Source organism: Pelophylax lessonae, assembly GCF_965119305.1.
Source record: "Pelophylax lessonae genome assembly, chromosome: 6".
In the NCBI taxonomy this organism is placed as follows: Eukaryota; Metazoa; Chordata; class Amphibia; order Anura; family Ranidae; genus Pelophylax; species Pelophylax lessonae.
In genome coordinates this window covers 117,219,184-117,291,272 of record NC_138773.1, presented here as the reverse complement: position 1 = coordinate 117,291,272, position 72,089 = coordinate 117,219,184, and the positions used below count along the sequence as shown (strand labels likewise).

Here is a 72,089-nt window from a genome sequence, read left to right as displayed (position 1 = left end):
CCCAAATTGTAGGTAACATGAACAAATTATGGCAATATAGTGTATAAAACAAAAAACAAGATTTACCTGTATTTGCAGTCGTTTATTATACCCTGTTACTGGTTTTTTGACTGCACTTTTTTCTTAATATTTTGTATGTCAAACGTTGTTACCCATTTGAATACTTCAATAAGAAACAGAAGAAAAGAAAACCTTTGGTGTTGCTCACGCTAACAGCAGATTTTTGATTTGTAGCCTGCATTAAAGAGGAAGTAAACTTCCATTGATTGTATGTACCTATAAGTACATAATAAGGCTTACCTTTAGGTACTGTAAATATATCCTAAACATGCATGCACCCACCGTTTAGGAGATAGTAACTATATACTGTATGCTGCCGATGACGTAATCAGGGCATGCACTCTGAAAGAATGGCCACCCGTGCCGTTTCTTCAGAGCCCTGTGCTGTGACCAGCGGCTCCCGCGCGCATGCGCAGTAGTGACGTCATGCTTCTCTGGCCAGTCACACAGCCCGCAAACCCGGAAGGAATATGGGTGCGGCCTTCAGTGGTTACAACGTGGGCTTCGTTTGTAGGTAAGTTTCACATAATGTGCTAGTATGTGATACATACTAGCACATTATGCCTTTACTTTGCAGGTCAGGTAAAAGGAAAAAAAGAAAGAGGTAGTGTTTACTTCCTCTTTAAGAAAAGCATAGCTGTGGTTGGTTGCAAATCACATGCAAGGAAAATAAAAAAAAAACAGAATTTTTGTTTGCATATGATTGGATGATGGAAGTCAGCAGAGCTTCTGCCCATTGCTCTTGGAGAGGGCAACTGCACTTTGTAAAGTGCACAGCCTATTTGCCTTTAGTATACCAAGCCCATAGTCTCATATTTACTTTATTAACCACTTCTGGACCGGAAGATTTTCCCCCTTAACCACTTGCCGACCAGCCACCACAATTATACGGTGGCAGGTCGGCAGGTTCCTGCGAATTGCTGAACCTGTACGGCAGTTTGCGGGAGCGCTCCTGTGGGCGCGCGCACAGCTGGAGTCTCGCACCTGAGGCCACTTGACAGCGGAGAAGCCCAGGCGCGGGGCCGGCTGCCGCGATTGCCGTCGGGCACCCGCGATCGCTCCCCGTGAAGAGAGAACGGCCGTCTGCTCCTCCTATTTAGGAACACAGGTCTCTGTGTGTATATTACAAGCCCACCCCCCCCCCCACACATTTACAAAATACCCCCTATTCTCCCACTTAACCCTTTGATCGCCCCTGCTTTAACCCCTACCCTGCCAGGGTCATTATTACAGTAACAGTGCATATTTTTATACTTGTGGGGAAAAAAAGGACATCAACTTTATTTGGGTACAGCGTCGCACGACAGCGCAAATGTCGGTTAAAGTAACGCAGCGACGAATCCAAAAAAATGGCCTGGTCATTAACCCCTTCTGGACTGGAAAATTTTCCCCCTTAATGACCAGGCCATTTTTTTCAATTCGGCACTTTATTTTAACTGACAATTTGTGCGGGTGTCCGGTGGCAATCGCAGCTGCCAGCCCCGTGGATCGGCTTCTCCGATGGCGAGTGGGCGTGCACACCGCCAGGATCGCTCCTGCGAACCACCGTACCGGTATTGTCATTAGGGGGAACCTGACGCCGTATAACTGGTGGCTGGTCGGCAAGTGGTTAAAAGCCTTAAAATGCCAAATGGAACTATCAACCTCTTGCTAATGTTATATTTGGTGTCACCTTCATATTTATTCAACTCTTAGCAGATTAAATACATTTTGTTTCTTTAACTATAGCTATATTTCAATCTATGTTTTTATCTATTAGCTCATGATTGGATTATGAGATCTTTTAAATTTTGTGATGCAGGTGTTTTAAGTAATATCAAAGTGTGGCAATTTTATAATATAAGTCTCTATTTTAAGTTATTGTATATACTGTATGTACCTGGGTGCCGCCATATTTGCTTCCTATGTCATCTCCACAGACAGGTTGAAAACAGTATTTGTAGGAGGCAGGACTGGGATAAGAAGGGGTAGCTGCCCAGGCACAGTGCTTTCATCTGGGGGGATAGTTGGTGAACTTCACACTCCAGGGGATAGAGCGGCAACAGGGTGCCAGGCACTGAAATACTCTGCGTTCCAGCACCCAATATTGAAATGAAAACGTCTGCACCTGACAGTACAAACAGTACTCTAGGCCCAGCTAGAGAAGGAGAGAGCAAGAGAGAGAGAGAGAGAGAGAGAGAGAGAGAGAGAGAGAGAGAGAGTGGCATGGGATATTGTATGGGAGGGGGTTAAACACTGCCACTGACCACTAATGAGGGGATATAAAAAGCACTGCCACTAACAAGCAATTGGGGGGCCTAAATTGCACTGCAATTCCGCATCCAGTGCCGGAGGGGGGTGATTGATAGCACTGCAACTGACTACCAAAGGAGGTAAGGGTCACTGACATCAATATGAGATTTACTATTGCGGTCTCTGATGCTATTACTGGTGGTTATTATTATGGCCCATCAGTGATGGGGCTTATTTTACTCCCACTTTCTAGTAGATGCTACGGTACTCTGAAAAAAAATTAGATGGGAAAAAAATTTGCACGCATTGAGGTGTATTGGAATGCAACAGCTGCATGGACACAGCCACTGCTCTCAATGTGACATCAGTGCTGGTACATGCCCCCAAACTCACCCAGGGCAAAACACAGGGCATAGATTTGATTACCCTGCATTATTGAGTCTTATATCACAGTGGCATCCTTCAAAATGTAAACCTAAGCTGGCGATGCATGGAAAAAATGCTGTGAAAACTTATGTGATAGGAAAATGTGAAATAATCATTTTTTTTTCACAAAATAGGAGTACAAAACGGAGTCTTTAAATTCTGGCTTTGTTAAATTTAACCACTTAAGCCCCGGAAGATTTTACCCCCTTCCTGACCAGGCCCTATTTTGCGATTCGGCACTGCGTGACTTTAACGGACAATTGCGCGGTCGTGCAAAGATGTACCTAAACAAATTTGATGTCCTTTTTTTCCCACAAACAGAGCTTTCTTTTGGTGGTATTTGATCACCTATGCAATTTTTTGATCATGCGCTATAAACAAAAAAAGCGACAATTTAAAAAAAATAACAATATTTTTCAAATTTTTTTATATGAAATTCCCTCCAAAAAAATGTAAAATTCAAATCTTTTTAACATTTTAGGCCAATTTGTTTTATGCTACATATGTTTGGTAAAAAAAATCGCAATAAGCGGATTTTGATTGGTTTGCGCAAAAGTTATTGCGTTTACAAACTAAGGGAAATATTTTTATCATTTTTATTGTTCTTTTTTAACGAGTAATGGCGGCGATCTGAGATTTTTTTTTGTGGGACTGCGACATTGCGGCGGACAGATCGGACCCTTGACTGACATTTTTGACACTTTTGGGGGTACCAGTGACATTACTACAGTAATAAGTGCTATACATATGCACTGTTACTGTAAAAATGACACTGGCAGGGAAGGGGTTAACTTTATTGGAGAAGGAGGGGTTAAGTGTGTCCCTAAGGGCATGCTTCTAACTGTGAAGGTATGTGGCTTGTTGTGTAAATACAGAGATATACGATCATACATAGCAGGACTGAATGATCTTTGAACTTACACCAGGGAGAATGACAGGCGGCTTTGTTTACATTAGCCGCCTGCCTTTCTCCCTCTGTAACGGACGATCGCGAGTGGCCGGCGGACATCGGGTCCGCCGGTCACACGCGCGGGGATCACAGTGAACGAGCGGGGGTGGGAGCGTGCCTCCGGCGGCACGCGCTCGCCCCCTATTGGCTCGCAGGCGAGTGACGTACCCATACGTCACTTTGCCTGCACGGGGCTGACCGCCGCAGTATATGTACTTGCGGGGGTCGGCAAGTGGTTAAAAGGTGTCATCTCTTAAATTTGGACCACTTGGGTTCAGTCTTCTCTCACATACCTACCCTCATTTAATATATTAGTTGAGTAGTTGGGGGTTGGTATACTTTAGGTGTAGAAACTGTTCACTTAGCAAAGTGAAGGTTCACTAAGCTTAGTAAAGAAGGTAAACCTTTTTGTTGCAAGAAAAACACTGTTTCTATTCTTCTTGCTAATGACTAGAGTTGAGTGAACCCCTGGATGTTCTGGTTCGTCGGGTTCGACCGAACTTGAAAAAAAAGTCAGGGTTCTTGACCCGGACTTAACCCGAACTTTGTCCCGATCCCAAACCCCATTGAAGTCAATGGAGACCCGAACTTTTGAGCACTAAAATGCCTCTAAAACAAACATGGAAATGGCTAGAGGGCTGCAAATGGCAGCAAAATCATCTTAAGAGCATTGCACGTGCTCTGCAAACAAATGTGGATAGGGAAATAACTAAAAAGAACATAAAAAATCAGAAAAATAAAAATAATCATCTTGAATGATGTAGGAGGGGGACAAGGCCCATATGGAGTACGAGGTTGAGGTGGCGGAGGATATGGCGGTGGATATGGCGGTATAGGTGGAAGCGGCGGCGGCAGTGGAGGAGGAGGACGAGGTAGCCAATGCTGGTTTTGGTTTTTAATAAAAAATTTTTTTTAAATTCGGGTACACCCCAAAAGAGTAAGAAAGATCAAATCCAGCAATGGCTGGGTAAGGCCGGTATACATGACTGTTCTGCAGAAGGTACGGACAAGTCCTGTGGGATCCATGCCTGGTTAATTTTAATAAACGTGAGCTTGTCCACATTGGCTCTGGACAGGCGGCTGCACTTGTCTGTGATAATGCCCCCAGCCGTGCTAAATACCCGTTCAGATAATACACTGGCTGCAGGGCAGGCCAGCACCTCCAAGGCGTAAAGGGAAAGCTCAGGCCATGTGCCCAACTTGGACACCCAGAAGTTGAAGGGGCAGACACGTTATTCAGTACATCTAGGCGTGTGCACACATACATATTAGTGAAATGCTGCCTCCTGCTAAGACGTTCCATATCAGCTGCTGGTGCTGTTGCTTGTTGTGGCGTGCTGACAAAGCTTTTCCACATGTCGGCCATGCTAACCCTTCCTTCTGAAGTGCTGGTGCTGCCCTGGCAGCGTTGACGACCTCTTCCTCCTCCTCCCCTGCCTTTTCCTTGTGCTTCCACTGTGCCCCCGCTATCAGGTGGGAATGCCACCAGCAGCGCGTCTACAAGCGTGCGCTTGTACTCGCGCATCTTGCGATCACGCTCCAGTGAGGGAATTAAGGACGGTACATTGTCCTTGTAACAGGGATCCAGCAGGGTGGCCACCCAGTAATCAGCACAAGTTACTATGTGGGAAACTTGGCGGTTGTTGCGGAGACACTGCAGCATGTAATCGCTCATGTGTGCCAGGCTGCCCAGAGGCAACAAAAAGCTGTCCTCTGTGGGAGGTGTATCCTCTGTGTCCTCCGTATCCCCCCAGCCACGCACATGTGATGGTCATGAGCTGGCCTGGGTGCCACCCTGCTGTGAACATGGTTCCATATCCTCCTCCATCTCCTCCTCCATCTCCTCATCCTCGTCATCCTCCAGAACTGTGTCCCTGCTGGACAATTGTGTCCCTGGTGTTTGTGTGTGCAGGAACCCACCCTCAGAGCCAATTGCGAATGACTGCTCTGAAAGCCTTGGAAATGTTACCTCTTCCTCCTCATCCTGTGCCACATCCTCTTCCATCATCGCCCGAAGGGTTTTTTCAAGAAGGCATAGAAGTGGATAGTTAATCTGAGAACGGCGTCATCGGCACTGGCCATGTTGGTGGAGTACTCGAAACAGCGCAACAAGGCACACAGGTCTCGCATGGTGGCCCAGTTATTGGTAGTGAAGTGGTGATGTTCCACAGAGCGACTCACGCGTGTATGCTGCAGCTGAAACTCCACTATGGCCTGCTGCTGCTCGCACAGTCTGGCAAGCATGTGCAAGGTGGAGTTCCACCTTGTGGGCACGTCACATATGAGGCGGTGAGCGGGAAGGCCAAAGTTATGCTGCATCGCTGACAGGCGAGCAGCAGCAGGGTGAGAACGCCGAAAGTGCGCACAGACAGCCCGGACTTTGTGCAGCAGCTCTGACATATCGGGGTAATTTCTAAGGAACCTCTGCACAACCAAATTCAGCACATGCGCCAAGCAAGGGACGTGTGTCAAACCGGCTAGGCCCAGAGCTGCTATGAGATTTCGCCCGTTATCGCACACCACCAGGCTGGGCTTGAGGCTCACTGACAGCAACCACTCATCGGTCTGCAGTTCAATGCCTCTCCACAACTCCTGCGCGGTATGTGGTTTTTCACCCAAACAGGCACGTTTTAAAACTGCCTGCTGTCGTTTACCCCTGGCTGTGCTAAAGTTGGTGGTGAAGGTGTTACGCTGAGCAGAAGAGGAGGCGGTAGAGGATGAGGAATCGGAGTAGGAGGAGTTAGGAACAGAAGGCAAACTGAAGCGCCCTGCAATCCTCGGTGGTGGAAGGAGATGCGCCAAACTGCTATCCGCCTCAGGCCCAGCCGCCACTGCCTTTACCCAGTGTGCTGTTAGGGAGATATAACGTCCCTGACCGTGCTTACTGGTCCACGTATCCGTAGTTAGGTGGACCTTGCCACAGATGGCTTTGCGCAGTGCACACCTGATTTTGTCACCCACTTGGTTGCGAAGGGAAGTGATGGCTTGCCTGGAAAAGTATTGGCGGCTGGGCACGACGTACTGTAGGACAGCCACCGCCATAAGGCTCTTAAAACTCTGCGTCTCCACCAGCCGGAATGACAGCATTTCAAAGGCCAGGAATTTTGAAATGCTGGCATTCAGGGCCAGGGATCGCGGGTGGGTGGGGGGTACTTCCTCTTCCGCTCCAGTGTTTGGGAGATAGAAAGCTGAACGCTTCCATGGGACAAAGTGGAGATGGTTGTTGGTGACCCAGGTGGTGGTGTTGCTGGTGGATCCTCTGTTTGCTTGGTGGCAGGTGCCACTGTCACTACAGAGGTGGATGAAGAGGCCGAGACTGCAACAGCAGAAGAGGAAGCAGGAGGAGCCAGAGACCTTTCTTGGTTTTTGAGGTGTGCACTTCACTGCAGCTCGTGCTTTGCACTTAGATGCCTGGTCATGCAGGATATGCTCAGGTTGAGAAGGCTTATGCCTTGCTTCAGGCTCTGATTGCACAGTGTGCAAACCACTCGTGTCCTGTCATCATCACATTGTCTGAAGAACTGCCACGCTAGGGAACTCCTTTGAGCTGGCTTTGTGTGCTTGGTCCCTTGCTGCGTTGGGCAGTAGCAGGAGTAGTGTCTAGGGCACTGCCGCTCCGCTTTTGCACCCTGCTCCCTCTTCTGCTGTTCTGGTGGCTCTGTGCAACCATCGTCTCTTCCTCCAAACTACTCAGGTCACCTGCATGACGTTCATTCCATGTGGGGTCGAGGACCTCATCGTCCTCCACATCGTCTTCCACCCAGTCTTCACCCCTGCAACTCTTGTCGGTCTCCACAATTCGGAATTCCGCAGCAGTTGGCACCTGTGTTTCGTCATCATCCGAGACGTGCTGCGATGGTCCTCCCATGTACTCATATGGAAACATAAGTGATTGGGCATCGGTGCACTCAATCTCTTCCTCTTCTGGGGCAGGGCTAGATGGATGGCCTTGGGAAACCATGCTAACATCATCAAAAAAGAAGAAGAAATTGCTGCATGAATTGGGGCTCAGACTGCTTGGCTGATTTGCAAGGGGGTGCGGTGATAGTTTGATGGACATCGGCTGCAGGTGCCAACTCTGACCTTTCAGCAGAAGACTGGGTGGGAGACAATGTGACGGAACTGGAGGCACCGTCAGCAACCCAATCTACTATCGCCTGTACTTGTTCTGGCCTCAACATTTCTAGAGGCACATTAGGCCCTGCCAAATACTGCTGCAGGTTCTGTCGCCTACTCGCAGCTGAGGAAGGTGTATCGACCACCTCCTCTCCTTGCAACAGGAGCTCCACCAGCAACACCACGACCCTTATTTGACCTTCTCCTCATATTTATCGAATTTTGGATCTTCCCCGAAATGGGTTTTATTGCAAGGCGCAATACAACAGTATACAACGGGTGTATCTCACACGTACAGATACAGACTAGGCCGCAATTTAATATTTTTTCCCAAAATGGGTGTTTATTGAATAGCTGACTAGAACAACAGCATCCAACGAGTGTATCTCACCGTAAAATATGCAGACTAAGCCGCAATGGAATATTTGTTCCCTAAATGGGTGTTTTTTTTGAATAGCGGACTAGAACAACAGTATCCAACGAGTATATCTCACACGTACAGATACAGACTAAGCAGCAATTTAATATCTTTCGGTCCCCTAAATCATTTTTTCTTATTGCAAGACGCAATACAACAGTATGCAATGGGTGTATCTCACTGTAACATTTGCACACAGGGCCGCAATCAACTTTTTTTGGCCCTAAATGTTTTTTTTATTGCAAGGCGCAATTCAACAGTATGCAATGGGAGTATCTCACTGTAACATATGCGGAAAAGGCAGCAATAAACTCTTTTGTCCCCTAAATAGTTATTTTTATTGCACGGCACAATAAAACAGTATGCAATGGGTGTATCTCACTGTAACATATGCAGACAGGGCAGCAATCAACTTTTTTTGCCCCTAAATGTTTTTTTTTTATTATTGCAAGGCGCAATACAACAGTATGCAATGGGTGTATCTCACTGTAACATATGCGGACAGGGCAGCAATAAACTCTTTTGTCCCCTAAATAGTTTTTTTTATTGCACGGCGCAATACAACAGTATGCAATGGGTGTATGTCACTGTAACATATGCAGACAGGGCCGCAATCAACTTTTTTTGCCCCTAAATGTTTTTTTTTTTTATTGCAAGGCGCAATACAACAGTATGCAATGGGTGTATCTCACTGTAACATATGCGGACAGGGCAGCAATAAACTCTTTTGTCCCCTAAATATTTTTTTTTTATTGGAAGGCACAATTCAACAGTACACAATGGGTGTATCTCACTGTAACATATGCAGACAGGGCCGCAATCAACTTTTTTTGCCCCTAAATGTTTTTTGTTTTTTATTGCAAGGCGCAATACAACAGTATGCAATGGGTGTATCTCACTGTAAAATATGCAGACAGGGCCGCAATCAACTTTTTCTGCCCCTAAATGTTTTTTTCATTGCAAGGCGCAATAAAACAGTATGCAATGGGTGTATCTCACTGTAACATATGCAGACAGGGCCGCAATCAACTTTTTAGGTCCCCTAAATAGTTTTTTTTTATTGCAAGGCACAATTCAACAGTACACAATGGGTGTATCTCACTGTAACATATGCAGACAGGGCCGCAATCAACTTTTTTTGCCCCTAAATGTTTTTTTTATTGCAAGGCGCAATAAAACAGTATGCAATGGGTGTATCTCACTGTAACATATGCGGACAGGGCACCAATAAATACTCTTTTGTCCCCTAAATAGTTTTTTTCATTGCAAGGCGCAATACAACAGTATGCAATGGGTGTATGTCACTGTAACATATGCAGACAGGGCCGCAATAAACTTTTTTTGCCCCTAAATGTTTTTTTTTTTAATTGCAAGGCGTAATACAACAGTATGCAATGGGTGTATGTCACTGTAGCACATGCAGACAGGGCCGCAATCAACTTTTTTTGCCCCTAAATGTGTTTTTTTTAATTGCAAGGCGAAATACAACAGTATGCAATGGGTGTATGTCACTGTAACATATGCAGACAGGGCCGCAATCAACTTTTTTTGCCCCTAAATGTTTTCTTAATTGCAAGGCGCAATACAACAGTATGCAATGGGTGTATCTCACTGTAACATATGCAGACAGGGCCGCAATCAACTTTTTCTGCCCCTAAATGTTTTTTTCATTGCAAGGTGCAATAAAACAGTATGCAATGGGTGTATCTCACTGTAACATATGCAGACAGGGCCGCAATCAACTTTTTAGGTCCCCTAAATAGTTTTTTTTTATTGCAAGGCACAATTTAACAGTACACAATGGGTGTATCTCACTGTAACATATGCAGACAGGGCCACAATCAACTTTGTTTGCCCCTAAATGTTTTTTTATTGCAAGGCGCAATACAACAGTATGCAATGGGTGTATCTCACTGTAACATATGCAGACAGGGCCGCAATCAACTTTTTTTGCCCCTAAATGTTTTTTTTTTAATTGCAAGGCGTAATACAACAGTATGCAATGGGTGTATGTCACTATAGCACATGCAGACAGGGCCGCAATCAACTTTTTTTGCCCCTAAATGTTTTCTTAATTGCAAGGCGCAATACAACAGTATGCAATGGGTGTATCTCACTGTAACATATGCAGACAGGGCCGCAATCAACTTTTTAGGTCCCCTAAATAGTTTTTTTTATTGCAAGGCACAATTCAACAGTACACAATGGGTGTATCTCACTGTAACATATGCAGACAGGGCCGCAATCAACTTTTTTTGCCCCTAAATGTTTTTTTTAATTGCAAGGCGCAATTCAACAGTATGCAATGGGTGTATGTCACTGTAACATATGCAGACAGGGCCGCAATCAACTTTTTCTGCCCCTAAATGTTTTTTTCATTGCAAGGTGCAATAAAACAGTATGCAATGGGTGTATCTAACTGTAACATATGCAGACAGGGCCGCAATCAACTTTTTAGGTCCCCTAAATAGTTTTTTTTTATTGCAAGGCACAATTTAACAGTACACAATGGGTGTATCTCACTGTAACATATGCAGACAGGGCCACAATCAACTTTGTTTGCCCCTAAATGTTTTTTTTATTGCAAGGCGCAATACAACAGTATGCAATGGGTGTATCTCACTGTAACATATGCAGACAGGGCCGCAATCAACTTTTTTTGCCCCTAAATAGTTTTTTTTATTGCAAGGCACAATTCAACAGTACACAATGGGTATATCTCACTGTAACATATGCAGACAGGGACGCAATCAACTTTTTAGGTCCCCTAAATGTTTTTTTTATTGCAAGGCGCAATACAACAGTATGCAATGGGTGTATCTCACTGTAACATATGCAGACAGGGCCGCAATCAACGTTTTTTGCCCCTAAATGTTTTTTTTAATTGCAAGGCGCAATTCAACAGTATGCAATGGGTGTATGTCACTGTAACATATGCGGACAGGGCACAAATAAATACTCTTTTGTCCCCTAAATAGTTTTTTTATTGCACGGCGCAATACAACAGTATGCAATGGGTGTATGTCACTGTAACATATGCAGACAGGGCCGCAATCAATATTTTTTGTCCCCTAAATAGTTTTTTTCATTGCAAGGTGCAATACAACAGTATGCAATGGGTGTATGTCACTGTAACATATGCAGACAGGGCCGCAATAAACTTTTTTTGCCCCTAAATGTTTTTTTTTTAATTGCAAGGCATAATACAACAGTATGCAATTGGTGTATGTCACTGTAACACATGCAGACAGGGCCGCAATCAACTTTTTTTGCCCCTAAATGTTTTTTTTTTAATTGCAAGGCGCAATACAACAGTATGCAATGGGTGTATGTCACTGTAACATATGCAGACAGGGCCGCAATCAACTTTTTTTGCCCCTAAATAGTTTTTTATATTGCAAGGCACAATTCAACAGTACACAATGGGTGTATCTCACTGTAACATATGCAGACAGGGCCGCAATCAACTTTTTTTGCCCCTAAATGTTTTTTTTTTATTGCAAGGAGCAATACAACAGTATGCAATGGGTGTATCTCACTGTAAAATATGCAGACAGGGCTGCAATCAACTTTTTTTGCCCCTAAATGTTTTTTTTAATTGCAAGGCGCAATTCAACAGTATGCAATGGGTGTATGTCACTGTAACATATGCGGACAGGGCAGCAATAAATACTCTTTTGTCCCCTAAATAGTTTTTTTATTGCACGGCGCAATACAACAGTATGCAATGGGTGTATGTCATTGTAACATATGCAGACAGGGCCGCAATCAACTTTTTTTGCCCCTAAATGTTTTTTTCATTGCAAGGCGCAACAGTGCATACAACAGTATGCAATGGGTGTATCTCACTGTAACATATGCAGACAGGGCCGCAATCAATATTTTTTGTCCCCTAAATAGTTTTTTTCATTGCAAGGCGCAATACAACAGTATGCAATGGGTAGATGTCACTGTAACATATGCAGACAGGGCCGCAATAAACTTTTTTTGCCCCTAAATGTTTTTTTTTTAATTGCAAGGCGTAATACAACAGTATGCAATGGGTGAATGTCACTGTAACATATGCAGACAGGGGCGCAATAAACTTTTTTTGCCCCTAAATGTTTTTTTCATTGCAAGGCGCAATAAAACAGTATGCAATGGGTGTATCTCACTTTAACATATGCAGACAGGGCCGCAATCAACTTTTTTTGCCCCTAAATGTTTTTTTCATTGCAAGGCGCAATTCAACAGTATGCAATGGGTGTATGTCACTGTAACATATGCAGACAGGGCCGCAATCAACTTTTTTTGCCCCTAAATGTTTTTTTTTTAATTGCAAGGCGCAATACAACAGTATGCAATGGGTGTATGTCACTGTAAGATATGCGGACAGGGCAGCAATAAATACTCTTTTGTCCCCTAAACAGTTTTTTTATTGCATGGCGCAATACAACAGTATGCAATGGGTGTATGTCACTGTAACCTATGCAGACAGGGCCGCAATCAACTTTTTTGTCCCCTAAATAGTTTTTTTTATTTGCAAGGCGCAATTCAACAGTATGCAATGGGTGTATGTCACTGTAACATATGCAGACAGGGCCGCAATCAACTTTTTTTGCCCCTAAATGTTTTTTTCATTGCAAGGCGCAATAAAACAGTATGCAATGGGTGTATCTCACTGTAACATATGCAGACAGGGCCGCAATCAACTTTTTAGGTCCCCTAAATAGTTTTTTTTATTGCAAGGCACAATTCAACAGTACACAATGGGTGTATCTCACTGTAACATATGCAGACAGGGCCGCAATCAACTTTTTTTGCCCCTAAATGTTTTTTTATTGCAAGGCGCAATACAACAGTATGCAATGGGTGTATCTCACTGTAACATATGCAGACAGGGCCGCAATCAACGTTTTTTGCCCCTAAATGTTTTTTTTAATTGCAAGTCGCAATTCAACAGTATGCAATGGGTGTATGTCACTGTAACTTATGCAGACAGGGCCGCAATCAACTTTTTCTGCCCCTAAATGTTTTTTTCATTGCAAGGTGCAATAAAACAGTATGCAATGGGTGTATCTCACTGTAACATATGCAGACAGGGCCGCAATCAACTTTTTAGGTCCCCTAAATAGTTTTTTTTTATTGCAAGGCACAATTCAACAGTACACAATGAGTGTATCTCACTGTAACATATGCAGACAGGGCCACAATAAACTTTGTTTGCCCCTAAATGTTTTTTTTATTGCAAGGCGCAATACAACAGTATGCAATGGGTATATCTCACTGTAACATATGCAGACAGGGCCGCAATCCACTTTTTTTGCCCCTAAATGTTTTTTTTAATTGCAAGGCGCAATTCAACAGTATGCAATGGGTGTATGTCACTGTAACATATGTGGACAGGGCACAAATAAATACTCTTTTGTCCCTTAAATAGTTTTTTTTATTGCACGGCGCAATACAACAGTATGCAATGGGTGTATGTCACTGTAACATATGCAGACAGGGCCGCAATCAATATTTTTTGTCCCCTAAATACTTTTTTTCATTGCAAGGTACAATACAACAGTATGCAATGGGTGTATGTCACTGTAACATATGCAGACAGGGCCGCAATAAACTTTTTTTGCCCCTAAATGTTTTTTTTTAATTGCAAGGCATAATACAACAGTATGCAATGGGTGTATGTCACTGTAACACATGCAGACAGGGCCGCAATCAACTTTTTTTGCCCCTAAATGTGTTTTTTTTAATTGCAAGGCGCAATACAACAGTATGCAATGGGTGTATGTCACTGTAACATATGCAGACAGGGCCGCAATCAACTTTTTTTGCCCCTAAATAGTTTTTTTTATTGCAAGGCACAATTCAACAGTGCACAATGGGTGTATCTCACTGTAACATATGCAGACAGGGCCGCAATCAACTTTTTTTGCCCCTAAATGTTTTTTTTTTATTGCAAGGCGCAATACAACAGTATGCAATGGGTGTATCTCACTGTAAAATATGCAGACAGGGCCGCAATCAACTTTTTTTGCCCCTAAATGTTTTTTTTTAATTGCAAGGCGCAATACAACAGTATGCAATGGGTGTATGTCACTGTAACCTATGCAGACAGGGCTGCAATCAACTTTTTAGGTCCCCTAAATAGTTTTTTTTATTGCAAGGCACAATTCAACAGTACACAATGGGTGTATCTCACTGTAACATATGCAGACAGGGCCGCAATCAACTTTTTTTGCCCCTAAATGTTTTTTTTTTATTGCAAGGTGCAATTCAACAGTATGCAATGGGTGTATGTCACTGTAACATATGCAGACAGGGCCGCAATCAACTTTTTTTGCCCCTAAATGTTTTTTTTTAATTGCAAGGCGCAATACAACAGTATGCAATGGGTGTATGTCACTGTAACATATGCGGACAGGGCAGCAATAAATACTCTTTTGTCCCCTAAATAGTTTTTTTATTGCACGGCGCAATACAACAGTATGCAATGGGTGTATGTCACTGTAACATATGCAGACAGGGCCGCAATCAACTTTTTTTGCCCCTAAATGTTTTTTTCATTGCAAGGCGCAATAAAACAGTATGCAATGAGTGTATCTCACTTTAACATATGCAGACAGGGCCGCAATCAACTTTTTTTGCCCCTAAATGTTTTTTTCATTGCAAGGCGCAATTCAACAGTATGCAATGGGTGTATGTCACTGTAACATATGCAGACAGGGCACCAATAAATACTCTTTTGTCCTATAAATAGTTTTTTTTATTGCACGGCGCAATACAACAGTATGCAATGGGTGTATGTCACTGTAACATATGCGGACAGGGCAGCAATAAATACTCTTTTGTCCCCTAAACAGTTTTTTTATTGCATGGCGCAATACAACAGTATGCAATGGGTGTATGTCACTGTAACCTATGCAGACAGGGCCGCAATCAACTTTTTTGTCCCCTAAATAGTTTTTTTTATTTGCAAGGCGCAATTCAACAGTATGCAATGGGTGTATGTCACTGTAACATATGCAGACAGGGCCGCAATCAACTTTTTTTGCCCCTAAATGTTTTTTTCATTGCAAGGCGCAATAAAACAGTATGCAATGGGTGTATCTCACTGTAACATATGCAGACAGGGCCGCAATCAACTTTTTAGGTCCCCTAAATAGTTTTTTTTATTGCAAGGCACAATTCAACAGTACACAATGGGTGTATGTCACTGTAACATATGCAGACAGGGCCCCAATCAACTTTTTTTGCCCCTAAATGTTTTTTTCATTGCAAGGCGCAACAGTGCATACAACAGTATGCAATGGGTGTATGTCACTGTAACATATGCAGACAGGGCCGCAATAAACTTTTTTTGCCCCTAAATGTTTTTTTTTTAATTGCAAGGCGTAATACAACAGTATGCAATGGGTGTATGTCACTGTAACATATGCAGACAGGGCCGCAATCAACTTTTTTTGCCCCTAAATGTTTTTTTCATTGCAAGGCGCAATAAAACAGTATGCAATGGGTGTATCTCACTGTAATATATGCAGACAGGGCCGCAATCAACTTTTTTTGCCCCTAAATGTTTTTTTTTTTTATTGCAAGGTGCAATTCAACAGTATGCAATGGGTGTATGTCACTGTAACATATGCAGACAGGGCCGCAATCAACTTTTTTTGCCCCTAAATGTTTTTTTTTTTAATTGCAAGGCGCAATACAACAGTATGCAATGGGTGTATGTCACTGTAACATATGCGGACAGGGCAGCAATAAATACTCTTTTGTCCCCTAAATAGTTTTTTTATTGCACGGCGCAATACAACAGTATGCAATGGGTGTATGTCACTGTAACATATGCGGACAGGGCAGCAATAAATACTCTTTTGTCCCCTAAATAGTTTTTTTATTGCACGGCGCAATACAACAGTATGCAATGGGTGTATGTCACTGTAACATATGCAGACAGGGCCGCAATCAACTTTTTTTGCCCCTAAATGTTTTTTTTTTTAATTGCAAGGCGCAATACAACAGTATGCAATGGGTGTATGTCACTGTAACATATGCGGACAGGGCAGCAATAAATACTCTTTTGTCCCCTAAATAGTTTTTTTATTGCACGGCGCAATACAACAGTATGCAATGGGTGTATGTCACTGTAACATATGGAGACAGGGCCGCAATCAACTTTTTTTGCCCCTAAATGTTTTTTTCATTGCAAGGCGCAACAGTGCATACAACAGTATGCAATGGGTGTATCTCACTGGAACATATGCAGACAGGGCCGCAATCAATATTTTTTGTCCCCTAAATAGTTTTTTTCATTGCAAGGCACAATACAACAGTATGCAATGGATGTATGTCACTGTAACATATGCAGACAGGGCCGCAATAAACTTTTTTTGCCCCTAAATGTTTTTTTTTAAATTGCAAGGCGCAATTCAACAGTATGCAATGGGTGTATGTCACTGTAACATATGCGGACAGGGCACCAATAAATACTCTTTTGTCCTCTAAATAGTTTTTTTTTATTGCACGGCGCAATACAACAGTATGCAATGGGTGTATGTCACTGTAACATATGCGGACAGGGCAGCAATAAATACTCTTTTGTCCCCTAAATAGTTTTTTTTATTGCACGGCGCAATACAACAGTATGCAGTGGGTGTATGTCACTGTAACATATGCAGACAGGGCCGCAATCAACTTTTTTTGTCCCCTAAATAGTTTTTTTTATTGCAAGGCGCAATTCAACAGTATACAATGTATGTATGTCACTGTAACATATGCAGACAGGGCCGCAAACAACTTTTTTGTCCCCTAAATTGTTTTTTTATTGCAAGGCGCAATACAACAGTATGCAATGGGTGTATCTCACTGTAACATATGCGGACAGGGCAGCAATAAACTGTTTTGTCCCCTAAATAGTTTTTTTTTATTGCACGGCGCAATAAAACAGTATGCAATGGGTGTATGTCACTGTAACATATGCGGACAGGGCAGCAATAAACTCTTTTGTCCCCTAAATATTTTTTTTTATTGCACGGTGCAATACAACAGTATGCAAAGGGTGTATGTCACTGTAATATATTCGGACAGGGCCGCAATAAACTCTTTTGTCCCCTAAATATTTTTTTTTTTCATTGCACGGCACAATACAACAGTATGCAATGGGTGTATGTCACTGTAACATATGCAGACAGGGCCGCAAACAACTTTTTTGTCCCCTAAATAGTTTTTTTTATTGCAAGGCGCAATACAACAGTATGCAACGGGTGTATGTCACTGTAACATATGCAGACAGGGCCGCAATCAACTTTTTTTGCCCCTAAATGTTTTTTTTTATTTCAAGGCGCAATACAACAGTATGCAATGGGTGTATGTCACTGTAACATATGCGGACAGGGCAGCAATAAACTCTTTTGTCCCCTAAATAGTTTTTTTTTATTGCACGGCGCAATACAACAGTATGCAATGGGTGTATGTCACTGTAACATATGCAGACAGGGCCGCAATCAACTTTTTTTGCCCCTAAATTTTTTTTTTTATTGCAAGGCGCAATACAACAGTATGCAATGGGTGTATGTCACTGTAACATATGCGGTTAGGGCAGCAATAAACTCTTTTGTCCCCTAAATAGTTTTTTTTATTGCACGGCGCAATACAACAGTATGCAATGGGTGTATCTCACTGTAATGTATGAATGAAAAACTGAAAAATAGTTTTTTTACCCTAAATACTGTAAAATAATTATTTTCCCCTCACATTGGTGCTTTTTGAAGAGCAGGTTAGAAAAGCAATGTCTGTCTGACATACAGTCTTTAAAGTTAAATATGAAGGAAAAAATGTTTTTTCTTTTTTAGATGCAGATTAAGCACACAAATATGCACTGAGGTTGCATGAAATGTGCAGCCCCGCCCGCCTAACAGCCAGGTTGAATACTGTTGTTCTATTCCGCTATTGAATAAAAAAAAAAAAAAACCCCATTTGAATGAAAAACTGAAAAATATTTTTTTTTTTTTTACCCTAAATACTGTAAAATAATTATTTTCCCCTCACATTGGTGCTTTTTGAAGAGCAGGTTAGAAAAGCAATGTCTGTCTGACATACAGTCTTCAAAGTTAAATATGAAGGAAAAAATGTTTTTTCTTTTTTAGATGCAGATTAAGCACACAAATATGCACTGAGGTTGCATGAAATGTGCAGCAGCGCACGCCTAACAGACTGATAAAATGTTTTTGTTTCTCCCTTCTCCTCCTCACTTAGCTCAGGTCAGGGCATAAAGATCGTTCTACTGCACCCCCACACAATACAATCAATGTAGATCACTGTCTGATTAAAGCAGATTGTTCCTATCTATGCTTTCCCTAAAAGCAATCTCTCCAGCCTGGCCCTACAGTAAACTCCTATCTCTCCCTCCTGGCAAAAACATCGCTCACTGCACCCCACAAAATCAAATCGATGTAGATCGCTGTATGATAAAGCAGATTGTTCCTCCTATGCTTTCCCTACAAGCAATCTCTCCAGCCTCGCCCTGTAGTAAAGTCTTTCCCTCAGTAGCAGCAGTCAGGAACCTCTCCCTAAAGTAGTATTAGCAGAGTGACGCGCGTCGCTGTGTGACTCTAGCTTATATAGAGTCTGGGTCACATGCTGCACTGGCCTATCACAGCCATGCCATTAGTAGACATGGCTGAGATGGCTTCTAGGGCACACTAGTTAAACGCTTGCTGATTGGCTGCCTTGCACCTGTTGAAAGCGCGCCACGGCAAAACAATAAAATAACATTACCGAACAACGGACAGTACCCGAACATACAGTGAAATGTCCGGGTTCGGGTCACCGAATACCCAAAAGTCCGATACGAACACGAACAATACAGTCCGGGTTCGCTCAACCCTACTAATGACTAGTTATTCAACATGAACGCAGCTTCACCTTATTTACTAGGCTCAGTGAACATACATTTTCAATAGTCACCAGTCAATAGTCACCAGGGTTGTACCTACAGGGGTCGCAATTGCCCTCATGTACACCTGGATACGAGGGGCAGCAGGGGCGGTGACATATAGAAGAACCCATTCCCTCCATGCTTCTCCTGTAGCCGCTGAAAGCCTGCTTTCCCCCCCCCCCCCTACAGGCATTCAGCAGCTGCAGGAGGAAAATGGATAGGATCGGTTCTTCTATATGCCGCTCCACCCTCTGGGCTCCTGGGTCTTTCCTTCTCCTCTCCTGTCAGCTGCTGCGGGAGATGCTGTCAGGATGGAGAGCGGGGAAAGGGCCAGTCAATATGTCATTTACTAGAACCTTGTTTTTCAGAAGAGAGAGTCTGTGATTGGTAGAGATGGGCCGAACACCCCCCTGGTTCGGTTTTTGACAGAACTTTCTCAAAAGTTTGGAGCTGAACAACAAACCCCATTAAAGTCTATGGGACCCGAACTGGAAAAACCAAAAGTGCCCATTTTGAAGGCTTATATGCAAGTTATTGGTCATACAAAGAGTATGGGGGTCCAGGTACTTCCCTGGGTGACATGTATCAATGCAAAAAATGTTTTTTAATGTAGCACTACTCTCTTGGGAGCTGCTGGCAATGGGTTCCCCTGGGTTACCATTAGCAACAGCATGACAGTTCAACATTTTCCCAAGTGTTTTAGCTCAGTCAGGAAACAGTCTAGTAGCTTTTGTTTTTGTGTTTTTATTTAGAACTTGGGTAGGAGAAGGGAATGAGTGGGATACTCCAATTTGTATAACTATGCACAATCTGCTGGGACGATTAATGCTTATTAATGAGTAATGCTGAATAGCACTGTATAACGCTAGTCAAGGCTAGGCCGCTGCTTCACCTTGTCATAAGTACAGTAGTAAAAAAGAATTGTGTGAACGTCCTGAGGTAAACTGTACTGTACTGCAGAACAATCTTCAGGGCCCTTCCTGGCACCCCCTTTGTTCCTATTGTTCAGGGTCAACTACACGGCACCCCTTTACTGTCAAACTTCCTGTGTGAGCTAGCTCCTTGATCCCCTGACTCCTCTGGAGTGGGCACCTCTCCTAGGCAGACCCTGTGGCAAATCCCAGAGTACTCACAATACTGTTTTTCCTGAGAGACTCTGCCACCAGCTCCACTGTCAGCACTCTGGATCCTCTGCAGCTCAGCTCCACACCCGTTTCACTGGGCCGACTGCCTGAACCACTTTCCTCACACCTGCGGGAAGAGAGGCCAGCCGCCTGCCTCTTCCTAGGACTCTGCTTCCTGACAAAGACGCCCTGTCACATGTCCCCTCCGTATTTAAGGTCAATCCCAGGATGCATTGCAGGAATGCCCTCCCACTAAGACTGCCATAAAACACAATGTGCCACTGGCTGGGTTTCCTCCACTGTCCATCAAGCTCCCTCATTGGATACAGTGGGGACACTCCCTCAGACCCAGTGAATCACACCTGGAAATATGTAACAGGCAAACTAATAGATCAGGCTCCCCTGATAAGCAGCAGGAGCAACATATGCTTTTACCTAGCACCTACCTATGTCACAAGTTAGCCTATAATTTTGTCTGTATATTCTTACATCCTTGCTGCAGTGCTTCTGTTTTGCCTCCCTTCTCATGTGGTGTTTGTGCTTCTCTGTTTCCTATGGGCGTCGCCTGCTCCACTGTGGGTTATATCCTGTTCCTGTCAATTACTTCCTGGGTCACCTCCCTGTTTGCTTCCCTATATATACACATGCTCAGTGCACTGTTCCTTGCTTGAGCAACTTTGCTGTTCTCTGAGCTCCCATCCGTGTATCCCTTGGCTATTGTATCTGATCTCCTGTGTACCGACCCGGCTTTGTTTCTCCGTCTACGTTTGTCTGCTGCCTGTCCTGACCTTGGCTTGTCTCCTGGATCTCCTTATAGTCTCCTGTTTACCCTGCACATGCCAGCGGTCTCCACATTCTCAGCTGGGCCTACCTGGGGGCCGCGACCTGGTTCCAGTCTGCTGCAAGTCCATCCCCACCATCAGGGGCCCTGGTGAAGAAGCAGGCTGGGGCTTAGACTCCGTGCCTTGGGGAATCCTGAGCTGGGGATCTATAAGGGCTCACTACCACAGACCCATTGACAGTTTTCTCAAGCCATGAGCTCGTCGGAGACACCGCAGCCACTTCAGGATTAACTTCACAGTTTGGAGCAGAGAGTTAACGTTCAGCAGGCTTATCAAGAACAGATTATGCAGTGTCTGCAGGCTCTTTCTTCCCGTTTGGATCAGCTGCAGATTGTTCCTACTCCCGCTTCCTCCGTTTCAGCTCCTGTGTCCGCCCCTGTCACTCCCGCTTCCGCAGTCCCTCCAGGTCAGTCCTGTAAAACTCCAGCTGCCTCCGCCATCTCTCTTTTCTGGGGACCCCAAAGCTTGTCGGGGATTCATCAATCAGTGCTCAATCCACTTCGAGCTAGCAGGCCATTACTTTCCTACTGATCGTTCCAAGGTGGCGTACTTGATTTCACTCCTGTCGGGACCAGCTTTGGCTTGGGCCTCGCCGCTGTGGGAGCGTCAAGATCCTACCATTTCCAGTCTCTCTGCCTTCCTACAAGCTTTCCGTAATTGTGCTGCCACGCAGCTTTAACTGTCTAGCAGTTGTTATTACATGTTATGTTATGCTATGTTATTGGTATCTTCCTTGCACCCCTGCTGTTTCTGGCTAGATGGTTTCTCCCATCCTCCATTTTCCAGCTGTAACTACCATTTTGTTTAGTTGTTATGAGGAGACTGCAGAGTGTGGAAGCTGTGTAACTTCATTGTAAATTTACCTATGGAAAAGCCTCTATGTTTATGCCTTTGCTAACTTGAAGCATAAAGAAGCATTGGAGAACACCTCTGGAGTCTTTATTCTTTGAGTAAACTATCTGTTAAAGCCATCATTCAACCTGCTGCACACACTTTCAGACTGGGGGTCTACAAGGAGGTCACAGGTACAATCGATGCTGAGACAGAACAGTAAATTTACAGGAATACACAGCTTCAGAGAGTACATTTCCATGAAGAATCCATCATAGGTATCTCTGCAGCTTAAGAAAAGTAAATTTACAGGAATACACAGCTTGAGAGAGTACATTTCCAAGAAGTACTTGAAGTAAATTTCCAGGTATCTCTACAGCTTCAGAATAGTAAATTTCCAGCTTCAGAAACGTAAGTACCACACCTGTGTGTCACCAGAAGCATTACACTGCATATGAAACCAGCCACCTACTGAATGCTTCATTACTGTTACAGCCTTCTGAGGTGATCCAGTTTGAACTAGTTCCAGCACTAGCCACTATTGTAACAAAAAATACCTCAGCCCAGCCTGCTTAATAACAGAAGTCACTACTTACAGAGCTGAGCTCTGGCAGATTTCTAACAAGACACCAGAAATACAGTACTTATTATGTCTGACAGAGATCTCACAGAATTACCTGCATTTAGTCAAGATAAAGCAGACTCCTTACTTCATTCTGCTCGTCCTGTCAGAGCCCCTCATCCATCCTTGAAGGCAAGGGAGGTTTATGAAGCAAGTAAGGAAGAAACATCTAGTAACCTGACTGCATTGTGGGAAAAGACTTTAAGTTGTATAACAGCCACTAATGAAACTAGCAACAATTCTGAGCAATTGAACACTGCTCTCTCAAGGGTTAAGAAGGCATTTGAGAATTATAAAAGACTTTCTGAGAAGTACTATTCCCTATTGTCACATTCCAACATAGAGGACGCTGCATTGGAATTAAAGGACTTTACTTCTAATGACCAGCAGAGGCATAGTACATATCTTGAAGCAAAGGCACAGATAGAAGGTAGATTGGCACAGCTACATGAGACTATATCCTGTAACTCTGCTTCTTCCAGACACTCAGGAAAATCTTCTAGGTCTGCCCGCTCATATCATAAATCTTCTTCTAAGTCATTGCGGTCCTGCTCTATAAGGTCAATACTGAGCGACCAAATACTCAAAGCTCGCCAAAAGGTTGCAGTAGCCCAGGTTCAAGCCACCTGCTCTGAAAAAGAAGCAGCCTTCAAGGCAGAAGCTAAATGCAAGGAAGCAGAAGCTCAACGCATTCAAGCAAGAATACAAGCAGAAACAGAGGCTCAGCTAGAAATTCTTCAGAAGAATAGAGAAAAGGAAGTAGCTTTAGCAGAGTTATCTGTCTTGGAACAAGCCCTATTGGAAGAAGAAGGAGCAGCTTGTACCAGCTTAGCTGCTTGTCAAGACCCTGTTGAAAGGACCCTACAGTTTGTCCTAACTCAGAACCACGACAATACAGTCCCACCTACAGTTGGAGATTCTTCTCATAATCATCCAGCAAGTGGATCAGAAGGCAATGTGTCGCCAAAGCAAGCTGGTCAACTAGACGCACCTACTAACAGAGACCCTCCACAATTACCGCATGTCACAAAATCAAGTGAATCAACCTATGCAGCTCATGTGCCACCACAACCCTATGTGCATAGAGATTACAAGGGCACAACAGAAGACTACAGAATGAACTCTATACCCCCTTTGATACAGCTCTCTTTGACTTCAAATGCTCAGAGACCTTCAGTCGACAGACCCTTACCTAAATTAAACCCATCTGCAACACCTTTCTCTCTACCTACCAGCCAACATCAGATACCAACCATGGTCCAAGACGGCGCACCATCAGTAGACCCTGTGGCTATAAAAACTGAAAGCACTGACATTGCAGAGTTCAGCAAGTATATGATTCGACGAGAGTTGATTACAACTGGACTGTCTAGATTTGATGACCGCCCAGAGAACTACAGGAGTTGGAGATCTACATTTAAGGCGGTAACCAAGAACTTGGACATTGATCCTCAAGCAGAACTTGACTTACTAATAAAGTGGTTGGGGCTTCAATCTTCAGGACTAGTCAAGAGACTTAAATCTGTCTACATTTATAACTTTAAAGCAGGCCTTGATGCTGCCTGGGAACGTCTAGAACAAGACTATGGGAGCCCCGAAGTCATTGAATCTGCCTTATTCCAGAGACTAAACGACTTTCCTAAAATCTCTGTTAAGGACAATCATAAGCTTAGAGAGTTAGGTGACCTCCTTCAAGAACTTGAAATTGCTAAGTTAGATCCTAGTTTACCAGGTCTTAGCTATTTAGACACTGCTCAGGGCGTAAATCCTATTGTAGCAAAGTTGCCTAGTCATCTTCAGGGAAAGTGGACTAGTGTAGGATCAAAGTATAAGTATGAGCATCGTGTTTCCTTCCCTCCCTTTTCTTATTTTTCAGAGTTCGTGCGGAAGGTTGCAAGATCCAAGAATGACCCAAGCTTCTTCTATCCAGATACAACCACCATTCCTTTAAGTACTTCAAGGGGTATTGCCACCAACAGTAAATTCAAGAATTTAAGGCATCCTATTGCCGTGAGGAAGACTGCAATAGCATCCAACGTCTTGCCAGACATCAAAGCAAGCAATCTTAATCAACAGTGTCCTATTCATAATGCGCCACACTCTCTCTCCAAATGTCGTGCATTTAAGGACAAGCCTATTGAAGAACGCAAGTCATTTCTCAAAGAGCATAATATCTGTTTTAAGTGTTGTGCATCCTCCGATCATTTAGCCAGAGACTGTAAGATCGCCATCAGATGTTCTCTCTGCAACAGTGCCAAACATGTGGACGCTCTTCATTCAGACCTGTTCAAAAGGAAACCTTCACCCGGCAGCAACCCCAAGACTACATCAGATGATGGCGGGGAGAGAACTGAGCAATATGCCGACCCCGTAACCACAAGGTGTACAGAGGTATGTGGAGAAGGGCTTCATAGCAAGTCTTGTAGCAAAATATGTCTTGTAAGAGTTTTTCCTGAAGGATGTCCACAAAAATCCATAAAAATGTATGCCATACTCGATGATCAGAGCAATCGCTCATTGGCCAGTACAGAATTCTTTGACCTATTCAGCATTCAAGGAGAGACCTGGTCTTATACCTTGCAGACATGTGCAGGAAAGGTCAATACTTCTGGAAGAAGAGCCCATGGCTTCATAGTTGCATCAGAATATGAGGACACAGAGTTTCCTCTTCCAACGCTAATCGAATGTGATCAGCTACCGAACAACAGAGAAGAAATCCCCACACCAGAGGTTGCACGTCATCACCCTCATTTGAGTCACATTGCTAACTACATTCCACCACTTAACAAGGATGTTAAGATTTTGATTCTACTAGGGAGAGACATTCCTAGAGTTCATAAAATAAGAGAGTTATGTAACGGTCCAGATGATGCTCCTCAGGCACAGAAACTTGATCTTGGATGGGTGATAATTGGAGAAGTCTGTTTAGACCAATCTCACAAGCTCTTGGATGTAGCTTCCTACAAAACTAATGTTACCTGTCGATTGATGAAATGTCCATTGCACTACTATGTGAAGGAAAGACTTGATTTCAAAAACGAAGTTCCATATCAAGCACTCCAAAGCATTAACTGCAAGCTCACTTCTCAAAAGGACTTTGGTGATTCAGTGTACCAAACTACTCGTGATGACAACAAGATTGCCCCTTCAGTCGAAGACAAGGAGTTCATCAAGATTATGGAAGAAGAGTTCTTCAAGGACAATTCCAACAGTTGGGTAGCTCCATTACCCTTCCGAGTACCGAGGCTTACTCTCCCTAACAATCGAGAACAAGCTTTAACCAGATTTGCTGCACTTAAGAAAACTCTCCGTAACAAACCTGAGATGCAAGAGCACTTTCTAGCATTCATGCAGAAAATCTTAGATAACCATCATGCTGAGCCAGCACCAGACCTTAAGAAAGCTGAAGAATGCTGGTACCTTCCATCCTTTGGAGTCTACCATCCTCGTAAACCGGGGGAAATCAGAATAGTCTTTGACTCAAGTGCTCAGTTCCAGGGAACCTCTTTAAATAACGTTCTTCTAACTGGTCCAAATCTAACAAACAACCTTATAGGAGTGTTGATGCGGTTCAGGAAGGAACCAATTGCCGTGACAGCTGACGTACAACAGATGTTCCACTGTTTCATAGTCAAAGAGGAACACAGAAATTATCTCAGGTTCTTGTGGCACCGCAACAATGACATTAATGATCAGGTGATAGATTATTGCATGAGAGTCCATGTCTTTGGAAATAGTCCATCTCCTGCCGTGGCAACTTATGGACTGAGAAAAACAGCGCAGGAAGGTGAAAGGGAATTCGGATCTGACACCAGGCAATTCGTCGAGAGAGATTTTTATGTAGACGATGGCCTGAAATCCTTCTCAACACCTGAAGAAGCCGTCAATTTGATAAAAAGGACCCAACAGCTCCTGTTGACTGCTAACTTAAGGCTTCATAAGATCGCATCTAATAGCAGCGAAGTAATGAGGGCTTTCAATCCAGAAGATCACGCTAAGGATTTGAAGAATTTGGACTTGGGAGTAGATTCCCTGCCCATGCAAAGAAGTCTCGGTCTTCTCTGGAATGTAACTTCAGACACATTCACCTTTCAGGTCTCTGACGCTAAGAAGCCATTCACCAGATGTGCAGTCTTGTCAACTGTTAACAGCCTTTACGATCCCCTAGGCTTTGTGACTCCAGTTACCGTCCAAGGGAGATCCATACTTCGTCAGCTTACTGAGAGAGTGACAGATTGGGATGCTCCTCTGCCAGTAGACCTACTGCCTAAATGGCAGAACTGGAGAAACTCCTTGAAGGTACTGGAAGAACTTAATATCCCATGCTGCTATTCACCCACTTCAGTTTCAAGAAGTCTGAGGAAAGAGATTCACATCTTTTGTGATGCATCTACCGAAGCCATAGCGGCTGTGGCTTATCTCAAGATCATAGATATGCCCGGGAGACCCCATGTCGGGTTTCTACTAGGAAGAGCCAAGTTAGCTCCAAAACCTGCTCACACTATTCCAAGATTAGAATTGTGTGGTGCGACCCTAGCTGTTGAAGTCGCAGAATTCCTGCAAAATGAAATGGATATGGAAATCGATCAGATTAAGTACTACACTGACAGCAAGTTAGTGCTTGGTTATATATGCAACAATGTGAGAAGGTTCTATGTGTATGTGGCCAACAGAGTAGAACGAATAAGGAAAAACAGTAGACCTGAACAATGGAACTATGTCCCGACTGGTTTGAATCCCGCAGACATTGCTACTAGGTCAGTGCCAGCAGTTGTCCTCACACAAACCATCTGGTTTTCAGGACCCAAGTTTTTAATGGGTCTTCTACAAACTCAGAAGAAGATATCGATTTCCACCTGGAGGATCCAGATACTGACCCGGAAATCCGGCCTGAAGTTGTAGCATTGAGTTCCAACATCTGCTCAAGAAGAAATTTGGAGGTAAGACGTTTTGAACGTTTCTCCTCTTGGAAAAGGTTGGTGAAGACTATAGCAGGATTGATTCATATTGCACAGATTTTCCGCAAATCGAATCAGACATCTTCTTGCCATGGATGGCACACCTGTAAGGAGTCACCCAACGCATTCGAGTATGAGAGGGCTGAGCTGTTCATCATACGTCACGTGCAAGAAGAAGTCTTTGTGGAAGAGATTAAATGCTTAAGAGGCAATGGACCAGTCCCAAAATGTAGCCCACTATTCACACTGAACCCAGTGATCGACAACGAGGGCATGCTTCGAGTCGGTGGACGACTGAAAAGGTCAAACCTGCAAGGGAAGGAACAGAACCCCTTGATAATACCAAGAAACCACCATTTGGGAACATTGATTATACAGCATTACCTTGAGAGAGTCAAACATCAAGGAAGACACTACACCGAAGGTGCAGTCAGAATTGCAGGATTCTGGATAGTTGGAGGGAAAAGACAAATAGCCATGATCATTAACAACTGTGTTAAATGTCAGAAGTTACGGGGTAGACAGCAGTTTCAACAGATGGCTGACCTACCTGCAGACAGACTGAGTGAAGATACACCCTTTGCATATGTCGGAATGGATGTGTTTGGACCATGGACAGTAACGGCTAGAAGAAGTCGTGGTGGTCAAGTCAACAGCAAAAGATGGGCTGTAATGTTCACTTGCTTAACTGTAAGAGCTGTGCATATCGAAGTAATCGAGTCAATGGATACTTCGAGCTTTATCAATGCTCTAAGGAGATTTCTTGCTCTAAGAGGTCCCGTGAAGATGTTAAGATCAGATTGTAGGACTAACTTCATTGGTGCTTGCAAAGAGTTACAGATCGACCGACAACAAGTTGGAAATTATTTGAGTGATCTAGGCTGCATGTGGAAATTCAACCCACCACACGCTTCACACATGGGCGGAGCATGGGAACGTATGATTGGGATGGCAAGGCGCATACTGGATTCTATGTTGCTTGATGTGAGTTCTTCACGTCTTACCCATGAAGTACTTACTACATTCCTTGCTGAGGTCGCAGCAATAATCAACTCAAGACCGCTGACAGCTGTATCCACAGACCCAGAATGTCCAACTGTTTTAACTCCAGCTGCATTATTGAGCCGGAAAATTGGACAGATCCCAGCGCCAAAGAGCATTTTTGATGACAAGGACATATATAAACGTCAATGGAGATACGCTCAATACCTTGCAGATTGTTTCTGGGACAGATGGAGGAGGGATTACCTCACACTTCTTCAAGGACATAAAAAGTGGCAAACCCAGAAGCCTAACTTAAAGGAAGGGGACCTGGTTCTTCTAAAAGACAAGCAAACCAATCGGATCCAGTGGCCAGTTGGAGTTATTACAAAGGCCATTGCTAGTGATGATGGAAAGGTCAGAAGTGTGGAAGTCAGGATTGTAAAGGACGGGAGCCCAAAAACCTTCCTGAGACCAGTCACTGAGACAGTCTGAATTATGCCTGCTTCCAAAAATCCTGATTCAGTGTTATGTGTAGGAGTCACTTAGACCTATAGCATAGTTAGCTTAGAGGAGAGGGCTACATAGCATTATACTGTATGCAATGTTAATTGTATGTTTATGGAAAATAATTGTGTAGGGGTATCTCACGATACCAGGCGGGGAGTGTGCTGCCACGCAGCTTTAACTGTCTAGCAGTTGTTATTACATGTTATGTTATGCTATGTTATTGGTATCTTCCTTGCACCCCTGCTGTTTCTGGCTAGATGGTTTCTCCCATCCTCCATTTTCCTGCTGTAACTACCATTTTGTTTAGTTGTTATGAGGAGACTGCAGAGTGTGGAAGCTGTGTAACTTCATTGTAAATTTACCTATGGAAAAGCCTCTATGTTTATGCCTTTACTAACTTGAAGCATAAAGAAGCATTGGAGAACACCTCTGGAGTCTTTATTCATTGAGTAAACTATCTGTTAAAGCCATCATTCAACCTGCTGCACACACTTTCAGACTGGGGGTCTACAAGGAGGTCACAGGTACAATCGATGCTGAGACAGAACAGTAATACCTTTGATGTGCCTGGCAGGGCCTCATCTGCTTCTGGAGCCCTTCTTCATCTTCGTCAAGGAAACATGACTGTTGGTCAATATGCAGTTTAGTTTTGCACCTTGGCTTCGGAACTGGCATGGAACAACGAGGCTCTTACTGCAACATTTTGGCAAGGTCTTGCAGATCGTATTAAGGACGAACTAGCTGGCAGAACTATACCCACCACCTTGGATGGCTTGATTTCCCTTAGCATCCAAATTGATGTCCGCTTCCAAGAGCGAGATCTGGTAAGGACTGTGTCACGTCACCCCCCACTGGGTCACCTTGCTCCTGTTGTCCAGAACATTCCGGAACAACCCATCTCTCCCACAGTATTGGCTTCTGAAGAACCCATGCAATTAGGCCGGACACGCCTCGCTCCACAAGAGAGGTCCCGTCGCCTGAGACTCGGCCTGTATCTTTACTGCGGAGCTGGTGGTCATATGATAAAATCCTGCCCCGTCCGTCCGGGAAACTCTCGGGTCTAGGTCGCTCAGAGGGAGGCGATCTAGACCAGAATCTGAACTCTGCCACCTACCCTCTATTTGTTATACCCGTCTCTATTCATTGGGCCCTAAATTCATGTCAAGTTTCTGCATATGTAGACTCTGGAGCAGCTGGGAATTTCATTGAGCAGTCTTTGGCCACTGAACTGGGCATTTCTCTAGTTCCCCTGGCTATGCCTCTAGCTGTTTCGGCAGTGGATGGCTCGACCTTGGCCTTCGGACCCCTACGCTTCAGAACAGCCTCCATGTCACGGAACCATGAACCAGACGTACAACAACAGATAAGTGAAAATAAGAAGGCTTTATTGAAAATCAAGCTGTAAAGCAAAAGTCCAAACGGATGGCGAAACCGAGGCAGAGTCCTTGCGAAGCCAGAGGTCAGGAACCAGGAGGGTAGTCAGACGAAGCCAGGATCAGGAACCAGCAGGGTAGTCAGACGAAGCCAGGATCAGGAACCAGCAGGGTAGTCAGACGAAGCCAGGATCAGGAACCAGCAGGGTAGTCAGACGAAGCCAGGATCAGGGACCAGAAGCAGCAGCAGTCTTGGAAGCATGTGAACACAGGAGGACCAAGCAAGGAACTGAAGCCACAGACCTCCTATATATATGAGCTAGGCATCCAGCTCCTCCCAGTGGGAAGGAGGAGCCGCAGGGTGGGAGGCTACAAGAAACCCAGAAACCAAGATGGCCGCCAGCACATGTCAAACGAAGGAGAACAGCAAGAAGGTAAGACCATGACACTCCATCACCATGCATGTCGGTGTCCTTCATCGGGAGGAAGTCTCCTTCCTGATACTTCCCAAGTCTTCTAGTCCCATCATTCTTGGACTTCCATGGTTGAAGAAACACTCACCTTATCTGGATTGGAACTCTGGCCAAGTGTTATCTTGGGGGTCGCAATGCCATCAGACCTGTCTCCCTAAGGTGTCTCCACCTCTCCGTGTACCTGTGGCTGAGGTCTCTACCTTTCCAATTCTTCCTCGGCAGTATCTGGCCTTCCGAGATGTCTTTTGCAAAAAAGCTGCTGACAGTTTGCCTCCTCATCGCCCCGACTCGCTACGACTGTGCGATTGACCTCCAACCCGAGGCTTCACCACCCCGAGGTAGAGTCTACCCTCTCTCCATCCCGGAGACCCAAGCCATGTCCAAGTACATCCAGGAAAATCCGCAGAAAGGATTTATATGTAAATCCAATTCTCCTGCTGGGGCTGGGTTCTTCTTTGTGGAGAAAAAGGATGGTACACTCCGGCCCTGCATTGATTATAGAGGTCTCAATGCCATCACCATTAAGAATTGGTACCCGTTACCCTTGATTTCAGAACTTTTTGACAGGCTACGCGATTCTCATATTTTCACCAAGTTGGACCTTCGTGGAGCATACAATTTGATTAGGATTCGAGAGGGGGATGAATGGAAAACGGCTTTTAACACCAGAGATGGGCACTATTAATATCTCGTAATGCCTTTTGGCTTGTGTAACGCCCCAGCTGTCTTCCAGAACTTTGTTAATGACATTTTTTCTGATCTCCTATACGTTTGTGTCATCGTGTATCTGGATGACGTACTCATCTTTTCTCCAGATTTGAACACTCATCGCCAGCATGTTTGTACGGTGCTTCAAAGTCTTCGGGACCACCGCTTGTAAGTGAAGTTGGAGAAGTGCCTCTTCGAGCAAACCCAAGTTCCTCTCCTAGGCTACATAGTCACAGATAAAGGGCTGCTTATGGATCCTGCCAAACTTCAGGCCATCTCCAACTGGCCTCAGCCTTCTGGTCTAAAAGCAACGCAACGGTTCTTGGGATTCACCAATTTCTATCGCCAGTTCATCCCTGATTACTCTTCTCTGGTGTCACCCATTACCTCCTTGACCCGGAAGGGTGCCAATGCCAGAACCTGGCCTCCTGAAGCTGTCGAGGCTTTCCATAAGCTCAAATCGGCCTTCCTATCGGCATCTATTCTCAAACGTCCTGACATTCTTCAGCCTTTCTTCTTGGGAGTAGATGCTTCATCCTTGGGAGTGGGGGCCGTCCTTCTCCAAAGGCATGACAGTAAGCTCCGCCCCTGTGCCTTTTTCTCTAAGATGTTTTCTGATGCAGAGAAAAATTACACCATCGGGGATCGGGAGCTTCTGGCTATCAAGCTGGCACTGCAAGAATGGTGACATCTACTGGAGGGGTCTCCTCATCGTATTCTGATCTATACCGATCATAAGAACCTCCAGTATCTGCAGTCCGCCCGACGTTTAAATCCCAGGCAAGCACGATGGGCTCTCTTTTTTGGCAGGTTTAATTTTGACATCACCTTCCGACCTGGCTCAAGAATGCTCGTGCGGATGCCTTGTCCAGATCATTTGACGTTGCTGACTCAGAGTGTCATATTGAACCTGAACATATTATTCCTGCCAATTGTTTCCTGGCCTCCACTCATCTTCAGTCTCCACGTATTCCTCCCGGAAAGACCTTTGTGAGGCCCTCCCTTCGCCCTAAGCTTCTCAAATGGTCACATGACTCTAAACTCTCTGGACATCCTGGTGTGCAACCCACCTGTGCCTTCCTGCTGCGTTACTACTGGTGGCCCTCACTCCAGAAGGATGTTGCGGAATATGTCCAGGCTTGCTCCATTTGCGTGCAGTCTAAGTCTTCTACTTCAGCTCCAGCAGGTCTCCTGTTACCTCTGCCTGTTCCAGATGTACCGTGGCGCTGCATCTCTATGGACTTTATATCTGAACTACCCCCATCAGCGGGCTCCACCGTTATCTGGGTGGTGGTGGACAGGTTTTCTAAAATGTGTCACTTAACTCCACTTCCAGACCTACCCTCTGCTGTCACTTTGGCTTCCATCTTCATTAGGGAAATCTTTAGTCTCCATGGTATGCCCTCACACATTGTCTCAGATAGAGGAGTTCAGTTTACGGCCCGCTTCTGGAGAGCCCTGGCCACGTCATTTGGAATCAAGTTGGATTTCTCCTCAGCTTTTCATCCGCAGTCAAATGGTCAAACGGAAGGGGGTTAACCAGAATGTGGAACGGTATCTTCGTGCCTTCATTTCTGCCCATCAGGATGATTGGGTAGACCTTTTACCCTGGGCAGAATTTGCCCTCAATAACCATGCTAATGCCAGCACTGGTGAGTCTCCCTTCTTCACGGTATTTGGCCGCCATCCTTCAGTACCATTTCCTGTTCCGATCTCTGCTGAGGTGCCGGCGGCCGCAGAGGTGCAACGGTCTCTAAATTCTATCTGGGCAGATGTTTCCAAGAATTTACATCTGGCAGCTTCCAGGTACAAGGTAGCTGCAGATCGTCATCGCCGCGTGAGCCCCAAAATTCTCCCTGGTGATAAGGTTTGGCTCTCTACCAAGAATATCCATCTCAGGGTACCCTCTATGAAGTTTGCTCCCCGTTTCATTGGTCCCTTTACAATCCTCTGCCAGGTTAACCCTGTTGCTTTTAAGCTCCGTCTCCCGTCACATCTTAAAATCCCCAATGTTTTCCATGTTTCTCTCCTTAGACCATACATCATCAATAGGTTTTCTCGTCCTATTCGTCGTCCTTCTCCAATAGCCAGTACTTCGGATCAGTACGAAATCAAGCAAATCTTGGATTCCAAATTCTCCAGGGGGAGGCTCTTGTATCTAGTGGACTGGAAAGGATATGGTCCTGAGGAGAGATGTTGGATTCCTTCCACTGATGTTTCTGCACCTCGTTTGGTGAAACTTTTTCATCAGAAGTTTCCTCTCAAGGCTGGCCCCAAACGAGTGGGGAGGCCCCGTAAGAGGGGGGGGGGGGGGGAGGTACTGTCACAAGTTAGCCTATAGTTTTGTCTGTATATTCTTACCTCCTTGCTGCAGTGCTTCTGGTTTTGCCTCCCTTCACATGTGGTGTTTGTGCTTCTATGTTTCCTATGGGCGTCGCCTGCTCCACTGTGGGTTATATCCTGTTCCTGTCAATTACTTCCTGGGTCACCTCCCTGTTTGCTTCCCTATATATACACATGCTCAGTGCACTGTTCCTTGCTTGAGCAACTTCGCTGTTCTCTGAACTCCCATCCGTGTATCCCTTGGCTATTGTATCTGATCTCCTGTGTACCGACCCGGCTTTGTTTCTCCATCTACGTTTGTCTGCTGCCTGTCCTGACCTCGGCTTGTCTCTTGGATCTCCTTATAGTCTCCTATTTACCCTGCACACGCCAGCGGTCTCCACATTCTCAGCTGGGCCTACCTGGGGGCCGCGACCTGGTTCCAGTCTGCTGCAAGTCCATCCCCACCATCAGGGGCCCTGATGAAGAAGCAGGCTGGGGCTTAGACTCCGCGCCCTGGGGAATCCTGAGCTGGGGATCTATAAGGACTCACTACCACAGACCCATTGACAACCTAACTAGGAGGGTGCTACATTAAAAAAAGATCATTTTAAAATGAGCAGTGATTTAATGATGCTTAAAGTGAAACAACAAAAATGAAAAATTCCTTTTTAAGGTGTCCTCAAGATATTTAATTCTCTGCTCCCTCTGTCGGGATGGGATGAGTTCTGAGAATTTCACCTTGTAACGGTGGTCAAGGAGGGTGCCAACCAATGATGATCCTTCTCCTTCATGCCACAAATTCTCTGGTCTTTTGGCAGGTTTTGAAGAATAAGGGAGCCCATGCATCGCAAATTTGCAGAGGCATGAGAAGCAGAGTCCTTGTGTTCACTGAGGATTACAATATCTGGAACTGCCTCCTCCCAGCCACATACTACTCAACTACCAAGGGTTCTGGGTAGGGATAGACCGATATGTTTTTTTCAGGGCCGATACAGATATTTTGGTCACAATGTATCGGCATCGGCCGATATGGGCCGATATTTTGTACATTTAACGTTTTGAAAAATAAAGACAATTTTTGACACAAATCTGGTACTGAACATGTTAATTTTTGTTAATGCTTAATGGCTGGCTTGCTGGCACCCTGTGGTGGGTGGCTGGATGGTACCCTTTGGTGTGTGGCTGGCTGTCTGGCACCCTGTGGTGGGTGGCTGGCTTGCTGGCACCCTGGGGTGGATGGCTGGCTGGCACCCTGTGATAGGTGGCTGGCTGGCACCCTGTGGTGGGTGGCTGGTTGTCTGGCACCCTGTGGTAGGTGGGGGGCTGTGGGTGGCTGGCTAGTACAGGGCCTGTGGCTGGCTGGTACAGGGCCTGTGGCTGGCTGGCTGTCTGACACCCTGTCTGTGGGTGGCTGCCTGTCTGGCACCCTGTGGTAGGTGGCTCTCTGGCTGGCACCCTGTGGTGGGTAGCTGGCTGGCACAGGGGCTGTGGGTGGCTGGATGGTACAGGGCCTGTGGGTGTATGGCTGGCTGGTACAGTGCCTGTGGGTGGCTGGCTGGCTGGTACAGTGCCTGTGGCTGGCAGGTACAGGGCCTGTGGGTGGCTGGCTGGCTGGTACAGGGCCTGTGGGTGGTATATGTATTAGACAATGTATTTACTGGCTGCTGTCAGTTCTGGCTGATTTCTGAAAAAAAAAAATATATATATTTTTGCTGTAAAAAAAAAAAAAAATTTAGGGCAACTTTTTTTAATTGCAATACTTCTGTTATGACATTGTCCATGTGCTGGGACTATTTGTGCACAGCTAGTACATCTTATGTGGCTGCAAATATGACCTAAAGGTTTTTAAAGTTTGCCTCCCATTAAAGTCAATGGGGCCCGCCGCGAACTCGCGGTTCGCGGACTTTTGAGAAAATGCGTGGCTGGCGTTCGCGAACCGCCCCGGCCGATGTTCGTTCATCACTATTGATTATCACTTTATTTTTTAAATATATTCCTTGCATTAGTTTGGATACCAATCTGTATCCATTCACATCCACCCCTTTCTGTGGGATGTACTCTATATACACATATAGCCACGGTAGCACTTTATACTTGCACCTTGATTGCTATGTTGCACCTCTTTTAGTCTACCATTGATTTTTGTTATTTTATTCCACTGAGACACTCAGTCACTTTAATTCATGCACTTTATCTCTACAAGGGTCTTTTCCCTTTACCACCATTAGTCACTTATTTGTATATTAATTTATTATTCGCTTATTTGTGTACAATTTGATATTAATTAGCACATTACGTATAAGGATCTGATTTTAATTTATGAATTTAAGCAATATTTAAACACACATCAGGTTTTCCCACTGCTGACTTGGGCTCAAGTGAGGGCAAAAAGATCGCTCACTGCACCACCCCCCACACAGCAAAATCGATGTAGATCGCTAACGGACGATTGTTCTGTCCTGTGTCACCTAATCTCTCCCTGCCTAATCTCTCCAGCCTGTCCCTAAAATGCTGAAATATCTTTCCCTGCCTACACTCCGACCTGTCCCTGCATTATTTTCGGGCACAATGCTGTTTTACCCTGTCTGTCCCTAATCAGCAGCAGCCAGCACCGTTATGTGTGCTCTCTCCCTACACTACAGCAGACTGACGCAATGCGCGCTGTGTCTCGAGCTTATAAAGACCTGGGTCACATGCTTCAGCTGGCCAATCACAGCCATGCCATTAGTAGGCATGGTTGTGATGGCTTCTTTGGCACACCAGTTAAACGCTTGTTGATTGGCTGTTGAAAGCCCGCCATTAAAAGCGCGCCATTACATACAAAACAGGAAATAAAATTACCGAACACGGATTTTAAACCCGAACATACAGTAAAGTTTTCGGGTCCGTGTCCGGGTAGCAAAAATCCAATTATCCGGTACGGACCCGAATAATACAGTCCGTGTTCGCTCAACACTAGTTACCACCAATTACTAACTTTACCACAAACTGCAAGTTTATTATCTGAATACCAATTTGTTGTTTCTGCCTAAAGTCACACCGTGATGTAACTGTAGCCTATAAAACCGAACCTGATTTTGGTAGACATTGCTTCATTATTGAGTGTTTGACTTCCGCAGCTGAGGTCCATATAAAATTTGTGTGAATTGCTACAGGTTGCTGAGACCCAAAAAATGGATCCAGCAGAATTAACCGCCCATGTAATGAACCTGAACCAGATGTTAGAGACTCTTACCCAGACAGTAACAGAATTACAACGGGAGAACCAGACTCTTAAGACCATGCTAGCGGGTTGCACAACCCTCTCCATAAATCCTAAACCCAAGATCAGTCCCCCTGACATTTTTTCTGGGGATAGGAGGAAGTATCGGGAATCTATAACTTCTTGCCACTTACTTTTTTACCTCAAACAAAGCACTTATTCTACCGATGGAATTTAAGTTTGCACAACCATCTCTTACTTAAGGGGGGAGCCCAGAGCTTGGGCCAACATTTTCCTTGAGAAGAATGACCCAATCCTAGAGTCATTTCCTGCTTTTTGTTCCACCTTGGCGCTTCTTTACAATGACCCCAGTAAACAACCCATGCAGAAACTGCACTTTGTTCCCTAAAACAGGGCACAAAACCTGTTGAGGACTAGGGATGCACCGAAATGAAAATTCTGGGCCGAAACCGAAAACCGAAAATGCAGGATGCCCTTGGCCGAAAACCGAAACCGAAAATTACTTTTTTCCCCCAAATTATTTTAAAATAGATAGAACAGGGGCATACACCAGAACGCATACACCAGGGACGTACACCTGTAACTGCCACCCTGTCGCAGTATATGTACTGTGACAGGTTGGCAAGTGGTTAATTTAATTACCAATGGTATTTGTATTATGCAGCATGAGGGGGTTAATGTATAGCCACTGGTCACTGATGCATTAGTGACAGACCAGTGGCAGTTAATTAACCCCTTTGTGCTGCATTAGTTCAACCAGTTTCAGTGTCAGTGCAACGCTGGTTGCACTGACACTGATACTGGTTGCACTAATGCAATACAAATGGGTTAATTAACTGCCACTGGTCGGTCACTAATGCATCAGCGACCAGTGGCAATACATTAACCCCCTCATGCTGCATAATACAAATACCATTGGTAACCTTGCCTCAGCACTCACCCCAATGATGGCAATCTCCTTACTTGTGGGTATAGATGGCCTTGCGGTTCGCCCGTTTGTTTACATTGGGGAGAACTTTGACCCGTGACACAGCCGTCAGGTGGAACGGGACAGCCAATTGAAACATTCCAGCACATGGACAGTCCCACTACCCTATAAATAGACCCGATCTGGCGGCCATTTCACATTCCGCTTTCTGCCAGTGTAGGAAGAGGTCTGCTGTGCTCCTTAGGGAGAGTTTGCTAGACACATATAGTGCTGTGAAGATCCACAAAAGTCATTTTCAGGGCTGGTATTTCGGTATAGGCCTTCTACAGTCTCTTTTCAGGTTAGGGACAGGTATCCAGTCGGTGCTTTAGGGGCAGTTAGAGATCGACTGCAGTCACACAAATCGCTATGTTAATGTCCTAAAGTCCTTTTCAGGGCTGGTATATTGGTATAGTTCCAGTCTCTCTTCAGTATAGGGACAGGTTATTCAGGGTGCTGTAGGGGCAGTTAGAGATCGTCATCTGCAGTGACACAAATCGCTCTGTTAATGTCCATAAAAGTCATTTAAAGTGCTCCAATGTAATTATAGGGTCTATTACAGTCTCTTTAGTATAGGGAGAGGTATCCAGTGGTTGCTGTAGGGGCAGTTAGAGATCGTCAGCAGTGACACAAATCGCTCTGTTAATCTCCACAAAAGTCATTTAAAGGGCTGCAATTTTTTTTGGTATTGCTGTGCAGTGCACTAAAAAGGGGGGGGGGGGTAGGGGGGTAATCCACGGTATAATATACTTTGTAGAAAGCATATTATAGTGGATTAGTACTATTATTGTGCACTGTGCAGCATTGTGACAGGTGTGGTGGTGAGACTGAGCGTTTCTGCAGCAACACTACACACAGTGACAAAAGCACTTATAATGTATTATAACTGGTGTGATAGACCAATTGCTCCCCCCCCCCCCATACCACATATTGAAGTGGGGTGTTATCTGCGTAAACTTTTACAAGTGTATTTGTGTCATGCAACAATATTGCCTCATTTGCTGAGTGAAGTCTGGTACACACAGCGCCAAACTCACTGGCCAATTTTTTGAACTGGTGTGATACACCAATGCTCCCCCAATACCACATATTGAAGTGGGTGTTATTTAACAGTATAATTTTCTAAGATTGTATTTTAGTCCTGCAAAAATTTGGTGTCTTGCTGTGTAAACAGTGCTACACACAGTGACAACAGTTACCGGCCAATTATTTGTAGAACTGGTGTAATAAACCTGTGGCCCCCCAATACCACATATTGAAGTGGGGTGTTATCTGAGTAAACTTTTACAAGTGTATTTGTGTCATGCAATAATATTGCTTTGTTTGCTGAGTGAAGTCTGGCACACACAGCGCCAAACTCACTGGCTAATTTTTTGAGCTGGTGTGATACACCAATGGCCCCCCAATACCACATATTGTAGTGGGGTGTTATCTGAGTAAACTTTTACAAGTGTATTTGTGTCATGCAACAATATTGCCTCGTTTGCTGAGTGAAGTCTGGTACACACAGCGCGAAACTCACTGGCCAATTTTTTGAACTGGTGTGATACACCAATGCCCCCCCCCCAATACCACATATTGAAGTGGGGTGTTATTTAACAGTATAATTTTCTAAGATTGTATTTTAGTCCTGCAAAAATTTGGCCTCTTGCTGTGTAAACTGTGCCACACACAGTGACAACAGTTACTGGCCAATTATTTGTAGAAATGGTGTGATAAACCTGAGGCCCCCCAATACCACATATTGAAGTGGGGTGTTATTTAACAGTATAATTTTCTAAGATTGTATTTTAGTCCTGCAAAAATTTGGCCTCTTGCTGTGTAAACAGTGCCACACACAGTGACAACAGTTACTGGCCAATTATTTGTAGAACTGGTGTAATAAACCTGCGGCCCCCCCAATACCACATATTGAAGTGGGGTGTTATCTGAGTAAACTTTTACAAGTGTATTTGTGTCATGCAACAATATTTCCTTGTTTGCTGAGTGAAGTCTGGTATACACAGCGCCAAACTCACTGGCCAATTTTTTGAACTGGTGTGATACACCAATGGCCCCCCAATACCACATATTGAAGTGGGGTGTTATCTGAGTAAACTTTTACAAGTGTATTTGTGTCATGCAACAATATTGTCTCGTTTGCTGAATGAAGTCTGGTACACACAGCGCAAAACTCACTGGCCAATTTTTTGAGCTGGTGTGATACACCAATGCCCCCCCAATACCACATATTAAAGTGGGGTGTTATTTAACAGTATCATTTTTTAAGATTGTATTTTAGTCCTGCAAAAAATGTGGCCTCTTTTGCTGTGTTAACTGTGCTACACACAGTGACAACAGTTACTGGCCAATTATTTGTAGAACTGGCGGACTGACAGACCGGCAGATAGGGAGGAGAGGCAGGCAGAACTTGCATTGCACAAGAGGTACAAAGCAGACTGCAAATGTATCAGGAGTGAGCCATCAACCATGTACAGTCACATCTGGCGCTCCCAGGACGCCGGCACATGGCTCTGCAGTGTGGGCTTTTTTTAATGTGTCCATTGCTGACACCAGTGTTGCCATCTGCAGCCTCGCATAAGTCGCGGTAAGCCCAACACTCACCTAGGGACAACCGCCTTAAGAAGGCACCTGAAATCCGCCATCACCAAGCCCAGTGGGAGCAACACCGTCAGAACCCACAAAGCCACACTCCATGCTCTCAACGTCCAGCCTTTTCTCCTTCTCCTGTCTCCTCACAGTTGTCCAACACTCCACCTTCCATGATGCCGTCGTCATGTTGTTCTGGAAAAAGGCAGGCTTCTGTGGCTCAAATGTTGGAGTGTAAAAAAAAGGGTCCGACAGGTGTCCGACTACATCGGGTTAACGGCCCATGTGGACGCTCTGAGGAGTGATGAACCCGGGACTACTGGATGGGCAGGCTTGACCTCTGGCCAGAGCTTGCACAATTTGCAATGGAACTGTTGGCTTGCCCCCGTCCAGTGTCCTGTCCGAAAGGACGTTCAGCGCAGCAGGGGGGGTTTGTGACCGATAAGCGCACTCGCCTAGCTCATGACAGTGTAGGCTACCTCACATTTATAAAAATGAATGAGGCGTGGATCTCTAAGGAATTCAACACATGTGACCACCAGTAGACCATGTTTCATTCAATTCCTCATCAAAGGCCACAAATATCTGCCAGACCGCCATCAACCCACAACAATTCCTGGTCCTTGTCTTCGCTAAATACAGCGGCATAAAAGGCATTTCATGTCCATTGAATGGCTAATTTTTGGGGCCTATACAGGCCGACACTTACTGTTCTGTGTACTGTGAATGCCTACTGTACCTCTAGCCATCATATACTACGTTCTTTGCTGTCAGTTCAACCCATGTGAGCTAATTTTTACAGCCTATACAGGCCGACACTTACTGTTCTGTGTCCTGTGAATGCCTACTGTACTTCTAGCCATCATATACTATGTTCTTTGCTGTCAGTTCAACCCATGTGAGCTAATTTTTGCAGCCTATACAGGCTGACACTGACTTCTGTATACTGTGTGAATGCCTAATGTACATTTAGCCATCATATACTAAGTTCTTTGCTGTCAGTTCAACCCATGTGAGCAAATTTTTGCAGCCTATACAGGCCGCCACTTACTTCCGTATACTGTGAATGCCTACTGTACCTCTAGCCATTAAAAACAAAGTTCTTTGCTGTCAGTTCAACCCATGTGAGCTAATTTTTGCAGCCTATACAGGCCGCCACTTACTTCTGTATACTGTGAACGCCTACCTTACCTCTAGCCATCAAAAACAAAGTTCTTTGCTGTCAGTTCAAACCATGTGAGCTAATTTTTGGAGCCTTTACCAGCCACCACTTACTTCTGTATACTGTGAACGCCTACTGTACTTCTAGCCATCAAAAACAAAGTTCTTTCCTGTCAGTTCAACCCATGTGAGCTAATTTTTGCAGCCTATACAGGCCGACACTTACTTCTGTATACTGTGAAGGCCTACTGTACCTCTAGATATCAAAAACAAAGTTCTTTGCTGTCAGTTCAACCCATGTGAGCTAGTTTTTGCAGCCTATACAGGTCGCCACTTACTTCTGTATACTGTGAACGCCTACTGTACCTCTAGCCATCAAAAACAAAGTTCTTTGCTGTCAGTTCAAACCATGTGAGCTAATTTTTGAAGCCTATACAGGCAGACACTTACTGTTCTGTGTACTGTGAATGCCTACTGTACCTCTAGCCATCATATACTACGTTCTTTGCTGTCAGTTCAACCCATGTGAGCTAATTTTTGCCGTCTATACAGGCCGCCACTTACTTCTGTATACTGTGAACGCCTAATGTACCTCTAGCCATCAAAAACGAAGTTCTTTGGTGTCAGTTCAACCCATGTGAGCTAATTTTTGCAGCCTATACAGGCCGACACTTACTTCTATATACTGTGTGAATGCCTAATGTACCTTTAGCCATCATATACTAAGTTCTTTGCTGTCAGTTCAACCCATGTGAGCTAATTTTTGCAGCCTATACAGGCCGACACTCACTGTTCTGTGTACTGTGAATGCCTACTGTACCTCTAGCCATCATATACTACGTTCTTTGCTGTTAGTTTAACCCATGTGTGCTAATTTTTGCAGCATATACAGGCCGCCACTCACTTCTGTATACTGTGTGAATGCCTAATGTACCTTTAGCCATCATATACTAAGTTCTTTGCTGTCAGTTCAACCCATGTGAGCTAATTTTTGCAGCCTATACAGGCCGCCACTTACTTCTGTATACTGTGAACGCCTCCTGTACCTCTAGCCATCAAAAACAAAGTTCTTTGCTGTAAGTTCAACCCATGTGAGCTAATTTCTGGAGCCTATACAGGTCGCCACTTACTTGTGTATACTGTGAACGCCTACTGTACCTCTAGCCATCATATACTATGTTCTTTGCTGTCAGTTCAACCCATGTGAGATAATTTTTGCAGCCTATACAGGCCGACACTTACTGTTCTGTGTACTGTGAATGCCTACTGTACCTCTAGCCATCATATACTACGTTCTTTGCTGTCAGTTCAACCCATGTGAGCTAAGTTTTGCCGCCTATACAGGCCGCCACTTACTTCTGTATACTGTGAACGCCTACTGTACCTCTAGCCATCAAAAAGGAAGTTCTTTGCTGTCAGTTCAACCCATGTGAGCTAAGTTTTGCCGCCTATACAGGCCGCCACTTACTTCTGTATACTGTGAACGCCTACTGTACCTCTAGCCATCAAAAACGAAGTTCTTTGCTGTTAGTTCAAACCATGTGAGCTAATTTTTGGAGCCTATACAGGCCGGCACTTACTTATTTATCCTTTGAACGCCTACTGTACCTGTAGCCATCAAAAACGAAGTTCTTCGCTGTCAGTTCAAACCATGTGAGCTTATTTTTGGAGCCTATACAGGCCGACACTTACTCATGTATCCGGTGAAGGCCTACTGTACCTCTAGTCATCAAAAACGAAGTTCTTTGCTGTCAGTTAAACCATGTGGGCTAATTTTTGGGGCCTTTTATGGCCGACACTTGCTTCTGTATCATGTGAATGCCTAATGTACCTTCAGCCACAGAATACTACGCTCTTTGCTGTCAGGTAAACGCATGTGGGCTAATTTTTGGGGCCTGGAATGGCCGACACTTACTTTTATATCCTGTGAATGCCTAATTTTTCAGACTGGAAATGAAAAACAATGGGTCTGTAAAGCTTCTGCCAAATTGTGGAATGGATGCGGACCCATTTTACAGATGTGTGAATGGACCCTATATGTATTAGACAATATATTTACCGGCTGCTGTCATTTCTGGCTGATTTATATATATATATATATATACATTTTTTTTTGCTGTAAAAAAAAAAATAAAAAAATTTAGGGCAACTTTTTCAATTGCAATACTTCTGTTATGACATTGTCCATGTGCTGGCACTATTTGTACATAGCTAATACGTCTTTTGTGGCTGCAAACAATTGGGCCCACTGCGAACTCGCGGTTCGCTGACTTTTGAGAAAATTTGCTGCTGTCGTTCGCGAACCACCCCGGCCAATGTTCGTCCATCCCTAGAGTTCATCACTGAGTGTCTGGAATGGACATGGTTTTTAAAGTGGAACTACACTATAGATCTCACTTGATAACTTGAAAAACTTGTGTTTTGATGACTTTTGTGTATTTACATTTTATTATAGTTGATGTATGAAGCACATTGTTAAAGACCTCTTTATCTTTGTAAAATTACATCAACTGTTCCAAGCCTGGTCTGAAGTTATTCAAAGGGAGGGGCATGTGGGTTCTAGCTTATCTAAAGAACCAGGGTCTGTAAAGCTGGCCATATACGGTTCGAATCTCGGCCGGTCCCTGCTGCTTTAAAGGAGCAACTGCTCCGAAACATGTCCTGACCACTCTGACATCACTTTCATTTGCCTGCATTCCATGCTGGCCATGACAGCATTGCTCTTCTTCCTGGATCAGAGACACAGTGTTTCCCACCACTGGTCATCTAGAATTTCCACCTGCAGCTGTCTTTACTGGCATTAGGCATCCCGCTGGACGTTGTGGATTAATATGCCTGTTTTTTACTTTCATCTTGTAAGTGTTTTTAACCCTTCCTTGTCATTAAAGTGTTTTACTACTGCACTTAGAAGCGCCATCTTCTCTGCTTCGTTTAACTGCTATTTAAGCAACAGTGATTTACGATGGTATATCATTTACTGGCATTCCTAAAATTAGCATTTTGCAGAAAAAATATGTTGAGTTTTAAGAGGAAGGAGGTAGATTATATCCAGAGGTGGGTTTTAATACTAGTGGTTTCTTTGAACATCCCTTTGTTTTGTGGTTCACAGAAATATTTTCCTCTGCCACTCCTTGTGGACGCTTAAGCCAAGCATAGACAGATCGAAATTCGGCCAGTTCAGTAAGAACTGGCCGAATTTCAATCCATCTGTGGGCAGGCTGGTTGTACTAAAGTCAATCTATGGAGCCATCCTGTTGGGTTTTTTTCTTTCGATAACTGACAGCAGCTATTGCCACTGGCAGTGATCCTTGTATTCTGACTGCTGGGAAACCTCCTGCTGACCTATTGTATTTTGACAATTGGAGGTTTCTTAGCCAACAAAATACAAAGATCAGTGGTGGTGGCTATAGCCGCCAGCAGTTATCAAATGTAAGGCGGATCAATGGATTGACTTTAGTACAAACATCCTGCCCATAGATGCATCGAAATTCAGCCAGTTTCTGCTGAACTGGCTGCATTTCGATTGGTCCATGACTGGCTTAAGTTGATGGGGGAATCAAGTAATTTTCTTTCCTTCAACCCGTGGTTGAAGGAATGGAAATTGCATAATGTATGCCTTGCCTTATGCCTGCAGTGGATCAAAAATGTTATCACTCCACCAACACTTTTATTATAATACAAATTTTGTCCCACATTAAATATTTGAGATAAGTTTAATATAAACTAAAAATCGTTTCTATTTTTTTTTTTTTTCAATACCAGCACACTCATTTTCTTTCAGATGGTGGCAGCATTACTGCAAGATGTCACCCTGACAACATAGATCTGAATTAACCCTCCAAGACTCTAGTTCACATTGTGTGTTGTTTACACAGAAATCATATCTCTTATTGTGTAAGCTTAAAAAAAATCTAATGGTCTATAACAGCTTAAACAAAGTATACAGAGTACAAACCTGGCAATCTTTCATTAAAATACACAAATTGCTATTTAACTTCTTAGGCTCCATTCACACCTGGGCGTTTTCAGCTCCAAAAACGCTCAAAAGAAACGCTTCCAAAAAGGCCAACAAGTAAAACCCCATTCATTTAAATGGCCCCTGTTCACATCTGAGCGTTTTGCAAAACGCCTGTAGCTGAAAAAAGTACATGAGCTTCTTTTTGGGCTGATTACCAGCGTTTTTGATAGATGTCAATGAAAAACGCCTGAAAAAATCGCGGTAAAATCGCGGTAAAAATCGCGGTAAAAAACGCTACGCTCAAGTGTGAATGCAGCCTAAAATAGTAGAAAGTAAGCAATTGTTCAACATAAAATAATATTTTGAAATAACATTTTTAAAAGTCTGACCTATGTAAATCACACTGATTGCCCATATTTAGCCTGAATATCACCCTGGACCTCTGACAGCCTGCAAGCTAACCCCAACTGCTACACCTTAATCCAGGTAGATATAGATCAAAATTATATTTTTTATAATTTTTTAACTTCCTTTTTTTTAATACTTTCAAAGAAAAGGATACACGTACAATAGGTCACAGTGGATCTCGTTCAACCAGCATTAAAGTAGAATGTGACAAAACATGTCATCTGTATGCATCATGATATGTGTCAGAAGGTATCATAGGAGCATTGATAAAATTCCAGTTAGCAAGCTAAACAATATACGTGTATAAATCACCTATTGTTAATATCAGTATCACTTTAAAGCCAAGAGAACAAAAACATCAGAACATAATTTCCATTATTGAAGTGTATGTGTGAGTAGGACAAAATGACCAATGTAACGAGGTAGGAAAAAAAAAACAACAGAGGAAAAAGAAGAGGCAGGAGATGAAGATAAGATATAGGTGGGTTGGTGGTGGCATGGGTCAATATGGCTTACCCTGCAGAACAATCCCAAATATCACCAGGTGGAATGATAAGGCTCTGTACAGGTAATGCTACTGATAAGACCATGATTCTAGAAAGCGCCAGGGGCACCAGATTTTGTTGAATTTATAGATGGTATTGTCTTATCGAGCTGTCAAGTATTTCATATTGTGAACATAATGGATACATTTGTGGAGGTGTGTTTCAGAGGGTGGCAGTTGTTGTTTCCACTTCAAAGCTATCAGGCATCTAGCTGCAGTCAGAATATGTCTGATCAATTTAACAACTGACTTACCCATGTTGGGTAGAATAGCCCTAGAAGGAAATGTACTGGAGCAATTGGAGTGCCAAAAACAGATTCCAAGAGAGCTTCAGTAGATTCCCAAAGGGGACGCATTTTAGGGTTATGCTAATGGATGTGGTATAGCATCCCCGTGGATTCACTGCACCTCCAAAAGGTGGAAGGCAGTAATGGATTTATAGTGGACATTTTATTAACGTTAACCCAGATGTCTTCTCATTTTTCCAATTCTAGGGTCCAGCCTAAAGAATTTTCCCACTTTAGCATGTAACTATGTTTGGGAAATGGGAGGGTATCAATTACGGTAAGAAGTCTATAAATGTCTGTATTAAGGTGTTGACTTGTAGGGCGATCAAGGCATATTCTCTCAATGGGGACAGTTTAGAGAATGTGAGTTTGTCAGTAAATGATTGTGCGTAATGTTTAATTTTGAGATACAGTAGGTAAATCGCTTTCTTGGTGTCATGGAGGGTTTTGATTGTATTTCAGTGAAGGATAACATTTTTCCCAGTTGCAGGATTTATACTGTCTCAAAAACAAAGTAAGCCTTTCTCTAGTCATGGGCGGGCTGTATTTTGCTCAAGACTGGAGGAGAGCTAGGGGTTATCTATAAATGAGGTCACCTGGGAAGCCTTAGCAGATAAATTGAAATTTGGTGCTACAGTAAGAACATATAATTTAGTATGGAGCATAGAGGTCAGAAGCCAGGCATTTCTGACACCAATTCATCAATTATTTTTATTATCTTCTATGTTTATAGAAAAATCCTGTTTTATCTGAACAATATAAGGTTTTTCTGTCCGACTGCTTTAAATGAGATGTCACTGGAAAATGTTTTTTAAATTCCTTTACTGCTGGGCCCAGCCTCCCATTTTTCATTTGGTGGCCGGCCAGATTTGGTATTTTTTACATTTAACTATTATTCACTTACAATTTTGAAAGTTTGTGAACCCCCAAACCATACTGTATTTTCTGAATGCACAGGGCTTGTACAATTATTAATGCAACTAGTGCAACAATGACAACTTACCTTAAAAAATAAAATAAAAATACAAAAGATAAAACATTTTAAATTTAAAAACCTTGAGGATTGCTTCACATCTACTGTATGTGTTGTGTAATTCACAATCTGCAGTGTGGTGAGTTGCAGTCCCATTGATCTTAAATGGCAGTCCAACAAACCTTCCAAATGCATCTCAATGCATTGACATTTCAATGTGCAACAGTGCGCAGATGGGAAGTACATGTGTTTTGTGGTGTTATATTAAATTATCACTGTTATATTTATTTGCTTATTGATCAGCACAATATTTATGGAGTTTTATTGATTTTAGTAATTTAGATTGTGTGATTTACACATTTTGCACCTTACATCAATTGATAAGATTTGCACAAGTTTACATTTGTTGAGCAGCGCTGCAACACGGATATCACATTGTGTATAATTTGACTATTATTTCTGATTGGTTTATAATTGTCTTGAGAACTATTTCAACCTAGTCTTGGCAGTTTATCCAGGACTCGGTTGACCAATACCTTTTGCGTCTCTTCTCTAGTTCAAGTAAAGTTGAGAGAGCAAAAGTAATTTACATTGTGTCAGTGTGTTATTTAAAGGTGTACACAACATGTTTGAACCTAGTGTATCAGGAGGTTTGGAAGGTTTCAAGCAACCCCCAAGGGGGAAGTGCTACATTTGGGGGCTCATCTGGGATGTTCTCTGCTGCAGGCCCTAGTCAGCCAAGTCACGAGCCATTGTGGGAGAAAGTGATGGACGCAGGAGCTGCAGGCGTCTGGGGGAGAGCTCAAGGTGCTCGAATGTAGTGAAGCAGTGTTTTAAAGATATCAGGAAGCGAGTGCACTGAAAAAGCTATCCGACAGTGTGTGAGAGTCTTAGTTCCAGAGCAGAGAGCCTACATTCTGGATGTAAAGGTAGAGTTTACTCTGTACTATATTTGGGTGTTGACGGAGTGGCAGGAAGACATATCTGCCTGTTTCAAGGAAGAAGAGGTGCCCCTAGCGAAAGGGGTAAATGCTTGGGTGGTCTCACTCCAAGTGGGGAAGTGGCCACAGGGGGGCTACTGTTCCCCCCACCTTGTTCTATACAGACATGAGTTGAGAGTTTGGTGAAAAATGGCTCTGCCAATGCAAACCATGGATATAGAAAGCTCTGGTTCTTCTCAGGGCATTTTCCAACTCCAGCTGGAGAGGAGGAGTAAGACATGGATGAGTCAGGTCATTAAGGAAGTAGAAGAATGAATTGTTCCAGAAGCTGTGAAGCGGCAGTGGCTGAGCGAGGGCCTCAGAGGCCAAGCAGCTGAAGTGATTCGTAATCTGCGGACGGAAAAAAAAATGTGTTGCTATGGATTGCATAGAAGCTTTGCTAGCTGTATTTGGAAGAGTGGAGAAGACCTCTGATCTCTTGTACAAGTTCAATCACACTCACCAACAAAGAAGGAAGAGTCTCAGAGTATAATTTTTGAGGAAACAGGATGCTTCACCAGATTATTCTTAAGAAGGGCACTGACTAAAAAAAATGCTGACAAAGTTGTTTAGACCAGGTCCTAAAGGGGCCCATTCAAACCACCCCATTGTTCTGAAGTAATTCTTGAAGGGAGCACGGACAGTTCCAACCTACCCTGAACTGATGAGAGATGTCCGGGAGAAAGAAGCCTTATTGGAGTAAAAGCCAGGGGATGAGAGAGTTGGTTGCCAGTGGAGGAAGGAGAGAGAAAAAGTCTGCCTGTGTTATCCATGCCGAAACTAACTTCTCAGATGAAGACAGAGAGGCAGAGGCAGAGTGAGAGGTGCCAGTCAGTCCTGACAGTAAAAAACCCGTTGGCGAGTCAGAGCCAGTTGAATTGGTGACTCAAATTGCACAGGTATAAACTCAAATGTTTCAGGCTTTGATGCGAGTAATGAAAACTCACGGGAAGATGCAAAAGCAGAGATTTAACCCAGGGGGGTTGAAGTCACCCCAAGCCAAGGAAGAGTTACAAGTGAGAAACTTGCCTAAAAACCTGGTAGGGCCTTCTCCAATAGTTTAATTTCAAGTACAAGGGATCTACACCAAAGCACTGCTTAATACTGGAGCTCAAGTGACACTACCGTATCGGGAGTTCTATGACAAGCACTTGTAGCAAATCCCATTGTGTAAGCTGGAAGAGCTAGGAATCTGGGGAATTGGTACACGAAAGTTCCCTTATGGATATATCGCTATCAAGATAATATTCGATCATTCAATGACCGGGAAGCCAGAAACGTTTGACACCTTGGCAGCCCTCGGCCCCCTGGGCCAGGACAGAATTCATTGTTGATAGGAACAAACACAGACCTTGTGAGAAGACTGCTCACTCCTTTAGCCATGAAGGGTTCCACTGTGGAGAAGATTCACTCCAAGCTGAGGCAGGCTTTCCGACAGGTAGTGCAGGAACAAAGAGTACCCGCCGACAGAGTGGGAAGATTGTGGCGGCTGGGCACAGGAGAGAGAACATTTCAACCATGAGAGAGAGTATGTCTGAAGGCCACCGTTAAGCTATCTTGGGATCAGCCGGGTCCCTTTGTGGTGCTGGAAGCTGACCCATTGGAGGAAGAAACTGGGATAGCGTGTCCCAGAAATTGTGCCCACAAGGATGTTGCTGAAGAATGGGGGAGGGGGGGAACCCTGTCAGTGTTCGAAACATTACCAGTCAGCCTATCAGACTGAAGCCTCACATGGTAATAGGGAAAGTGAGTGTGGCTACTCCTATTACGACAGACAACATGGTACAAAGGGACCTGGGAAGAGAACCCCACGTTCAGCATCCCAATTTGCCTCCTAGATGGGGAGAGAAGGTTAGAGCTCAGCTAGCCAGGTGGGAAGAGATGTTCTCTAAGAATGCATTTGATGTAGGTTTTGCTAAAATTGTACAACATCAAAGTCGACTGAGCGAACACAAGCCTTTTAGAGAGAGAGCTCGGCAGATCCCTCTGAGTGACCTTGAAGATCTTTGAGAGCAGTGAGCCGAACTGAAGAAGTCTGGGGCCATTAGAGAATCCAGGAGCCCTTACACATCCCCTTTTGTGGTGGTACACAAGAAAAATGAAACCATTCGGATGTGCATTGATTCTAGAATGCTGAACCGAAGAACCATTCCTGATCAGTACACCACACCCCACATAGAGGATGCCTTGCAGTATCTGTCTGGAGCAAAGTGGTTTGGCATGTTGGATCTGAAGATTGGATAATACCAGATACCGATACATACTGATGACCGAGAGAAGACAGCATTCATCAGCCTGTTGGGATTCTTTGAGTTAGATCGCATGCCACAGGGATTGGCTGCAGCCCCAGCCACCTTTTAGAGGTTGATTGAGAATGCTGTGGAAGACAGGAATTTGAAAGAGGTGCTTGTATATCTGGATGATATCATTGTTTTTGGCAAGACACTAGAGTAGCATGAAGCACAACTCAAAAAAGTCTTCCAGAGACTTCATGCAGAGGGGCTGAAATTGTTGTTGGAGAAATGTCAATTCTACCAGACGTCAGTCACCTATTTGGGGTACGTGGTCTCAGCCAATGGTGTGGCCACCGATCCAGGAAAGCTGGAAGCTGTTAACTCTTGGCCTCAGCCAAGGACTGTTACAGAGTTGAGGTCATTTCTAGGATTTTGCTCCGACTATTGAAGGTTTGTGAAAAAAACTTTGTACAAATTGCGAAGCCTCTGAACGATTTGTTGCAGAGGGAAGTGATCGAAGGTTCACAGAAGTCGAATTCAGGGAAGCCCAGGCAGATGGGGCACAGGAGACCACGTGAGTTTATTCAGGATCAATGGACTTTGAAGTGTGAGAAGGCTTTTAGACGTCTGAAGGAGAGCCACACAGAAGCTCCAGTTTTGACTTACACTGCCCCTATTAAGCTTTATGAGTTGCATGTGGACGCTAGCCGAGATGGGCTAGGAGGAGTTCTATATCAAGAAATGGAAGGAAAGCTTCGTCCAATAGCCTATGTGAGTTGGAGTCTTACTCCCTCTGAAAAGAACTGTCTTGTGCACAAGTTAGAGTTTCTGGCCCTCAACTGGGCAGTAGTGGACAAGCTGTGAGCCTACTTATATGAAGCTTTGACCTACCTGTTGTCTACTTCTATCTGCTATCTAAATAACAATTCAGCTTGAAGTACTGGCCAGGCATAGGAAGCAGGGATGCAGATGCCCTGTCTTGAAGACCGTATGATTCAGATGATGGTGCAAGGAACTAGGTTCATTTGACTCCTGAAGGAATTCACACAGTGTGCCAGGAAGTAGAGCATCATCATAAAGGGGCCACGAGAGCTGAAGCTGTGGGAGTTACCCCTGCAGGAGTGCCTCAATGTAACTGATCTGACTCAAGTGCGCAGTCAAGAATTGCCCCAGCTGACGAAGGAAGTCCTCAAATCAAAAGTCCTAATTTTAAAGGCTTATATGCAAATTATTGCCATAAAAATGTATGGGGGCCTGGGTACTACCCAGGGGGACATGTATAAATGCAAAAAATATTTGTTAAAATTATCGTTTTTAAAGTAGCAGTGATTTTAATGATGCTTCAAGTGAAACATTTAAAATTAAAAATTATTTTAAATATAGTGCCGGGGGGGGGGGGGGTCCCCTTAGTCTGCCTCTGTACGATGTATTGAGCCTGCTGCAGCAATACTGACATGTCTAAAGGAAAACATTTTAAAATTTAAGATTTAACCACTTTACGACTGTTCACAGTAATATTACTGCGGCAGAGTGGCTAGTTATTGTCTGACGACGTAGTACTACGTCGTCAGACACTCCCCCTTCTGGGCGGCGCTTGCGCGCCGCCGGAGGCTCGCTCCCGCTGTTTTCATTCACAGCGGGAGTCGGGCCAGGGGAGGAGCAGCGGCGATCACCACTGCTCTTACCCGATCGTCGGGGATCGAGTCTGGAGATCCGCCCGCTGTGTGTAAACACAGCGGGCGGATCTCCATAGTGACAGGGAGTGACAGATCGGACTGTTCAGCATAGCTGGACATCCAATCTGTCCATGACTCACTCAGTCACCTCCTCCCCCACACGTCAGTAAGCACCAGGCATACATTAACCCCTCCCTCTCCAATAAAATTAACCCCTTCCCTGCCAGTGTCATTTTTACAGTAACAGTGCATATATATAGCACTGATTACTGCAGTAATGTCACTGGTACCCCCAAAAGTGTCAAAAATGTCAGTCAAGGGTCCGATCTGTCTGCCGCAATGTCGCAGTCCCGCAAAAAAAAATCGCAGATCGCCGCCATTACGCGTTAAAAAAAAACACCAAAAATGACAGAAATCTTTCCCTTTGTTAGTAAACGCAATAACTTTTGCGCAAACCAATCAAAATACGCTTATTGCGATTTTTTCTACCAAACATAGGTAGCAGAAAACAAATTGGCCAAAAATTTTTAAAAAAATTGGTTTTTACATCTTTTTTGGGGGGAATTTCATATAAAAAAATGTTAAAAATATTGTTATTTTTTCAAAATAAACGCATTTTTTTGTTTATAGCGCAAAAAGTAAAAATCACACAGGTGATCAAATACCACCAAAAGAAAGCTCTGTTTGTGGGAAAAAAAGGACGTAAATTTCGTTTGGGTACGGCATCGCACGACCGCGCAATTGTCAGTTGAAGTCGCACAGCGCCGAATCGCAAAAAGTGGCCTGGACGGAAGACAGCAAAATCCTCCGGTGGTAAAGTGGTTAAAATTGCTCACGACTGTAATGTATTGCCACCTCCCGACAATACAGATAAAAAGGAAAAAAAAAAACACCAAAATTGTAAAAAAAAAAAGGCATAGGGTTCCCTCTAAAATCCATTCCTGACCTTTATCCGAGCATACCCCCCCACCCCAAAGCACCTTGTCCCCATGTTGATGGGGATAGGGGCCTCTTCACAACAACCCTGGGCTGTGGTTGTCAGGGTCTGCGGGTGGGGGGCTTATCAGAATCTGGAAGCCCCCTTTAACAAGAGGGCCCACAGATTCCGGCCACCCCCTATGTGAATGGGTATCGGGTACATCGTACCCTTACCCATTTACCAAAAAAAGTGTCAAAAAGTAAGAAACACAGGAAACTGTTTTTGACAAGTCCTTTATAAAAAAAATTAAAAAATAAAAGATAGTGTCCCTCAAGGAAAAATCCATCGTCAATCACGACACCCGCCGGACCCGAAAACTAGAAAAAATAAGAAACACTCCTGGGAGGCGTCCTGCTGTTTGCCTGATCTGTGCTTTGACAGTTCTTATATAGGCAAGGGGCAAGGCCAACCAGCTACGTCCCCCGGTGACACCACTCCCTTCTGACGTCACATGATGTCACACAATGTCAGAAGGGAGGTGCCACCATGTGACATAGTTGGGTGGCCTCAATCCTTGCTTATATAAGACTTGTCAAAGGGCAGATCAGGCAGACGGCGGGACGCCTTCCAAGAGACGGTAGCATTTTTTATTTTTTCTATTTTTCAGGTTCTGGCTTTTGTTGTGATTGACAATGGATTTACATTGAGGGACACTATTTTCTTATTTTTTATTTTTTTAAAAAGTAGTTTTTGACATGTTTTTGGTGAATGGGTAGAGGTACTATGCACCTGATACCCATTCACATGGGGGGGGGGGCGGGATCTGGGGGCACCGCCAAAGCATCCTCCCCATGTTAAGGGCAAGTGGCCTGGTATGACTCAGGAGGGGGGGTGCTCGCTTGTCTTCTCCCTTTCCTGGCCTGCCAGGCTGCATGCTAAGATAAGGGTCTGGTATGGATTTTGGGGTGGACCCCCCTTTTTTTGTTTTAATTCTGTCATGGGGTTCCCCTTAAAAGCCATACCAGATCCAAAGGGTCCTCCCAAACTTTTTTTACCCCAATTTTTTTTAATTTACATTTTTTTTTTTACATTTATTTTTTAAAATTCAGCTCTCAGCAGGGAAGCCTTAACAACCTATTGACTGTGCGCTCGGCGGACGAACATCCCGCTAAGTACCAAGAAAGTTCAGGTGTTAGGCGAGTACCTGAATGGGCGATTTTCAGGCCAAACTTATGTTTGGCCCAAACTGTTCGCCCATCTCTAGTGGTGCCTGAACACTGTAACCCTTCACAGTTACTCTTGCTGGGTGCAGGAATGGGCCCTGCTGTTAGAAATTAGAAAAAAAAATTGAAATTACACGCACCTGTCATATAAAATTGGGCCTTGGGTGTGGGTGGTGCCTGAACACTGTAACCACTCACAGGTAGTCTTGCTGGATGCAGGAACAGGCCCTGCTGTTAAAAGGAAGAAAAAAAAATGAAATGACATGCACCTGTGAAACAGGTGCATAAAAATTGGGTGTTGGTGCTGCCCAAACCAAAAACATTGTTGGAAGCTAGCATAATCAAGATTCAGGAATAGGATAGGCAGCGTAGGCAGTCTTCAAGGGATCCCAGATCCTTAGCAAATTCAATCAGTTACATTAGCATCAGGGGCTTGAAAGCTGCTGTTGATCCAGGACTGATTCATTTTGATAAATGTCAGCCGTCAAAGGAGTCTGTGGACAGACGCACTCTTTTATCAATCACAAAACCTCCAGCAGCATCAGCACTGAATGCTCATTCCAAAAGAACGCTGGAAGCAGGACAGGCCAGTAGCTCGATTGCATATTGAGCAAGTTTTGGCAAGTACTCCATCCTCAAGACCCAGTAACCCAGTGGATGCTCAGTTGCAAAGGTCCCCAAGTCTGCTCCTGCCCCTAGATAATCCTGCACCATATGATGCAGACGCTGCCGATGGTTGCTTAAACCTAACAGCCCTGGGTGCTGAGGACGAAAGAATTGTTTAAAGGCATCGGTCAGCCACCTGCCTTCTCCATCGCTCCTCCTTTGACCAAATGAAGCCTTAGAAACATGTTGTCCAAGAAATGGTTACATCCCAGTGTCTGGAAAGGTGTTACACAAAGTTTTCTTCAAGGTGTCCTCAAGATGTTTCATCCTCTGCTCCCTCTGCGAAGGCAGGATAAGCTCTGCAATTTTACCCTTGTATCGTAGATCAAGAAGGGTTGCCAACCAGTAATGATCCATCTCCTTGATATCACAAATCCTTGGGTTCTTTTGCAGGCTTTGCAGAATCAGGGAGCCCATGCAGAATAAGTTTGAGGAGGCATAAGATTCTGTGTCCTCTGGGTCACTAAGGATGACATTGTCAGGAACTACCTCTCCCCAGCCACGTACAACTCCTCGGGTTTCTGGGGAATGAAAACCATCCCTTGAAGATTGCTGTGTTATCCATGCTACCACAATCCTCCTTCTCTTCCTCCTCCTGTGTTTTTCAGCCCCGCAGGAATGGTATCTGCATAAAGGGGGCCTTGTAAGGAAAGGAAGTCCTCCTATTCCTCAAGTGCCCTTTCCATGATTCCATGAAGAGTCTGCTCCAGCAGGAATACTAGAGGGATAGTGTCACTGATGAATGCATTGTCATGGCTCACCATCATTGTGGCCTCCTCAAACGGGGATAGGACAGTGCATGCAGCCTTTATCAGCAGCCACAAGCATGGCGAAAAGAAGCCAAGCTCCCCTAAGCCTGTCCTTTTGACATACTCACACAGGTACTCATTGATGGCCCTCTGCTGCGTGTGCAGCTGCTGCAGCATTGCCAATGTTGAGTCCCAACTGGTGGGCATGTCACAAATGAGGCGGTTGGTGGGCAGGTTGAATTCCCTTTGAATGTCAGCCAGCCGAGCACTGGCATTGTATGACCACTGGAAATAGCCACAGACTTTTCTGGCCTGCCTCAGAAGATCTTGTAAACCAGGGTACCTGTTCAAGAAATGCTGCAATACCAAATTCAGGACATGTGCCAAGCATGGAACATGTGTCAAGTGTCCTTGTCAGAGGGCGGAAAGAAGGTTGGGGCCATTGTCTCATACAACTATTCCTGGCTCAAGCTGCGGTGGCGTCAACCACCTCTGAGCCTGCCCCTAAAGAGCTGACAGAATCTCTGGCCCAGTGTGGCTCCTGTTCCCTAGACACGCCAACTGAAGCAACGCATGGGACCTTTTAGCCTGACTGCTTGCATAGCCCCTTGAACGCTTAGGAAGCACTGCTGGTTCAGAGGAAAATTCAGCAGAAGAGGCCATGGAGAAAGAAGAAGATGAGGGGGAGGAGCAGACAGATGTGGCAGAATCAAAATCAGTTTTTTGGATGCGTGGTGGTGGAACAAGTTCCAGCACTGAACCCTGTCCTGTAAACTTTCCAGCTGCCAGCCTGAGTTACCCAGTGCATCATGAAGGAAATGCAACGTCCTTGACCATGCCTGCTGGACCACGAGTCAACAGTAAAGTGAACCTTGCTCAGGGCCGGTGCAAGGATTTCTGCCTACACAAGCGAAGCTCCATTTTGGCACCCCCCAACGGCCACCCATCTCCCTTGAAAAAATGTTTCTTTCAATAATTTTTTTATATGTAAATAAAACACACTAATCTGTGTTTTTGTTAAGTGCATTTTTATTAACGGTTTAACAAAATAAGTTATACAGCTATAAAACAATTTTTTTACCAATAAGTGCAGGAAATAGTGCAAACAGACTTGTAAAAGTGCAGGAAATAGTAGTGCACACAAACAGTACAACACTAAAACAGCCTATTCATGGCAAAATATTACCATTAAATTAACATGACCATTTACCAATGAGTAAAAATGCAGGAAATAGTGCAAACAGACTTGTAGATGTGCAGGAAATAGTACTGCACACAAACAGTACAACACTAAAACGGCCTATTCAAGGCAAGATATTACCATTAAATTAACATTACCACTTATCGATGAGAAAAAATGCAGGAAATAGTGCAAACAGACTTGTAGAAGTGCAGGAAATAGTACTGCACACAAACAGTACAACACTAAAACGGCCTATTCAAGGCAAAACATTACCATTATTGGTTAAAAGAAGAGCAATAAGTGCATATAAACATATTTTCAAACTATAATATCAGAACATGAGTTTTTTGAGAACATGAGATTTTTAGGACCTTCAGTCCTATTCAACACCAAAGATAACACACACTGATAACGTACAGATAATGTACTACGCGGCCATACTAGTCGGCAGCCAAGCCATGCCAAGAACATAAGTTTCCAGAGAGTTAACTGAATGCAATTCAACTAAAGTGCTAGATAATGTAAACATTCAAATTGAGCACTATAAAAATCTAACCTTTCTTGCTTTTTACCCCCCTGCTTCCATTATCCATCCCCCCTGCTCCTTCTTCCATTATCCCCCCTGCTTCCATTATCCATCCCCCCTGCTCCTTCTTCCATTATCCTCCACTGCTTCCATTAACCCACCCCCCACTCCTTCTTCTTCCATTATGCCCTCCTGCTTTCATTATCCACCCCATCTCCATTAACCCCCCTTGCTCCTTCTTTCATTATCCATCCCCCCTGCTTCCATTATCCATCCCCCCTGCTTCCATTATCCATCCCCCCTGCTTCTATTATTCATCCCCCTGCTTCTATTATCCATCCCCCCTGCTTCCATTATCCATCCCCCCTGCTTCCGTTATCCATCCCCCCTGCTTCTATTATCCATCCCCCCCTGCTTCCATTATCCATCCCCCTGCTTCTATTATCCATCCCCCCTGCTTCTATTATCCATCCCCCCTGCTTCTATTATCCATCCCCCCCTGCTTCTATTATCCATCCCCCCTGCTTCCATTATCCATCCCCCTGCTTCTATTATCCATCCCCCCTGCTTCTATTATCCATCCCCCCTGCTTCTATTATCCATCCCCCTGCTTCTATTATCTATCCCCCCTGCTTCTATTATCCATCCCCCCTGCTTCTATTATCCATCCCCCCTGCTTCCATTATCCATCCCCCTGCTTCTATTATCCATCCCCCCTGCTTCTATAATCCACCCCCCCTGCTTCTATTATCCATCCCCCTGCTTCCGTTATCCATCCCCCTGCTTCTATTATCCATCCCCCCTGCTTCTGTTATCCATCCCCCTGCTTCTATTATCCATCCCCCCTGCTTCTATTATCCATCCCCCTGCTTCTATTATCCATCCCCCCTGCTTCTATTATCCATCCCCCCTGCTTCCATTATCCATCCCCCCTGCTTCTATTATCCATCCCCCGCTTCAATTATCCATCCCCCCGCTTCAATTATCCATCCCCCTGCTTCTATTATCCATCCCCCTGCTTCTATTATCCATCCCCCCTGCTTCCATTATCCATCCCCCCTGCTTCCATTATCCACCCCCGTTTCCATTACCCCCCTGCTTCCATTATCCACCCCCCCGCTCCTTCTTCCATTATCCCCCACTGCTTCCATTAAACCCCCCCCGGCCCCCCCACTCCTTCTTCCATTATGCCCTCCTGCTTTCATTATCCACCCCGTCTCCATTAACCCCCCTTGCTCCTTCTTCCATCATCCATCCCCCCTGGGCCCTGCTCTGCTTCCGATATCCATCCCCCGTGCTTCCATTAACCCCCCTTGCTCCTTCTTCCATCATCCATCCCCCCTGGGCCCTGCTCTGCTTCCGCTATCCATCCCCCGTGCTTCCATTAACCCCCCCCACTCCTTCTTCCATTATGCCCTCCTGCTTTCATTAATTATCCACCCCGTCTCCATTAACCCCCCCTTGCTCCTTCTTCCATCATCCATCCCCCCCTGGGCCCTGCTCTGCTTCCGCTATCCATCCCCCATGCTTCCCCCACTCCTTCTTCCATTATGCCCTCCTGCTTTCATTATCAACCCAGTCTCCATTAACCCCCCTTGCTCCTTCTTCCATCATCCATCCCCCCTGGGCCCTGCTCTGCTTCCGCCATTCCCCCCCCCCACTCCTTCTTCCAGTTCCATTATGCCCTCCTGCTTTATTAATTATCCACCCGACCCCGTCTCCATTAACCCCCCTTGCTCCTTCTTCCATCATCCCTCCCCCCTGGGCCCTGCTCTGCTTCCGCCATTCCTCTCCCCCCCCACTCCTTCTTCCAGTTCCATTATGCCCTCCTGCTTTATTAATTATCCACCCGACCCCGTCTCCATTAACTCCCCTTGCTCCTTCTTCCATCATCCATTCTTCTTCCCCACCCTCACCTGTGCCTGTGCGATGTTCTCAAATCTTCTGGCAGCCTCTGTGGCGCCAGCAGCGGAGGGCCGCCCCTTCAGTGACGTCAGACGTCCTCCTGCGCGGAGGAGGACGTCGTCACTGAAGTGCCGTACAGGCCCGGACCCGGCGTCATCCATCAGTGTATAACAGGGGTACTCAAATGTAAACTTGAAAGGTCCACTTACAAATTTTCCATTCAGTCCGAGGTCCGGAAAAGTGACCGTCAAATTCCAAATACAGAACGCCAACAACAAAAAAAGGCATTCCCCAAAACTTGCCCCATCCAATGCAGAGCGACCATTGTGCGTGCCCCCATTAATGCAGAGTGGCCATGTGCGTGCCCCCATTAATGCAGAGCGACCAGTTTGCGTGCCCCCATTAATGCAGAGCGACCAGTTTGCGTGCCCCCATTAATGCAGAGCGTGTCCCCATTAATGCAGAGCGACCATGTGCGTGCCCCCATTAATGCAGATTGACCAGTGTGCGTGCCCCCATTAATGCAGATTGACCAGTGTGCGTGCCCCCATTAATGCAGAGCGACCATTGTGCGTGCCCCCATTAATGCAGAGCGACCATGTGCGTGCCCCCATTAATGCAGATTGACCAGTGTGTGTGCCCCCAATAATGCAGAGTGACCAATGTGCGTGCCCCCATTAATGCAGAGCGACCATGTGTGTGCCCCCATTAATGCAGAGCGACCATGTGCTTGCCCCCATTAATGCAGAGCGACCATGTGCGTGCCCCCATTAATGCAGAGCGACCATGTGCGTGCCCCCATTAATGCAGAGCGACCATGTGCGTGCCCCCATTAATGCAGAGTGACCAGTGTGCGTGCCCCCATTAATGCAGAGTGACCAGTGTGCGTGCCCCCATTAATGCAGAGTGACCAGTGTGCGTGCCCCCATTAATGCAGAGTGACCAGTGTGCGTACCCCCATTAATGCAGATTGACCAGTGTGCGTGCCCCCATTAATGCAGAGTGACCAGTGTGTGTGCCCCCAATAATGCAGAGTGACCAATGTGCGTGCCCCCATTAATGCAGAGTGACCAGTGTGTGTGCCCCCATTAATGCAGAGCGACCATGTGCGTGCCCCCATTAATGCAGAGCGACCATGTGCGTGCCCCCATTAATGCAGAGCGACCATGTGCGTGCCCCCATTAATGCAGATTGACCAGTGTGCATGCCCCCATTAATGCAGAGTGACCAGTGTGCGTGCCCCCATTAATGCAGAGTGACCAGTGTGCGTGCCCCCATTAATGCAGAGTGACCAGTGTGCGTGCCCCCATTAATGCAGAGTGACCAGTGTGCGTGCCCCCATTAATGCAGATTGACCAGTGTGCGTGCCCCCATTAATGCAGAGTGACCAGTGTGAGTGCCCCCAATAATGCAGAGTGACCAATGTGTGTGCCCCCAATAATGCAGAGTGACCAGTGTGTGTGTGCCCCCAATAATGCAGAGTGACCAGTGTGTGTTCCCCCAATAATGCAGATTGACCAGTGTGCGTGCCCCCAATAATGCAGAGTGACCAGTGTGTGTGCCCCCAATAATGCAGATTGACCAGTGTGTGTGCCCCCAATAGTGCAGATTGACCAGTGTGTGTGCCCCCAATAATGCAGATTGACCAGTGTGTGTGCCCCCATTAATCTGGACCCCCGAAGCGGTCTGCTTCCTTCTGTCATCAGCGGGGGGGTTCGAATTGAGAGGATCGGGAGGATCGGAGCGGCTGTGTCTTACACTTACAGCGCTGCATGATTTCAAAAAGCCGAGTTCTTCTGCGGCGGAGAGGATGTCCTACAAAGTCCCGCCTCCTGGACACTGGCTCCTATGATAGACGTCACCAGTGTTCTGTCTATCATAGGTAAGAGCCGGCCCAGGAGGCGGGACTTTGTAGGACATCCTCTCTGCCGCAGAAGAACTCGGCTTTTTGAAATCATGCAGCGCTGTAAGTGTAAGACACAGCCACTCCGATCCACCCGATCCTATCAATTCTGCCCCCCGCTGAGACAGAAGGAAGCAGACCGCTTTGGCGGTCCAGATTTAAGTCCGTGTGGGTTCGGAGGCGGCCCGGAGTCCGCCTATTGAGGACCCCGGGTGTATAAGGTAAGGGAGTCGGGACTGGCTGCCCCCGGGCCGCATCAAAGTGACAGCTGACAGGCGCTGCGGCGCATTAGCACATCGGAGCGGGACACCGGGAGCCGGCGGGCGGCGACAACTCCGGATAATAAAGTATTTAAAAAAAAAAAAGGTTCATTTTTCCGCCCCATCCCCGGCTGCGGACCTGCCCGCCCCAAGCGGCCGCTTGGTCCGCCTGGTGGTTGCGCCGGCCCTGACCTTGCTGCTAACCGCTCTGTACAAAGAGGCCAAAACATTGCCTTCCATATGATGGTACAAAGCTGGAATGGCCTTACGTGAAAATAAATTTCTTTGTGGAACCTGCCACTGTGACACAGCACATTCCACAAATTCACAAAAGGGGGCAGAGTCTACCAGATGAAAAGACAGCACTTGTAGTATTAGCAATTTGGCCAAGCTAAAATTTGGACACTGAGCATGTGGATGGCTGGGACAGTATTTTTTTTTTTTTTACGGTTCAGCAACTGGGGTAGCGAAATTTGCCTGGTAAAATCAACAGGTGGTGTACAGCTAGAAGATTGGGTGCAAGTACCTGTGGCACCCATTGCTATACCATCATCCCTCTCAGTGCAGGTTTTTAAGAAAACTTAAGGCATAGTAGGGGTAGAGATCCCAGATGAGGAGCAAGTAGAAGTCTGCATTTTTTTTATGATGTGGGTCTTTCAGGTGCTGTTGCCAATGTACTGCATGGCAGGTCGTCATATGTCTTGTTAAGCATGTGGTGCCCAAGCAGCTGGTGTTCTGGCCATGCTTGATCTGCTTCAGACAGAGATTGCAAACAGCAACGCTGCTTTCTGCTGCACATGTTTAGAAAAGCCCACAGCAATGAACTTTTGGAATTCAGCGGGGTGTGAGCAGCACTCTGCACCTGTGGAACTCTGTGGTTAGATGCAATAGGGTGGCTGGCCTTAAGCCAGCCCCTGAAGGACATCCTTCCTCGTTGGAGTTGTTCCTCCTCCTCACTTTCCTCCTATGTTCTCTCAGGGCACCGAAGTACAGTCAGTGACCTCATCATCCCCTCCTCCTAGTCACTGGAGAAAACTTGACAGTATGCTGAAGCTGGCGGAATATGACTGCTAGGTTCTTTTCCGTCATTGGCACCCCCTCTCTCTAGGCTCACATTACTCCATTCCTCAACCAGGGAACCAACATTGGAGCATTCAAATTGCTGTGCATCCTCCAGCAGCATGTAACTGACACTATGATTGAAAAATTCAGGTGACTCCTCCGTGCATGATGGTGGGGCCATGGAAGGAGTAGCTGTGGACAAGGAGCCTGTGCAATAGGCCGCTTTGGCAGCTGGGGTGGAAAGCAAACTAGTATGAGCCTGGGTGACCGAGGATGAGGATGGCTTAGTTATCCACTCCACCAACCCTTCTGCATGTTGTGGCTCAGTAACACTGCCATCACAGGAAAAAAAGGACAAGCATGCCCCGCCTTCAGAGGATGCACCATGTTCGCGGCCACCACTTTTCACTGTGGACACAGAGGATGCTTCTGCCTCTCCTTGTTGACCTTTTGGACATGATAGGGATTTTTTGGGCGAATTTTTATAAATTTTTATTATAGAATGTGGGATGGAAATATGGTGCTTGGGTGCAATACTTTTGTGCTTGGTGCACTATAAACTGTTTTAATATTATTATATATATTTTTTTTTATGGGGGCGATTTCTATAACTTTTTATTATAGAAGGGAATATGATGCTTGGGTGCAATACTTATGTGCTTAGTGCACTAGAACAGGTTTTATTATAGTTTTTTTAATTATAGGAGGAATGCTTGCAATGCAGAATGGAGAAACAGAAATTATGCCCTAAATATTTTTAGTGCTGCTGTGGGGAAAAAAACAAAAAGGAAACCACTGCTAACGCAGAAAGAGGAACACCTGTGATGCAGAAGGGGGGACAGCAATCATACCCTAAATATTATTAGTGCTGCTGCGCCACAAAAAAGAAAAAAAGAAACTACTGCTGACACAAAAGGAATAGCCCTGCGATGCAGAGGGGGGAACAGCAATTATACCCTAAATATTATTAGTGCTGCTGCGCCACAAAAAAAAGGAAACCACTGCTGACAGCAGAAGGAATAGCACCTGTGACACATAAAATGGCTGTGTGAACTGTTGAAAATTCAAAAGTCCAGAACCACCCCTTATCATCCCCAAGGACATCCACAACCAGAACATTTTAATCATACTCTGACAAACATGCTGGGAACACTGCCTTTAGAAAAGAAACAACATTGGGGTGACTGCATTGCTGCAGTGGTCCACACTTACAATAGTACGGTGTACGACTCTTACTGGTTGATGTTCAGGAGGGAGGCCCGTTTGCATATGGATCTAGTCTGAACGTCCCTGAAACAAACTCAGGCCTCTTATCGAGGATATGCTGATAGACTTTGAAGGGATTTGAAAACTGCCTATGAGAGAGCTAAGGAAGCATTCACTGCTAGAGAACAAAGAAACAAAAGGAACTTTGATCTCAAAGTGAGGGTTCGGGACTTGCAACCAGGAGACCGGGTGCTGTTATGCAATTTGGGAGTGCCAGGAAAACACAATTTGGCCTATCAATGGCGTTCTCAACCATACATCCTCTGCAAAGGGCTACCTGGGCTTCTTGTGTACCAAATTCACCTGGAGGGGAAGACCGCTCTGCTCAAGCCCATATCTGACACAATTCGGGTATCTTCACCCCCTTGTTCTGATACACCTTGCTCTCCTACTTTGAGGCCTAGGACCTGTCAAACCCGTTTATCTACTTTTCAAGAGGAAGAAGAGGAGGAGAGTAATAGTTAAGAGGTAACTCTTAAATGATTATGGATTTCCTGGTTCGAAGATACCACCAGAGTCTCTCAGTCCCCAATGGAAGATATGGATGAAATCTCTCAGAAGGCTATACCATACTATGTGGGAGGAACTGGAGGGGTCAAACTAGAACTGGATGACAACTCTGAAGTACAAGATCTTAAAGAAGTTCAGCCCACTCCACCCATGACACAGGAGGAGACAGGAGAGACTGTTCCTGAGAAAGTGGAAGAACCAGAGCCTGGTTGTAGCTTTTGAGGTCTGAACCGTGAGTCTGAAACTTTAGATAACATATTGTATATTCAAGATTTAGATGGAAAATCCATCCATGTAAGAGACCAAGGTACGACACCCTGGCAGAGAACTCAAACTAATTTCTACAGCTCAACGCTCTAGTCAAGTGTCAGCTTCTTCTACCGAACCGATGGTAGAAAATGACCCTGTTCCACCCCTTGACACTACTGGGTGGGTGACTAAACTATTACTGGCCTGTCACCAAAATGATTTCACTTTGTCTGATGACTTGTAAAGTTTACTATTGGGGAATCTGTCTATTAGTCAGCTGTTTGCTACTGTAGATTCTAGTTAGCAGATTTATTATTTGCAGATCTTTAGCATGGTAATTAGTAAACATTTTGGTGGGACTATATCTGGGAGGGAGGATGTAGCAGGGAGTGGACTACAGCTATCTGACTTTGCAGGCTTGCCTTCTGCTGTCCCAGACTGTCTATGTATCACCCTAGTGCTGGCCTAGGATTACTTGCATCACTCTTCTGGGCCTAGTGGAGAGCAATGTGGGAACTTAATTTTTCTGAGCAGACATCGCTCAACTGCAGAACTGTCCATGAACTACACCTTCCAACAAGCCATCTGCTCCAGGGGAGAATTATGGGAGAGACTATAAAGTGATCTGTCGGGCAGGCCCATGCTCTCTTGCTTCCTGGGTCCCATCGAGTGAACACCCTCTCACCGATGTGCGAGAGGACAGCGGTCTACTACGTGGTGCACAGCCTTCTGCAGCTCCAGCCTCAGTGGGTCAGACATGGCATGCTACACAAACAGCATTGCTGAAAGCATTGAAGTCAGACAACTCATTGATTCCACAGACTAATTGCCATCTCAGCCCGCTTCCAGTAAGAAGAAGCCACTTGGATCGTTCGCCAGGAAGTTACCGAAGTTCCCAGGAATGGTGAGAGGGCACTTACCCAACACCCAGCCACCATCATATCACTTTGAACACTGTATACAGACACCCTATACCAGGATTGCTGAAAGTTTCGCTATTAGTCAGAACTAATCGCTTGCCTTGACTGTTCATCACTGTGCCACACTTACTCTTTGAGCTCCAACTGCCGGTGAAGATAATTGCAAGGCCTTGCATTCTGAACATTGCTGCTCTACTGCTCTTAAAGGAGACGCATCACTTATACCTATATTACCTCATCTCTCATTAGGATCAAGGGTTTTATAGGTCTGCCTGGGGTTTCCATTAATATTATCGTGCTTCCCCGAACATAAGACCTTCCCTGAAAGAAACAAAAACACACAGTGGACTTTATATAAAACACTAAGAAAGAGGATTCTAGGATTTTACATACACTAAACTAGGTTCACACAGGATTCCTGGCAGGCAGGGAGGGAAGGGAAGACAGCACATTACAGATAAGACCTACCCAAAAAATAAGCCCTACTGTGTCTTTTGGTGCCAAAACTAATATAAGACTCTGGCTTATTTTTTTGAAACACGGTAGTGATATCTACAGCATTCAATAGCTCTTTAAGATATCTATTTATTCAGAGTCTGTTATTGTGTACATTGATATCATTTGACTGTTATTTCTGATAGTTATATACAGTGGGTACGGAAAGTATTCAGACCCCCTTAAATTTTTCACTCTTTGTTATATTGCAGCCATTTGCTAAAATCATTTAAGTTCATTCTTCTTCCTCATGAATGTACACATAGCACCCCATACTGACAGAAAAACACAGAATTGTTGACATTGTTGCAGATTTATTAAAAAAGAAAAACTGAAATATCACATGGTCCTAAGTATTCAGACCCTTTGCTCAGTATTTAGTAGAAGCCCTCTTTTGATCTAATACAGCCAGGAGTCTTTTTGGGAAAGATGCAACAAGTCTTTCACACCTGGATTTGGGGATCCTCTGCCATTCCTCCTTGCAGATCCTCTCCAGTTCTGTCAGGTTGGATGGTAAACGTTGGTGGACAGCCATTTTTAGGTCTCTCCAGACATGCTCAATTGGGTTTAAGTCAGGGCTCTGGCTGGGCCATTCAAGAACAGTCACGGAGTTGTTGTGAAGCCACTCCTTCGTTATTTTAGCTGTGTGCTTAGGGTCATTGTCTTGTTGGAAGGTAAACCTTCGGCCCAGTCTGAGGTCCAGAGCACTCTGGAGAAGGTTTTTGTCCAGGATATCCCTGTACTTGGCCGCATTCATCTTTCCCTCGATTGCAACCAGTCGTCCTGTCCCTGCAGCTGAAAAACACCCCCACAGCATGATGCTGCCACCACCATGCTTCACTGTTGGGACTGTATTGGACAGGTGATGAGCAGTGCCTGGTTTTCTCCACACATACCGCTTAGAATTAAGGCCAAAAAGTTCTATTTTGGTCTCATCAGACCAGAGAATCTTATTTCTCACCATCTTGGAGTCCTTCAGGTGTTTTTTAGCAAACTCCATGCGGGCTTTCATGTGTCTTACACTGAGGAGAGGCTTCCGTCGGGCCACTCTGCCATAAAGCCCCGACTGGTGGAGGGCTGCAGTGATGGTTGACTTTCTACAACTTTCTCCCATCTCCTGACTGCATCTCTGGAGCTCAGCCACAGTGATCTTTGGGTTCTTCTTTACCTCTCTCACCAAGGCTCTAGTTTGGCCGGACGGCCAGCTCTAGGAAGGGTTCTGGTCGTCCCAAACGTCTTCCATTTGAGGATTATGGAGGCCACTGTGCTCTTAGGAACCTTAAGTGCAGCAGAAATCTTTTTGTAACCTTGGCCAGATCTGTGCCTTGCCACAATTCTGTCTCTGAGCTCTTCAGGCAGGGGGATTTTTGTTTGATGCCTCAAGTCAAAAAAGAGGGGGTGGGACTTTTACGGGCAAGTGAGTTTATACACAATTTGTAAAAGAATAGTCAAGATTTATTTATACAATATTGTTTACAATAATACATATATCCAGTGCATATGTGTTTTGGGTTATAGACCCAAATGGTGTTTAAAAGAAAGGAAAGTTTTGGAGAATATCCGTGACATAGGTGAAAGAGTGACTTTTATTTTGGACGTTGCTCTCTGTTTTTTCAGGCGTGTTGCTTGAAAAAGTTTCACAGAGATCCAACTGTGAGTCCAAAGCGCATTTCCGACGCGTTTCGGCTATAGGGTAGCCTTTTTCAAGGGCTTTGGGTTATCACTATTCTGTAAAGATAGTGATAGATGTTGTTTAAGTCTTTTGTATTTTAATAAGGTATTTTTTGCTTAGTATTTGATAATTCATATATACATACTTTTTCTGTTTATTTCTGTGAGCCTCCTTTTGCCTGGATGGATTCGCAGCAGGAACCACTATGGTACAGTCTGAGGGATATATATATATATATATATATATATATGCGTTATATATTGTTTGGTGTATATTGTATTAGGTTTGGAGGTAAGTATATGACTTACTGTATTGTTGTCTTCCAATTTTGAAGTTGGAATGTGGGAGGTAGTGTCCTATTCTTATGATGAATGGATCTGAGAATACATACATGTAATGTTAATATTTGATGATTGTGCAGGGTAGTGGAATAGGTTTTTGTTAGTTTCTTGAGTGGGGTACTTACAATAGAAGTAACTTTTTCCCCTTTTAGTTGATAATTTTTTGAAGGTTTTTTCTTATAGTATTAGGTTTTTCTGAAAGATATTCCAGGTTATTTTGTTAGAATGTCTCTACACACGTACACTCGTATGTGCACACATGTGTATATATGCATGCATGCACACGCATGCACGAATATACCGGTGTGAGCGTATACACTTACTCTTATATCGTAGGTATGTAGTAAAGGAGACCTTTTTCCTCCCGCACAATCATTAGTATGTGGTAGTCACAGTTATTGTGTAGACTTACTGTTGGTGAAAAGTTATATATAAAGTAAATAATATATATATTTATATATTTATATATATTATTTACTTTATATATAACTTTTCACCAACAGTAAGTCTACACAATAACTGTGACTACCACATACTAATGATTGTGCGGGAGGAAAAAGGTCTCCTTTACTACATACCTACGATATAAGAGTAAGTGTATACGCTCACACCGGTATATTCGTGCATGCGTGTGCATGCATGCATATATACACATGTGTGCACATACGAGTGTACGTGTGTAGAGACATTCTAACAAAATAACCTGGAATATCTTTCAGAAAAACCTAATACTATAAGAAAAAACCTTCAAAAAATTATCAACTAAAAGGGGAAAAAGTTACTTCTATTGTAAGTACCCCACTCAAGAAACTAACAAAAAACCTATTCCACTACCCTGCACAATCATCAAATATTAACATTACATGTATGTATTCTCAGATCCATTCATCATAAGAATAGGACACTACCTCCCACATTCCAACTTCAAAATTGGAAGACAACAATACAGTAAGTCATATACTTACCTCCAAACCTAATACAATATACACCAAACAATATATAACGCATATATATATATATATATATATATATATATATATATATATATATATATATATATATATCCCTCAGACTGTACCATAGTGGTTCCTGCTGCGAATCCATCCAGCCAAAAGGAGGCTCACAGAAATAAACAGAAAAAGTATGTATATATGAATTATCAAATACTAAGCAAAAAATACCTTATTAAAATACAAAAGACTTAAACAACATCTATCACTATCTTTACAGAATAGTGATAACCCAAAGCCCTTGAAAAAGGCTACCCTATAGCCGAAACGCGTCGGAAATGCGCTTTGGACTCACAGTTGGATCTCTGTGAAACTTTTTCAAGCAACACGCCTGAAAAAACAGAGAGCAACGTCCAAAATAAAAGTCACTCTTTCACCTATGTCACGGATATTCTCCAAAACTTTCCTTTCTTTTAAACACCATTTGGGTCTATAACCCAAAACACATATGCACTGGATATATGTATTATTGTAAACAATATTGTATAAATAAATCTTGACTATTCTTTTACAAATTGTGTATAAACTCACTTGCCCGTAAAAGTCCCACCCCCTCTTTTTTGACTTGAGGCATCAAACAAAAATCCCCCTTCTAGATACACAGGGACGGAGGCAAAAAACTACTACTCTGCTATAGGATCAAAACAAACCCGAGCTCTTCAGGCAGTTCTTTTGACCTCATGATTCTCATTTGCTCTGACATGCATTGTGATCTGGAAGGTCTTATATAGACAGGTGTGTGGCTTTCCTAATCAAGTCCAATCAGTATAATCAAACACAGCTGGACTCAAATGAAGGTGTAGAACCATCTCAAGGATGATCAGAAGAAATGGAGAGCACCTGAGTTAAATATATGAGTGTCACAGCAAAGGGTCTGAATACTTAGGACCATGTGATATTTCAGTTTTTCTTTTTTAATAAATCTGCAACAATGTCAACAATTCTGTTTTTCTGTCAGTATGGGGTGCTATGTGTACATTCATGAGGAAGAAGAATGAACTTAAATGATTTTAGCAAATGGCTGCAATATAACAAAGAGTGAAAAATTTAAGGGGGTCTGAATACTTTCCGTACCCACTGTAATTGTCTTAAAAACTATTTCAACCTAGTCCTAGTGGTTTACCCAGGACACGGTTGACCAATACCTTTTGATTCTCTTCTCTTGTTCAAGTAAAGTTGAGAGAGCTAAAGTCATTTACATTGTATCAGTGTGTTATTTAAAGGTGTACACAACATGTCTGAACCTAGAGTGTTGGAAAGTTCACAGGGTCAAGGGTACACAGAGGAACATGCAATTTTAGACAACCCCCAGGGGGGCAGTGCTACATAGGACTTGAATAGGACTTAAAAAACCCTCTTTCTCTAGATTTAGGGGTCAAGAGCACTACATTTCCTCTCTTATGGCCAAAGCATTTGTGGTCAGGAGTACTAAACATCTATTCCTTTTCCCTCTAAGCATTTTTGGTGAAAGTCGTTAATTACCCACTATACTTCTTCTGGGCCAACATTGGTAGTCAGTAGCACTACCAACTTCTTCCCCCACCTTTTGTTGCTAACATTGGTGATCAGTAAATAATCCCCACACAAACATTGTTGGTCAATGACATTAAACAACCGCCTGTTCTGCCCCAAACTTGGGTGGTCAGTGTGACCTAAACCCCCCCCCCCCCCCCATCCTTTCTGACAGCAGGACAAGTTCTTGACTAATGGGACCCTGCTAGATATTTCCCTCTCATTCCAAGTTAAAGAGGAAGTAAACCCACATAAAAAAATATTAGAAAAAAAAAAACCTGTAAAGATAAAGGCATAATGAGCTAGTATGCATCGCATACTAGCTCATTATGAAATACTTACCTTAAAACGAAGCCCTCGCAGTGCCGCCCGCTCAGCGACAGGACTGCCGGACATGCTTCCTTGTTCGCGTCCTCCGGCCATCTGAGCCGCGCGGGAGCCGCCGTTCACGGCATAGGGCTCTGAAGGAACGGCACGGTTGGCCGTTTCTTCAGAGCGCATGCGCCGATGACGTAGAGTACACACACTCCTGGCTGCTGACACTTTTACAAGCGTCAGGCGTTTTTTTTCTGGCAAAGGCTGCTGCCAGGAGGAGGAGGAGCGTTTTTAACTACTTCTGGACCGGAAGATTTTCCCCCTAATGACCAGGTCATTTTTTGTGATTCGGCACTGCGTTACTTTAAAATAAAATTGCGCGGTCGTGCAACGCTGTAACCAAAAAAAAAAAAAAATGGATATCCTTTTTTTCCCATAAATAGAGCTTTCTTTTGGTGGCATTTGATCACCTGTGCGATTTTTATTTTTTGCGCTATAAAAGTGCGACAATTCTGAAAAAAAAAAAAAAACAATATT

At 44.5% G+C, this 72,089-nt stretch overlaps 1 protein-coding gene across 1 annotated transcript; it reads left to right on the top strand.

The window, feature by feature from the left end:
• Positions 1-26,150: 26,150 nt before the first annotated feature.
• On the top strand, positions 26,151-51,200 carry LOC309558646 (uncharacterized protein; the record flags this gene model as incomplete). The annotated part of the gene is made up of 4 exons (XM_082261712.1): positions 26,151-26,501; positions 26,979-27,357; positions 47,211-47,280; positions 51,086-51,200. 4 exons carry the CDS (start codon positions 26,151-26,153, stop codon positions 51,198-51,200), a joined length of 915 nt encoding a protein of 304 aa, XP_082117838.1.
• Between the last annotated feature and the right edge of the window lie 20,889 nt (positions 51,201-72,089).